This window comes from Felis catus, chromosome A3 (genome assembly GCF_018350175.1).
Source record: "Felis catus isolate Fca126 chromosome A3, F.catus_Fca126_mat1.0, whole genome shotgun sequence".
NCBI lineage: Eukaryota > Metazoa > Chordata > Mammalia > Carnivora > Felidae > Felis > Felis catus.
In genome coordinates, this window is record NC_058370.1 from 125,163,024 (window position 1) to 125,235,112 (window position 72,089).

Genomic DNA, 72,089 nt, shown 5'->3' on the forward strand with positions numbered 1-72,089 from the left:
GCTCATGTTTCCTTCCATTTACCACCCCTATGGCCAGGGGTTACTCACTTTGGGTTAGAATGAGAAGGTACAAATTAAAAACAATTTTTTTTATGTTTTTTAAATTTATTTTTGAGACAGAGACAGAGCATGAGTGGGGGAGGGGCAGAGAGAGAGGGAGACACAGAATCCGAAGCAAGCTCCAGGCTCTGAGCTGTCAGCACAGAGCCTGACACGGGACTCAAACTCATGAATGTGAGATCATGAGCAGAGCCGAAGTCGGACGCTTAACCAACTGAGCCACCCAGGAACCCCTGAGAAGGTACAAATTTTAAAGAATAAACGCAAATTTTTTCATTTCAGATCAGTTGTACATGCTGGACAACTGCTAAGAAATTGCTCCAATCCAGTTACTGCTGGGTGACTCCTGTTTTCCTCCTTTTCAAATAAGGATGTGTAGTTGTCCTGTATCCATCCCGCCATTGTATGTCAGGTGTGTAGGGGACAGATAAAATGTCAGGTTTGTTCACAGGCCTTTAGACTGGAAGAGGACCCATGCCTATGGGGCCTCATTGGTATCTGGACCTGAGGGGTTTTTTTTGGTTTGTTTTTGTTTTTTTTTTTAGTTTATTTATTTATTTTTGAAAGAAAGAGAGAGAGTGAGAAGAGGGGATGGGCAGGGGGGTGGAGAGGGAGGGAGAGAGGGAGGCTGACAGCACAGAGCCCGATGCAGGGCTCAATCTCGTGAACCATGAGATCCATGACCTAAGCTCAAACCAAGAGTTGGGGACTTAACTGACTGAGCCACCCAGGCACTCTTGGACCTGATTTAGATGGAAAGACCCTGGATGTCAAGCTGGGGACCTTGCTGGAGAGCATGAGGGCATTTTGCACATGGGAGGGGTCTGAATTATTGTGGCAGATTGTTGTAGCTGTGCTCAAGCATGTTTTTGACAGACACCCATGATGATATTGCCCATCTCACATGTTCTGTTTGTAATGTGACATGACAGCCCACCATTAAGAGGTAGAGTCTTTGTCCCACCTATTGGAACCCGGGTGGGCCTTTGTAACTACTCAGACTGGTAGAGTGTGGGGCGCGTGCCATGGACTTTCAAGGCTTTCATAAAGGTTGGTAAGGCCAGCTTCCACCTGGTCCATCCTCTGTTAGGACACTTGCTATGCGGAAGCTTAGGCCACATGGAGAGGCTGCATGCAGGTGTTTTGGTCAGTAGCCCTGGCATCAGTCACCAGACATGTGAGTGAGGAAGTCTTTTGTCTCCAGCTCCAGGCCCCATATACCTACAACTGCATGAGAGAGTCTCAGACAGAATCACCTCATCATGCTTTCCAGCCTTGAAAACTGAAGGAGATGATGATGATGATGATGATGATGATGATGATGATGATGATAAATGATCATTGTTTCATGTCAAAAAGTTTGGAGTTTTATTCTACATAACAATAAATCATGAGACTGCTTGACATAGAGATTTCAGGAGGAATTACAACTGTCTGCAACCTTGAGATGAATTTGGGCCATGACTACATAAACCCTAAAATGCATTTGAAGAACGACAATCTGGGTTGCAAGGAGGTTCCCCAGTGTGCGTGGCTAATTAGGGAAGTCAAAATAGGCATTAAACAGGTGGTTGAATTTTTGAGGTGGAGGAAAAGAGTGGGACATTTTGGCCAACAGTACTATAAACAGCATTGCCAGAAAAAAATCTAATATTCCTCAGAAACTTTCCTTTGGAGGGTGGAGGTGTAGGAATAGAACCATCAGTTCTGCCTGTAGGCTGCAGGTGAGGAAGGCAGCCAGGAACCACCAGTTCTGCCCAGGAAAAGTGCAGCCAGACAGTGTGCGGCCTTGCCTGCCCACCTATCATGTGTCCTGGGGACAGCAGAAGGAAATACTGCAGAAAGAGTAACCAGTGAGAGCAGGGCCACTTGGGAAGGCTCTGAGGGCATGAGGTCCTGACAGATCATCAGCAAAAATGGCTCAGTCATGAGGACTGGAAAGAGTCCCCAAGAAGTTTCACACAGCTAGACTCCTCCAGAGAAAGACCTCAACTTAATCAGAAGGGGACACAGGAAGCCAAGAACTGGTGATTCTCTAGTGGCTCCTCTCTGCCTTCCTCACCTGCAGCCTACCAGCAGAACTGGTGGCTCCGTGAATATACCACGACTTCTCTTGGGCCCTCACCAACACTGTTCCTTCATTCCGTCGGAAATGCTATGGCTTCTTGCTCTCTTTCCCCTCCTTCTCTCTCACATCCCCTGACCCTCTACGGAAACACACCTCTCCCACATTTACTTATATGCATCTGGCAAGGTCTGTTCACTTCCCAGGTCTCTATTAGGAAGCACCTTCCTCCGGGAAGGCTTCCATAATGCTTCCAGGACTGCTTCCCTTATCACACATTATTTCACTCTTTTGTAATTGGTTGCTGGTTCCATCTAGATGGTGACCCCTGAAGGCAGGGACTGTGTTTGGCTCATCTCAGGACGTGTTTTTGTTAGTCTTATGTCCCTTACCAGCCTAGAACCTCCTTTAGGCAGGGGTCAGGCTTTCTCTTTATACACCATGAGGATGAGCACATAGTAGGGCTTAATGAAGCTTGTTGACTGACAGATGAGTTTTGCAGAGAGCATTCAGAGACGTAATCATGTCCAAGTTTGTGGGTCTGGTATAATGGACAAAAGACCTGTTTGAGCCATGGCTCCTTGGTGTGGCAGCCAGAAGTGGGCTGCTCGGATCTCTTGCAAGGAAAAAACTTACGGAAGAACAGTGGGCAGGGTAGCTGAAGACTCCAGCTCTGGCACTTTTGGCCTCCTTCACAGTGTTTGAGCCAAGGTTGCTTCAATCCAGGCTTCTTTCAGCTGGTGGCTGAGCACTGTGTGTGTACTGGGGACTGGATATTTCTGCTCAGGGTCCCTGGGCAGGGCCCCTGGGAACCCCTGAGGGCAGTCTTTGCACTGGAGGTACCTGTTGGTCTTTCACAGATGTCAGACCTGAGGCTCCCTTGCTGCTCCTGCCCCCCCACCTCTACTTATGTTTTACAGGCATTATTGGCATTGTCCTAATAAGCCTTTCACATCTTATCTTGAATTAGTATCTGCTTCTCAGAGCCCAACTAGCATGCTCTGTGACACAAGACAAGCTTCCTAACTGGTCTGTGCCTCTGTTTCCTCATCTGTAAGATAGGCATAGTGAAAGTAATGATATCATGGTTTAATAGTGAAGATTAATTACATGTTAATTACTTATTAAGTGCTTATGTGGTTTCTGTCACATAATAAGTACTCGAGGTAAAATGTCAGCTGTGGCTACCTAATACCCATAACCCAATAGACTTGGTGCTTCCCAAGAGCATGCCTTTCTCATCTGTCTATACCCAGCATCCAGTACCCAGCACCCAGCTCAAGATCTAGCACATAGTAGATGCTTAGCAAAAGTGTGGTGGGCCAGTGGAGGTCAGTTATGATAAGCAATACTTCCCAGCTGGAGCAGCAAATTTTGGAACCAGTCTCTGTGAGGGGAACTGCTTCTGGGGCAGAACCCACTTGAGTGAAGACTCATATCAGCTGGGTCAGGATGAGGGGGCACTCAGGTGGCCACCAGCAGCCTCCTTGTCCTGGTCAGTCCTGCCAGCAGGTGGGTTTTCAGACCCCAGAGCTTCCCAATTACATGCCAGGGAAAGGGGCAAGGAAGGGAAATCCTTGTCCCTCTCTGTGAAAAGATGTCCTTCGTGCCTGTCCTGGAAAATGCCAGGCTCTAGGTGCCCCTTCTGGTGTGTTGGATCAAACCCAGTCTCAGAAACTATGGACTGGTGCATGGGGCTCAGGATGACACCTGATCTTGAGTCAGAGTCCTTCCATGGATAGGAAATAACTGTTCTTAGGGCTTGGCTTTCCAAGGAGTTGAAAGGAAGCAAGAGGGTGGAGGCCAAGAAGCATCCTCTTGTTTTCAAAGTCACAGGTGGCGTACTATGTTCTAGCTTCATGGATTGGGATCCCTGAGCCTGGACATCTGTCCTGGCAGAGGTCCATCAGCTACTGAAATCCAACATGAATCTACCCAACTCGGGCCTACAGACAAGAAAATGCTGCAGATTTAAGTGGCTTCAATTAGCTGTTCAATTTGGACAGTGCATTTATGAGGTATTTGGAAGCAACCTTTATTGAGTATAGATGTTGCAAAGGGAATTTTTACTTGGGGACCTTTTCTGGCGCAAGCCTTGCCCAAGCTGATCTCTGTGGCTTAGAGAAAGCTGGTGTTTTCCTTTGGAACTTGGGGCAGAGTCTCAGGGACTCAAACCCTCAGCAAAAATGCAGCTCCTGTTTACTGAAAACTTCCTGTGTGTCTCAGGCTGTGCTTAGCATTTTGGCAATATTGTTTCCAAGAAACACTCACAAGGGCTCCATGGGGAGGTGGGCGTGAGGATTCACAGTTTACAGATGAGGAACTAACTGAGGTGGAGACAAAATGACATAACTGGAGGAGCCCGGATTTTAATCCTTGTGGCTTGGGTCTCAATGTCAGATGTCTTCTCTCTGACTGTCAATATACTCAGAGGAAAAGGGAGACGGGCAGGAGAGCATCATTTAGTATATCAAAGGAAGACAGGAGTTAACTGAAAGAGATCTCTCTCAGTGGCCAAATCTGGAACAATTTGAACAAGAAAATAAACCAGTATTAGATTATAACCCAAAGTATGAAATAACTATTCATAAATTCATACTGATACAAATAAACAATTGAATACAAAAATAAATGGGAAGAACAGACTAATTTCCTGCGTAGAAGAATTCTGAATAATTTATGTAGAAAACCCTCCAAGAGATAGAACATAACCACACCCCTGAAGAGTGGGCTGTGCATAGTGACTTCTTTCCAAAGAGTAAAGTATAGAAAGCGAGGGAAATAGAGTAACTTCATGATGGAGAAACATCACAAGCACAGCCCCAGCCAGAGGACAAAGGTCAGGCTCAGAACATGTAGCTTTCAAATGATGTGATGAAAATGACACTTTACCTCTATGGTCTTCCTCTCAATAGCCCATAACCCCATTCAAATCATGAAAAAAACCATCAAACAAATCTCAATAGAGGTCATTTTAGCAAATGCCTGACCAGTACTCCTCAAAACTGTCAAGGTCTCAAAAATAAACATTAAAAGAGTTAATATATATATATATATATATATATATATATATATATATATGTGTGTGTGTGTGTGTGTAAAATATATATAAAAGGGAATATATATTTTTATTATATATAATATGTTAGATATTATATAAAATATATATAAAAGGGAATATATATATATTAACTCTTTTAATATATATATGTCAATATTGGTTCATTCGTTATAACAAATGGACCATACTAATATAAGATGTTAATAATAGGGGGAACTGGGGGAGGAGTAGGCAGAAACTCTGTACTGCCTTCATCATTTTTTCTGTAAACCAAAGACTGTTCTAAAAAATAAAGTTATCTAAAAACAAACAAACAAACTAAAAAAAAAAACCTCATCATAACAGGTTAAGAAAGAGACTGCAGAAGAAGGTAGAAACCTCTGTATTTTAGAACTTTCAACAACATGTTTTTTCTGGCTTTTTGAATAGGGGCCTGAATTTTTATTTTGCACTGGGCCCTGCCTTTATATAGCTGGTCTTGGTGCCAGACTTCCAAGCTATCACTGATTCTGGAGTCACAGTGGGGTCTTCCAAGGTAGTAATACTCTCTACAGGGCCTTACTTGGCCAGAACCACCACAGCATAGCAGGATTGTTCTGGTGGACGAGGAGTTCTCTTCAAGAGGGTTTAACCTGAGGGCCTTCCTCACCAGTTAAGAATATCCTGGGGCCTCTGATAGCCCTGGCACCAAAGCCCAACCCAGGTTCACTTTCTGGGGGCAGGGCATGATGCTGGGCACCATGGAGGGAAATGTCCAGCAGGACAGGGGCTAGGCTTTGTTCTCTAAGAGTGTCTGTGGCCTCAATGGAAAGGTGAGAAGACATCTTCATAGACGAAGATGACCAAATAACTGGCCTGGTGGGCAAAAAGGGATCAAAAGGAATGTCAAAATGAGTCACATACTCCTGTGGGTCATGGTTAAGAAAGCTTCCAGGAGCAGGGGAGAAGAGGTTGCTGCTGGGCCTTGATGAATGGGCAGAACAGTTGACATCAAGTCCAGGCAATGGTTCATCCAGGGTAGAGGGTTCTAAGTTGGGGAGTAGCAAGATGAGGCTGCAGAAATAGGTTTGGAGGAAATGAAGAAGTATCTTGAAAGTCCAGCTAAGCAGTTGGGACTGGAAGACACCACAACTTTTGAGCAGGGCTGTGACGTGGTCCACATGTGAGGTTTGGAGAACCCTCAGGTGCATCATGGAGGATTTCATTAGAGGAAGGGACAGTGAGGGTGTAAATTGAAGTTCTCTGGGCCTGCTGGGAGAGAGGGTGAGACCAGAACCACGGTCATTTTATCCCTGCATGGTACATATATAGGCACCCCATGGTGAACCATAGGCTGTTTTATACTGGTTTTAAATTGTCCACAGACAGTGCATCTCCTAGAGCAGCTGCTTGGTAGGAAAGTTACTGATCCAGTTGGCCTGCCTGTACTGGTCAAGCCTGCCCTGCTTCCTAGAGCCTCCTCTTCCCATTAGTAGCCCCGGAGGGGTTGTGGTGAGCTTGCCTTTGGCCAGGCCAGGCCAGCCTAACTCAGATTTCACCATGGCACCATTAGAAGTTGGGTCAGGAAATGGGACTGGTGGCCCCAAGCTCTGGAGGAGGAAGTACAGCAGCTTACCAGGCACTCTCTGAGGAGCTGCTGGTGAATGCAGGGCCCAGCATTTGATGGGCTCCTGGCATGTGGGGCCGTTCAGAGCCCAGTGCTCCTCTCCAGCTGCCAGCTCAGCAACTGCAGGCCTCCCAGGCCTCTCAGGCTCTCCAACTCCCTCCTGTCAGCATCTCCATGCCCCCCATGCCCCTCCTGCTCATCCCACTCCTGGGAGCACTACACCTTGCCTGATGGCTGTCCGAGTCTTCAAGTGCCATCTGTCTGTATCCTCACCAGTTACTCAAGGGAGTTGAGGCTGTTGTAGAGTTTAGATTGGGAGCTCTCTGAGGGGAGAGAGGGCAGGACAAGGTCATCCCACCTCTCTATTTCCTACCTTTCAGGCTGTGGGTCCTGGCTAGGAGGATGCTGGTGGCTTACTAGCATTCTTGATCAGGATTCATTTGTGCTCCTAGGAGCTTCACGTGAGTGGAGGTTGAGGTCGGGGACCTGAAGTGTTTGACTGCTGGAGGGTTTGGCTTTGGGGCTTCTCTCTACCCATGGGCTTACCGGGACTCACCTTGTCCCTCTGACCCTTGTCATGCCCTACTTCCTTCTCTCTCATCAGGTGCCTGCCAGCTGCTAATTTACCGCTGTCAGGCAGGAACCCCCAAAGCTGCTGAGTTCTCTTTTCTCTTTGGATGCCAGGGCATCATTTGGATCCACGGGTGAATTCCTTCCTGTCAACTCTCTGTAAAGGACCTCCTTTGCTTTCCTAGAGGCCTTCTGGAGTGAGTGCCCCATGGTAGGACTTAATGAGGATGGGAATTTGGCTTGGGTGGAGATGTCTTCTGCATCACTTGAAATTTTCTTCTATCTTCATCCATTTATTCAACCAATACTGTTAGAGTTTTTATCTCATACCAGACATTAAGAATACAGGGGTTAAAAAGTCAGTTCCTACCCTTCAGGTGCTTATATTGCAGTAGTGCAGAAGGGCAAGTAAACATAATTTTAAGACAACGCCATTGACATTAGAGGCTTTAGGAGCACAGAAGAATAGCTTCTCAGTCCTGGTGGGTCAGGAAATGCTTCCCTGCAGAAGTTACAGTTGAGATCAGTAGAGACATTCCTCTGACTGGGGTTGCCAATCCAGACCCAGGTCCCCTTCCCCTGGAGCAAGCTCTAGAGAGGACCAGGAGGACCAGGGAGACCCAAGCTTGGAGGAAATGGGACGGAGGAAGAAGGAGAGGGGAAGGGAGGTGGATGCAGTGCTAAGTGCAGTTACCAGCACCAGGGCTCAGGTCAGAATGGGACGGGCGGCCCAGATGCCTGGGCACGGAGCCTGTGTGCTGCTGGCTGGCCTCCCTCCCTTCCTTCCCCTGCCTCAGGGCAAAGCTGGGCTTACGTGGGGGCCTGACTGACCCCAGCTGGAACCAGAGGGTTGCAGGGCCCAGAGCCATCAGCCTGGCCTTTGTCATCAGCTCCTTGGCAGGGTCATGATGGTAGAACTGCTTGTCCCGCCACAGCTGAGACAGAATGGGGGTTGATGCTGACCTGCCAGCCCAGCCTCTCTCCCCTTTTCTCCCTGGATCTGAGCAAATGAGAATAAACACAGCAAAATTTTAGTCCAACCTCAAGGGGCCTTGGTCTTGACCAGCCAAGGCCATTCCTGGGTACTCTGTTGGGTACTCTGTGCTGCTCTTTTTAGCCAGATCACTGTTTGTACAGAAAGAAGTTGAGCCCATTGAAGATCCGGTGTGGATACCCTGACCTCAGCTCTGGGGAATGTTCTGGAGGCACCATGCCAAAGTTCTATGTATACTTTCGAGGCTCCATAGATATTTATGAGCTGTGCACTTTCAGGGACTAGAAGTGTCTTAGGGGACATCCCAACCCAAATCCCTTCCATGGGGATTCCAAGCAGGGATAACCCCTGGAATCACAGACTGAAATCACTTGGCACAGTTTCAAATTATATCCTCAGGGATTAGGATCATCTCCTCCCCAGGTGTGTGTGTCTGTGTGGGGAGGAGAGTGTGACCTCCATGTTGTGTTGGAGTAGACACATGATTGGGAACCATGTGTCCCACATGATTGGGAACCACAACCCTCATCTGCCAGCCCTTGCACGGATGCCTCTGGTTATGGGCCTTCCTGCCACACCAGTGGTAGACAGCTTAATTGTTGTACAACTTCTATCATTGATTCTGGTTAGAGGGAGACCTTTGAAGTCAGACAAACCTGGATTTTCATCTCCTTTCTGCTGTTGAACACATATACATCCTGGTCAAGATACTTACCGCTTCTAAGAACCACCTTCCCCATCTGTGAAACGGGGATAATTATGGCTGCTTCTCAGAGTTGTAGGAATTACAACGAGTGCAAATGAGAGTGTCAAGAGCTTATCTGAATACATAGCTTGTCACTGGGCACCTGTCCCTTTCCTCAGTTCTCTTGAGCTCCGGAGCACAGTTGGCTTCCTTGTCTGTGAGGCTGTGCTTCAGATATGGGAAGCCCTCACAACCTCTCTGTTTCCTTATAGCCAATGGAAATATCCATGCATTTATTTTGAACACACAGGACAGGCACAGCAGGTGGGTATTCGTCTGTTTGGGCTCCATAACAGAGAGCCACAGGCCAGGGGACTTAACCCACAGGAATTTATTTTTCTCTCAATTCCAGAGGCTAGAAGGCCTGGAACAGAGTGTCAGCAGGTTGGTTTCTTCTGAGACCTCTCCCTATCCGGTAGGTAGCCATCCTCACTCTGTGTCTTCACATGGTCTTTCCTTTGCACATGTCTGTGTCCTAATCTCCTCTTGGTAAAAAAAGGATACCAGTATGTTGGATTAGGGCCTGCCCTAATGACCTCATTTAAACTAAATTACCTCTTTAATCTAAATCTACCTCCATCTCTAGATACAGTCACATGTAAGGTATAGCCCATGACAAGATGTCACGGGAAAACCCAGATGCTTAAGATAGTTGAATTGACGTGACAAGCTGAACACAATCCATTTTGGCCTATTCTTTGTTGAGTTGCCTGGTGGTCCTGTCCTGAGGCCCAGCCGGGTGGAAGCTGTCGGCCCCAGGGCCTGGATCGCTGGCAAAGCTCAGCAGCGTGTGGGCAGTTCTGCCCTCTCGACTATGTGTCTGAGGACTACGTTTCCATCACTGACACTTTGAAATGTTTTATAGGGCTAATTCCTGCTTGTCAGCAGCCGTATTTCTTAATCAGCTGCTCATTCATTTCTGTAAAGGCTTCTGACACTTCTGACTAGCTCCAGAGCATTTAGTGTGGCATCGACATGAGTGTGCTCTCAAATCCAAGTGCACTCACACCCTGGGACCATGCCAGAATCCCCGACTTCTTCCATTATTCTTAGTCTTGAAGTGGTGGGAGCAGGCATTTCAAAACCAGACTTGGGTTTTTGCAAACATATTTTGGCCTTCCTGCCTACCTATTTTTATTTCCTTCATATTTGGAAAGAGAAAATTCCCAGACAGAGGCCTGGGAATCAGAGCTGTTCTCAGGTCAGCCAGTTCCAGTTTCCTTCTTCTCGCCTCTGCCTTTGCAGGGGAAGCGATGCTTTGACTGTCTGCACTGTGGTTTCCCCATCTCTCAGTCCATGGTCCACCCCACCCAGGGAAGGGCATGGTGGCAGCAGCTCTGGCTTCAGCAGCTGTTGCCGCGTTCTTGCAATCGTGGTTCCTCTTTCAGATGAGCTGAGGCACAGGGCTGTGGAGGCAGCTCCCCAGGTGGAGGGAGTGTCTAGACCTGGGTCTTAGCCCATTGTTTCATTTGGAATTATGTCTCCCACATACCTGTCCATCCTATATCAAGCCCTGCAGACTATCAGGCTGAGAGGTGCCGACTTCATCCAGACTCTGCATCAGGAAAGTGGGCAATATTTAGCCCCGTTGACAGTGCCTGGTCTTCTTTCCACCTCATTGAATGTCCACTGGCCTAGGCCACCGGAATGCAAACATGACTCTTTCCTGTTAGCCATGTACCATAGGGGACGTGAACCCAGAGGAAGGCTCCGTGCCCTACTGTGTCTTTCCTGGACACAAAGCCTGTACTTCTTCCCTGCCTTTGGTGGTGCCTAGGGAACGTCATCTGTGGGTAGGGGCAAAAGGTCATTTGTCTTTTTCTTAAAAAAATTTTTTTTTAAATGTATATTTATTTTTTAGAGAGAGAGGGAGACAGAGTGTGAGTGGGGGAAGGCAGAGATAGGGAGACACAGAATCTGAAGCAGTCTCCTGGCTGTCAGCACAGAGCCCGACGCCGGGCTTGAACCCACCAACCGTGAGATCATGACCTGAGCCGAAGTCGGACACTCAACCAACTTGAGCCACCCAGGCGCCTCAACATTTGTCTTTTTCACCATATGGAGACAGCTTTGGCGGCAGTAGCTGTTTGAATGAAGATTGACCCCCAGCTGGGGGAGTTTCTGTAACTCCATCCATCAGCAAGAGTGCTTGGGTGTGAGTGACAATGAAATAGCCCAACACATTTTTTTGGCTTTTATAAACATTTGTTTGAACATTTTTTTTTCCTGCTGTGCATTTTCTGGGGACAGGCAATGATGCTAACTTGTCTTATCCCCTCTAAATGGCGGTGTGCTTGAGAGTAAGTGTGCATTTATTTAATGAATCATAAATGTTAATTTCCTTTTTAGGAAAAGGTCACTAAATGCCTACCTGCCTGTGCCCCAACCAAATTCAGTGGAATGAGCCCATTTTCTCTCTTGATGGGAGGAATGGAGGCCAGGAGCAAGCCTTGTACCTGGGAGAAGATGAGTGTTGGCAGTAGAACTGTGCCCATCTAGAACTATTTCAGATATAGCTAGTGGCATGGTGAGTTCCCCTGAAACCATGGCAGGCCAGGGCCAGGTGAGAAATCTCAGAAGGGTGCAGCCTGGAGAATCATGGGGTGGCAGAAAAAATGTCTTTAGTATGCCAGAGGCCATCTTGTGATCACCTCTGTATGACTCCCATGGTAGAACTAGGGTCAGTGTGTGAACGTTACACTGTGGTCCATCTCAGCTCACTATAAGAACTGATTTTTCTCCTGCAGAGCTGTCCATCATGGGTGGGGAGCAGTCAGAGGCTGGCTGACCACTCGGCTGGGTTGTGTGCAGGTGTTCCGTGTATTGGCCACTCCTCTTTGCCTCTGAGCATCCTCCTGAGATTTTACATTTAGCCTGGAGCACAGCAGCTAAGGATCCTCCTCACATCCCTTTCTTCCTCCTTTTTTGGGGGGCGCTTTTCTCTCCTTGTTCCCCCGCTGGGCACAAGATTCTCAGAGATAGCCACAGAAAGTCACAGTTGCAAGGTAGAACTGGTTTGTGTTCAGACATCAATGCAGACAGAGAGACAGAGCAGGGCATGATAATAGTGGCCATCTCTTGCGAAGATCTCTTCTGTGCTGGGAGTTTTGCATGAGCAACTCTAGGCTCTTGTCCTCACCACTGCCCCCTGAGAGATGCATCTTAATTTCTGATTGCTGATTGCAGAAGCTGGCAATGTTACTCACTGGCAAGTGGCAGCTAGGATTTGAGTCTGGTTTATTTGAGTTTGAAGTTCTTGATCATTTCATGCAGCCTATTGTAAACTCAGAATGCGTGATTTCTGTGGAGGGCTTCTCAGAAGCAAATGAACCCACATCTCTCATTTTAGACATAAGGAATCTGAGACCCAGAAGAGGGAGGGGGACTTTCTTAAAGCCATCATGCTAGAGAGTAAAAGAGAAGACATTAGAACCTAGTTCTCTAGCCTAGTGGTCTAGTGGAATGTCAGGATCCTAGCCTTTAAATGGGATGTTCCACATTGCCACAGCTGCCGTGTACTATTTTTGATGGATATTATCTTTGGCAGCTTTACACTGACATGAATGAATTCTACATGAATCTTGACGTTATTTTAGAATATATTATATACATTGTTCATAATGTATTTATATAACCACGTGAAACCCAGAGCAATAGCTTCTGCTTTTTTGGCCATGACCCTACATTTTTCATTGTGTCTCATTATACACACACATGTGTGTGAATATATATATATATATATATATATATATATATATATATACACACACACACACACACACACATATATATATATACATACACACATATATACATATATATGTAATATTCATATATATTTGTTTCATATATATAAAATATATATCTGAAACATATGTTTTCTGAAATAATACTTATTCTCACTATGTGTGATACACTTTGAGATTTTCTATTCTCATCTACTCTATTCTAGTTTGTTAAAAATATGCTGGTTGTGAACCATCTAAATTGATTTCACAACATCGTAATGGTTCATGACCCACAGTTTGAGACACCATGACCTGAACAGTGTCTTAATCAGACATGGTTTTAAAAAAGTCATTACAGAGGCTATGTAAGGTTGCCAATTATCTTTGGTCATAAATGTGAAAACAGTAAGCTTTGAGTTTCGTAGCCTCAAAAAAGGAATGGCATACATGTAAAAAATCAAATGGACAGGCTTGGATTCTCTCCAGACCACAGCTGATCTGTGATGCTCCTGGTAAGTGTGATGCTGAGTGTCCTTCTCTGCCTTGATTTCTGAATTAACTGGATATAGCTCAAGCTGCAGACAAGAGTGGTTGCTATAGCAGCATGCCCAGAGCTGGCCTTTCCCTTCCCCAGGCACACTGCCTCTAGTCTAAGGTTCTAGGAGTTTACCAAGGTGGCTACAGTGGACACTCATTCTGTATACTGGTGTGCAATTAAGGTCTGATGCCTTATTTGCTCCTAGGAGCATGACTCACCCTCCAACACTCCTCCAAAAGCTGTGCTTTTGGGAGCAAACTCCCTTGGGTTTGCTCTGTGCTGTCCTGTACTCCCTCTTCTGTTTCAGTCCTTTTTTCTCTGATGGGGGCCCAGAATGGCTGCTACCACTGACTCCTGGAATGGCTCTTTCCATTGGTACATTGGCCTTCTAGCTCACAGCAACCAAGTTTTATTTCACTTCTTTTAGGGTCCATCTATCCTTCTACCCAGAAGTGCCTGGAGTTAAGAAAGTCCTCTCTTATAGGTTAGTATTTAAGCCAAGACCTGACTGAAGGACATAGTCCTGTGCAGATCTGGCAGAACAACATCTTAAGAAAAAAGAACAGCAAGTGCAAAGCCCTAGGACAGAAACAGGTCTGGCATCTTTGAAGAATGAAAGACGGCCAGCTTCGCTGGAGCGAGATGGCCATGAGGAGAAAGGCGCGCAGTGAGGTTGGACAGCAGCGTGGTGATTATAATACTAAATAATCAGTGTGGCATAGATGCTGACCAACCAGAACAGACTGGCTAGGTAGAGTCCAAATTATGCAGCATCCTGTGGGTCATAGTAAGGAGTTTGGACTTTACTGTGTCATGGTAGGAATTCACTGGAAAGGTTTTTTTTTTTTTTTAATTTTTAAAAAGTGTTATTCATTTTTGACAGAGAGACAGAGTGAAGTTGGGGGAGGGGCAGAGAAAGAGGGAGACACAGAATCTGAAGCAGGCTCCCGGCTCTGAGCTGTCAGCACAGGGCCTGACGCGGGGCTCGAACTCACAAACTGTGAGATCATGACCTGAGGTGAAGTCAGATGCTTAACCGACTGAGTCACCCAGGCGCCCCTGGAAAGCTTTTACAAAGGGAACGACATGATCAGATTCAAGACTTAAAAAGACTTCTCTATACAAGATACCACTATGCACCTATTAGAATGTTCCAGAACACTGATAGCACCAAATGCTGGCAAGGATGTGGAGCAACAGGAACTCTCATTTATCTTGGTGGGATGCAAAATGGTAAGGAAGACAGTCTGGCAGTTTCTTACATAACTAAACATATCCTTACCATATGATCTAGCAATTGTGCCCCTTGGTATTTACCCAAATGAGTTGAAAACTTACGTCCATACCAAAAAACTCGCACATAAATGTTTATGGCAGCTTTATCCATAACTGCCAAAACTTGGAAGCAACCAAGATGTCCTTTGTTAAGCAAATGGATAAATAAACCTTGGTATAGCCAGACAATGAGATATTATTCAGTGCTAAAAAGAAATGAGCTGTGAAGCCATGATAAGACATGGAGGAAACTTTAACGCATACCACTGAGAGGAAAGGGCAATCTGAAAAGGCTGCATACTGTATGTTCTAATTATACAACATTCCAGAAAAAACAAAACCATGGAGACAGTAAAAAGATCAGGGTTTGGCGGGAGGAAGAGATGGATGTGTAGAGCACAGAAGTCTTTTAGGGCTGTGAAGTATTATGTATGATATTATAATAGTGGGTACATATCGTTGTAGATTTGTGAAAAACAAAAGAGAACTAATATAAACTATATTTATACTAATATAAACTATAGACTTTGGGTGATAAAGATATGATAAAGATGTAATGTGGGTTCATCAGTTGTAACGAATGTTCCATTCTGGTGAGGGGTGTTGATAGTGGAGGAGGCTATGTCTGGTGGGACAGGAGGTATATGGGTACTTTTTGCTCAGATTTGCTGTGAATCTAAAACTTCTCTAAAAAATAAAGTCAATCTATTTTAAGAAGTTAAAAAGACCACTCTAGCTGCTGTGTGAAGAGTGGATTGGGTGGGGGCGAGAGAGGAGGTAAGAGAGCAAGTTAGAAGGACCTTTGAGTACATTAGGAAAGAGATATCAGTGGCTTAGACTAATATGTGATGATAAAAAGGGAGAGAATGTCAAATTTGGCATATATTTGGAGGTGATATCACCAGAATTTGCTGATGAATCAAATGTGGAATATGAGGGAAATAGAGGCAAGGGAGGGACACTTGAGGTTCAGGTCTTTCCAGGCTGGTGTCATATAGAGTGATATAGAACAAAGGAGATAAACATGTGCAAGGGAGTGGATATAGTGCTGACCACAAAGCCTGAACTGAAGGAGGGGAAGGGCGAAAATATGTGTGCGTTTGGAGGAAGGGCGAAAGGTGGTGAGAAAGGGAAGGCACAGTAGATTGAGCATCTCAAGGACAGCAGAGTTGCTGGAGTGGGTGCTCTAGACTGCAGGAAGAGGTGGCCAAAGTCTGAAGCTGCTTGACATTTCAGAGGTAATGCAGTCATTGGTTAAAGTAACTATAAAGATAAAAAGTACAACCATGAGAGTTGGTGGCTGAAGTGAGATGGAGGAAAAGATCACTGCATCTGTCAAAACCATGGAGTAGAGAGTTCAGAGAGCTAGGGATGGATTATCTATGTGAATATTCAAGTGGCCAAGAATGACGGTAGTTGTCGTGGAGAGGAAGGCAGCGAGCCAAGTGCTAAAGTCGTCAATGAACAAGGGGGGAAACAGGGAAGGTTGTGTGATCACAACAAGGCAGAGTGGTGGGCAATGAAGTCTGATGACTTGCCCTTAAAAGAAGGAAGGGCTTTGAAGGAGGAAGAAGAAACAAATTGGAAAGATCAGTGAGGAGTAAAAAGGACACCTACCTCCCTTCCACACACTTTAGGCTTCTAGAAAAAAAAAACAGCTTCTAGTTGAGAGGATTCTAAAAGTGATGTTTTTGGGGTATGGTAAGGGCAAGATGGGGGAGAGAATGTCCTCAAGGAGGTGATGGTCAAGCAGACTTTGGAAAGAGAGGACGTGGTAGTTGACTAGGCAGATAAGACAGTGATGGGCTTTATATATAGAAGGAACCCCATGTGCAGATTGTTCAGAAACAAAAAGCATGACATGAAGGGCTCTTAGACACGGACTTTGGGTGGATATGGAGTGGGAGTGGCAAGGCTGAGACACAGAGGGCTTGGGGTGCCATGTTGAGGAGTTGGTACTGGAGGAGCCTTCGGAAGGGAGAAACATTGTGTTTCAGGAAGACTACTTGGGCTTTGGTGTCGAGGATGAGGGGTTTGAGACCATGTCTGAGGCACAGAGATTCGTTAGGAGGCTGTTGCAATGGTCTCTAGAGACATCTTGGAGGACTTGTCACTCTGGGTGGGATATTTTGACTCTCTGTGCCTGTCTCAGCTGATTTTGCATGAATTCCAAGGCCAAGTATTCTCATGTGTATTTAAAGGATGGACTAACTCTAATTGCCTACCAAGAAGTGGATTGGGAAAGGGGATGGGTGTCTACTTTCAGAGAAAGAGAAAGAAAAAATAGAGGAGGAAGGGGACTACAATAGTGGATTTTTCTTTTCATTCTATATCCTGGGGAGGACTTAAGGCTTCCAGAGACAAATAAGCACAGAAGAACAATGGACTTGAGGTGGGAGAGAAAAGAAGAGAGGGTTGCGGGAGGGTGGCATCTTGCCGGGCACGGATGTGAGCATGACTCGGTTGTGTCGTTTTGGGGTTTTTCCACGCATTTCAGTGTTGTTCCATATGGAACTGTGGCCTGAAGTTTGTCCCTCATTGGGCTGACACCTCCTTTCTGGCCCCCACAGTACCCTGTCAATGGTAGGTTTCTTGGGTTATTTGCTTCTAGCAATGGTTTTTCAGAAGACTTTTTTCTCTACACAAGTCCATATCTGGAGCCATCTTGGTTAATAAGCTGTTTGAAGCAATCTGTCATGCTGGGGTTTTAAATGACAGAAGGAAGGCACCAGATCCCTTCTATCTCAAGAGTCAGTCACAAGCAGGAATTCAAAATTGAGAGTCACCTCAGCAGTTCTGTGTGACTCTCTGTGTCCTGCCCACCATCCTGTGGGCCCAGTTTCTCCCTCCTCCTACTCTCAAACAAGGACTCTCTGAACTGCATTTTGTGCCCTAAACACTGAGGGTGGCTCCCTTGCCTTAGGGTGGGAAAACACAGAGAGGACTTGAGTGAGCCAAGAGAGTGGGACAAGTTCCCTGAGGGCCCTGGAGGCCGAACCGCAGCATTTGAATCTTAAAAGTGGTGGGAGTCACATATATGTGAGGGAAGTGACATGAGTGGAGGCTGGCACCTCCTCTGGGACATCCCCTGAGGCAGAAGCTGTGACCTTGGCGTGGGATCCTGGGCAGCCTGCCATGGCGCCTTCCCTGGGCTTCAAGGAAGTGCTGTCTGCTGGTTGGGAAAGTAGACTGTATCTCCCTTGGGCTGAGGTCATTATTAGTGATAATGTGGCCCCAGGGACTAAAGCTACACATGAGCCAGACACACACTTCACTCAGGCCGGGGGCTCCAGCATCTTCCTCAGGCCCTTGACTCAGAATAGTGGCTGCTTATAAGCCACAAAACAATTTGCCTCATTTGCTTTGCTTCAGTAACCTTGGACACAGGCATCAGGTGACAGCCACTGGGTTTTCTCAACTATGTAGTCCAGGTCTGTAGATTCAGGGGTGGATCCAAATCTTGGCATGGAGGCCACTCTGCCAGTGGTGGGTGTCCCGGCCTTCCCTGGCATGAGAGGCTGTCCCACTGCTGGGGATGGTCTCAGAGTCAAGGCCTGGTCGACCCAGAGCTACTTTATGGTGGCCAAGATACCGTTTTGATACACTCAGCCACACCAGGCTACATGTCATTTACCACACCACACTAACAGATCCCACCTAATGCATACTCTCTGGTTACATGCACACAAACCACATCACACACACCACACTCATATACACACACACCACATAATTCCTTATATCTCACAGAGCTCACAGAGCACACAGATATCACCCAAAGTCTCACGTGCCCCCACATCACACCATAGCCTGTGTCCTTCCATGTACCATACCTGTCACACCACACATGGGCCCCCATGTATCCATAATGTTCCTCACCCGTAGGACCCAACATGACCACACACACACACGCACACACACACACACACACCCCACTCCCTTGGGGTACATACAGCCAGGTACCATGTCATCAAGAGGCCAGTAGGTGTTCTCCACCAGCTGCCACCTACCCCCAGCCATGCATGCCCAGCTTTTGGCCTGCTGGCAGGCCTGGCCAAAATTGTCAGGAGGTTGATGTGTCTGAAAAGGAAAAAAAGAAAAAAGAAAGAAAGACATGATTTGAAAAATATTTCTAGGATTTGAAAACAAACGTATGATGTTTGATCTGTTCGTGATCCTTTTGTAGCACTCATGTTGCTAAATATTGCTGGATGGAGAAAACATTTGGCAAGAATTGTAACTTTTATTTAGAGGTTTGGGGAAAAAAATGCTGCTCAGTATAGAGTCTGCTGGTGTGGCCAGGAGAGATAAAAAGGAATGGACATGGAAGATTTTAGTGAAAGTCAGAAACCAGAGCTCCAAGCAAACCCGTCAGTGGTCACTGTTTCACTTGGAGGAAAACTAAACTTTTTTCAAGCTTGAACTGCTCTGTTCCACTGCTTTCTCCACACTCACCTGTAGGTGGCGTCTTCCTGCTGACTGCTCCACCAGCAAGGCACTGGATTAGTGGCTTCCTCCAGAGAGAGGCTTTGGGGGAGGGAGCCATGGGGGACCTGAGGCCCTCCTCTGCCTTTCCAAATGCTGATGGCTTCTAAAGCCCAACTCCACGCCCTCCATGCCTTCTTTGACTTCTCCGTTCTCACTGCAACTTATGCAAGCATCTTTAGCGCCAATAGTCTGGTTCCTGGAACTTGATAATTCATTCAACACTATTCTTTAAGCCCTTTTATGTACCTGGAACTGAGCTAGGAAGAGAGGAGAGCACATTAATGAAGACAGGCGTGCTTCTTGCTGCTGTGGGGGACAGAGATATTCAATAATAATAATAAAAAGTACAGTCATGAAATGCTGCAGGGGAGAAGTGAAGATTATTTGTGTTTGTATAGTATTTGTGTGGTAACTGTCAGCTAACAGGAGCTGTTATATGAAAGAAGAAAGTCATGTCAGTAGCAAAAACAGAATTGTCCATCTGCAGAAAAAGTGTCATTTTTTTCAGACTCAGTTCAGCATTAAAAAGAATTTCTTTTTAATGTTTATTTTTGAGAGAGAGACAGAGACAGAGACAGAGCACGAGTGGGTACGGATCAGAGAGAGAGAGAGAGAGAGAGAGAGAGAGAGAGAGACAGAATCCGAAGTAGGCTTCAGGCTCTGAGCTGTCAGCACAGAACCCGACATGGGGCTCGAACTCATGAACCCTGAGATCATGACCTGAGCGGAAGTTGAACGCCCAACTGACTGAGCCACCCAGGCACCCCCTCAGTTCAGAATTTTCAAATTCGATTGGACATGCAGTTGTTCCTCTGGTTCTGTGGAAGCTTCTGGAGCAAATGCCCAGTGTGAATGCACTTGTAAAGCAGTACTACGTAAATACGAGCTGCTCGGTGCCAGGGTGCCAGGGTGCTCGCCCAGCTCTGTGCTAGGCTGAAGCAGACCAGCGAGACGTAAGGCATCAGCCAGAGCCAGGAAGATACACCACTCGCAACTGGAAACTGAACATCACTATTCAGGGTAGAAAAGACCAGACAGAAAGGTTCCTGGAACTTTTCTCTAAAGAATAGATGAGTGACCTTTGAAAATGATCTTTGCCTTGGTTGAGAAGTAGTGAGGAGTTCCAGGCCACTCTGAGATGGATGGGGATCCTTCTCCTCCTTCCATGCTGAGGAAGGCTCCCAGTGCAAAAGAACGAGTTCTTGATGCTACTAAAGGCTCTGATACTAAAAGCAGGACCCCTCTGTTATGATCATGTCTGGTGTCCTGTAATTCATCCACTCTGATGATGTCTTCCCCCATCCAGACTTCAGGTCCCGTTGATTTTGGAGTGTGTGTGTCTATTGGGGAAAGGTTGCTAAGTTTTAGAATTTTAGAATCATAGACTTTTGGGGCTGGAAGTATCCTTAGACATCACAAATCCCACACTCTCATTTTAGATAGTGACATGAGGCCCAGGGAGGAGAAGGAACTTGCCCAAGATCACACAACAAGTTAACAACAGAGATGGGACCCAGGCCTCTTGCCTCCCGGGACAGGACTCATTTACTTTGCCTAATTACCCAAATCCGTCCCAGTATGGAATCAGAGTTTCTGGCCACAGCTTTAACAGCATTCCGGAACCTGGTCGTAAATCCCTGAGCCCTGCAGCCACTCTGCTCTGACATTTGTTGTGTTTTCCTGCCAAATGCTGCTGCTCAGAGATGCCATCTCCGGAGGGAGAAATTCTTGAAAGAGACACCCCTTTTCCCCCCTTCCCAAATTAGGAGTTAATTGGTAACAAAATGTGCATGGAGGTGGAGAGTGCGTTGACTGGCCTTCCACTGGGCTCCCAAAGCAGAGAAATGTCTCGTTTGGAAAGTGCCTAATTGTGCCTGCATCTCTGTTTGGAGAAGGGAGTCTCTAGGTCTGGGCCAGGCACCCTCAGGGACTGATCTGTTAACTTGCTGTCACCTTCTTTTGAGATACCATCATCTTGTAACTCTGAGCAATAAAACAAGTAATTGTGGGCCTTTTGAAGCCAAGCTGTGTGCCCTGGCCAGTTTGTTTACCCTGAAAGACCTCCAGTCGGACCTGGTGGCTGGTCTGTCACCCGGTCATCCATCTGCCCATTCTTCCAGCTCTCCTAGCTCTAAGCTCACAGGAGCCCTTCCCCTCCCTCCCACCTCCCCTCCCTCCATCTCCTGTTTTTTTTTTTTTTCTCCCAGAGCTCCACATTTCAGAAATCATTGTTTTCACCCGAAAGTCTAGCTGTTGGGTCTAATGAAGGTTTCCTTCCTCCGAGGTGTTTGAAGAAGGGCTGGCTCTGTTGTTGCAGAGCAAACTTCCCAGAAAAGCTGTGCCTCCCTTCCACTCTTGGTTCCTCCCCAGGCATCCTGCAGGCTGGCAAACTATGTGTCTGTGGGGCTGGGGGGTCGTGGGCTGGGAGCGGCACCCCTGGGATGGCGGCCATGCCCCCCTCACTCCTCAGACCGGCGTTGGTATTACTCAGAATTTAAATGAAGGGCTCAAAAGACAAAACTAATGAAGATTTACTAAGGCTGCCATTGTGTGATAATTCAATACCAGCTCACTATTAGAACCACATTTACTGAGGTTTAATCCCTATGAAGCAGATTGCTCTGGCATAGCTGTCAAACCGCACAAAATGTGTTCTTAATAATTAATCAGTATAGTATCTTGTCGCTTGAGCATTCATCTTGGGCTTGGGTGTGTTTTTAAAGGGACGCCGTTGATGTACTTTTGAAACTGCATCGCTTTTGTTTTTAATCACTCTTCAGATCCTTTAAGCAAGGGGAAAGGAACAAATATTCCTCCACAAATTCCATCCCTGAGCTACTCGCAAGTTCTGGAATGTGATTGAAGCCTTCCTGGGATCCAGTGCTGAGCTGCTGGCATTTTGTTTTTCAAAGGCAGCAAAGAAGTCCCCCCCACACTATTTGTTTTCCTTGGGTGCAGTCTCCAGGCAACCAGGGGATGGGGGCATGGGGTGGTGACTCCTGTCCTTGAGTCTGGTAACCCGGATCTCACGGCCAGACCCTGACAAAGACTCTGAGCAAGCCGCTCTCTCCACCCACATAGTCCAAAGGCTGGGTTTTTTGGTGAAGCTGTGGTTCTTGACAAGGCATACTGAGTGAAACCTGCATTCTGACCGTTTTCCCCACTCCGGCTGGCCAAGGTCAAGGAAGCGCTGGGCTTTATCTCTTCCAGGGCCCTTATCTTAGAGAGGTGGTGAGGACCAGATGAAATCACCTACATCAAGTCACTTCCCTTTCTGTTTAGCATCTTCTTGAAGCCCACAGCTGGGAGATGATGGTCTTCACAATTAAAATTATTGTTGTGTTGATACTTAAGTGTGCAGGCTCTGAACTGAGTGGGCTTGAGTTCCAGCCTCGGCTCCAGTACCAGCCAGCTGCTCGACTGTAAGTAAGCTGTTTTATCTTTTGTTAGCCTTAGGTTCTCCTCCTCCAAGACGGGGATGAGATTTGTGCTTTGCTCATAGGGTTCTTGCCCAGGTCAATTGGAGGATCCCTGCAGAAAGCTCAGCAAACTTCCGGGAACATGGGGACCCTTGGTGAGTGTTGGTCACATTGTTGTCAGTGGATGGGCCCCTGGTGCCCTTCCTCTCCTTCCCCTTGGCCATAGTGTTCCCTGGTATGAACATCTGCAGGATGTGAGTCCCTGTACAACCTTGGCAGTCAGAGGAGGTCTTGGAGGTAGCAAGACCCCTTCTGTATGTCACCCCCATCTCTACCTGTTTTTACCTAAGGCAGTGGCTCTCATCCAGGGACTATTTAGTACCCCAGGGGATGTTTGGAAGCATCTGGAGACATTTTTGGTTGTCACAACTGTGGGCATCTAGTGAGAGATGCTGTTGAACATCTTACAATGCACAGAACAGCCTTACAACCAAGAATTATTGGGCCCCTAACATAGTGCTGAGACCGAGAAAGCCCAATCTAAGGGGTGTAGACTTCAGACTTCTCCCTGCCTGCAGGTTCCATATAAAATGGCCTGTGCCTACACTCAGATGGTGGGGGGTTGCAAAAGGTTAACTAGTTCGTGGACACATGACCCTGGTGCAGTAGAGAGGGGCAGAAAGTGTAGTTCTGTGTCAGTTACCCCATAGCCTTCTATGACCCCTGTAGGATCCAGCAAGAGGAATGAGAATACTCTCTCCCCCAATCCCAGCTCTCCACTCTCTGCTTGGGTGGGATTTTCTGGCTGGATATGAGGTCCTTACTGTGCTTTGCTGTCCCCCATTGTCCTTAGGAGGCTTTCTGGAAAGTCAGAAACTGTTCTTTGGCCACCATGCCCACACCAGCTTCCTGGAGTCCCTGACTTCTCCCACCCTTTCTGTGAGGCTTTCTTAGGTGCCTAGATTCTTGGATGCTGCTCTGACCTGGACGAATAGCTCCACTTCCACTGGGTAACCTCAGAGAGCACACTGTCTGACCACATATGCCTGAGGAAACCATTCTTAATACTTGCATGCCTGTGGGGGCTGACCGGGAACTTTGTCTCCTGCCCTGACCAGGTTGACTGGAGAAGTCCTTTCCTTCAGCAGAAGATCCAAGGTCTAAAGATGAGATTCAAAGTCTAAAAGAAGTTAGTCTTGCTGCCTTAGAGACGTTTGCAGATGGATAAATGAAAGTTGAGCCCCTTTCTGCCCAATGCATGTACCTAGTCAGTTCCCGGAGGACAACTCCTGAGTGCAGACTCTGGGGCCCCTGCACTCAATACCCCAGGGCTCTCCCTGGGACCAGCTTGGGTTGGAGAGGAGCTCCGTTTGGGATTAGGGTGGAGGGATGACATGTGGCTGTTGAACAAGCAGAGAAGACACAGTAGTGTGTCTGCTTTGGACCTTTGTAGCCACAAGCTCACGTTGTGACTCAGTGCAAAGATTGATTTCTCCCTCCCAAACCCACTATGGCCCAGGTATTGGTGAGAAAAGAATGGTTGTGTTCCCCACGCTCGATTTATCAGACGTTCACCCTGTTCGTAAGGCCCCGTGTGGGCACCTTCCTATGAGCCTCATGAGATCTGTGTGAAGTAGCTGGATGAATACTCTCTACAGATGAGATGGGAGCAGTGAGAACAAACCTTGTAGCCTAGCCTACACAGCTAGTGAGGAACAGAGCCAAAGCTCAAAACCAGGCCTGCCAATCCCACCTGCAGGGGGCTTGAAAGGAACCCAGGGTGTCTCAAATTAGGGCAGCTGATTTGCCCAGCCAGTACCACTCTGTCTTGGGCAGTGCATTTTAGAGGACTCCACTCGGTCTTGGCCTGACTGTACCCCTCACTGTCAATGAGTCAGCCAGATTGATGGAGCCTGTCCATTCCAAGCTTGTGTCCTGCTTCTTCACCAGAGCTCTCTGCTACAGTGGCCTTGAGCCTACCTCCAGAGCCTGTGTGGGCATCTTTGGAGTGGGGGCAGACCTGACTTCTGAGGTTCAACACTTAGGCTCCAGGGAGGGCCAAGGGGTGGCTGCTTTTGGGGTTGCACATGGAGCTTGAATATGTGGGCCACTAACCAAAGGGGACTGGCCGGAGGTAGGAAGAAAGGTAGGTAAGCCAAGGGCAGGAGGCCAGGGGTTAGCCTTCCTCACACCGACATATTCTGGAATGGAGCTTCGAGGAGTCTGAGAAAACACCTGGAACCTGGCCTCCAGGTTATTTTATTTTGGGGGGATACTTGTCAAAGCTAGAGGAGGGAATGTAGTTATTCAACAGTCTGTTGGCATGATTCGTAACTGTTAAATATGTACACTGTGGTAAGTGTGCCTCCTTTTGTACTCTGGGCCCTGCCAGTGTGAGCAGTGGACTTGGCTGGCTACAGGTCTGGAGGCTCTGTGGACTTTGAGTGGCACAGGCCCTGTGCAGGTACCACCCACAGCACTGCCCGCTTTCCCCCAGTTTGCCCTTCTGTCTGGGCCATCACAGAAGCGGACTCTGACCACCCTCCCTGCTGCCAGCCACACTGTCTTGGGAGGAGCGTACCAACTCCTCTTGCTGGCAACTCTTGAGGCTTTTCAGCCTTGACGACATGCCTGGGAAGTGGCTTGTGATGTTCTCGTGAGAATGTTTTTATACAAATCCTTCTCAAAGGTCCAAATCTCAAGCCAAGGCCCCCAGACAAGTCTCCCCTCCAACTCTCTTCTCCTCAGGTTGAAATGTGTGTTTCCGGACCTGGGAATGCCCCCTGCCTGCCTGCCTCCTGGGACATTGCTAGAGGTAGAGTGACCAGGCTTGCCTGAGACTGCTTGGGCTACAAGATTTGAGTGGGAAAGCTGGCATATCCCAGGCAAACCTGGAGGGTGTGGGCCTCCCCAACACTTCTCACCCTATAGGGTGCCAGGATTATGCAGGACTCAGTACTCCAGACTGCTCCCTGGTTCCCCTGCCCCAAGAAAGAACTCGGATCCCTTCTGAACAACTGCTTCAATTCTGGTTGCCCACAAGCTGCATCCAGCTCCTTAGGGGGGGCTGTGCCCTGTCATGATCTGGACCCCAACCTGTGCGGTTTCATCTGGCACCCTGCACCTCTGAACTCACCACACTCCTCACGCTCTCCCATGTGGTTGTGCTTCTGCCGAGAACACCTTCTACTCCTGGCACATTCCCACTCCTCTTTCAAACGCTCATTCAGATGCAGTCTCCTTTTAAGACATCTTTTAAGCATCTATCAATGCTCTCCTCCCCATCTCACCCTGGCATAAATAATTGTTCTTGTTTTTCCCAGCATCCATTGTACTTGGTACAAATTCAGCCAATGTTGGTATGGGAGCCTGGCACCGTGCTAGGTACACACTTCTTTTATACAAGCTCTTTATATATAGTACCACGATTCAATTTTCCTCTTTTCCAGCTCCAGTAATTTGTTGTTTTGTTTTGTTTTTGTTTTTGCAAGGGCCACCGAGCCCTTCAAGAGTCTGTTGAAAGCTTCAGACCCTCTGCCTAGAAAAGTACACAGATAAGCAATTTTGGATATCACTTTAAGGAGTTCAGAGACTCTTGGGGTCCCCAGAGCCAAGATGTGAAAGGCTGCTTTCCACTGGAAATCATTGGGAACCCTGTCTGATTTATCATCATGCCCAGAATATCTAGAAAAGTAGTTTCCATGGAATAAAGGCTTGGGGAATATGTGTGGAACGAAGGAATGATCTCCCCAGGTGACTTAGCTCTACCGTGCCCATGAGCTCTGAGGTCTGTGCAGTCTATATCATTCAGGGCATTAGAGGTCTTACGAATTACACTGAGAACAATCTGGAGGGGTAAAGAAGAGTGCAGGCAGAGGAGCAGAACCCACAGTGGGTTACCTGGGGGGAATACATTGTGAAATCTGCTTCTGAAAACGAGTCAGAGATGGGGATTCAGGCGTATTGTTGGAGTTACAAGAATAGGAAAGCTTTTGGAACCTAACTGAAACCGTATGTAGCCACACATTGTTTTTCCCAGAAAAGGATCCTAATTAGGTCAGTTCCATATTGTTCTGATGGTGTCAGATGCACAGGAAATCAGACCCTCAGCGGTACACAAATGGCCTCCTTTTCTGAAAAGGATGGGGGTGGGGCGCAAGTGGTGAGACCACCTCGGAAAAGACCCCACATATTAAAACAAAATCGATTTGTCATGAGCACTGAAATCTGGTGAGCAACGCTCCGTGCTGACTTATTTATTACTAATTAAAACACAAAAATGTTAACCCCAGCAGTGACTTGCCAGAGCCCACATCAAATAGGGCAGGTGTTTTGGTCTTTCATTTCATGAGCTCTAAGTTCCAGGAAGCTGTTTTCCCAATTGCTACATGACTGTCTCTCCCCAGCTTAGATCTGAGCTCCTCACACGCATCCTGGCACCAGGGGCCTCAGCAGCAGGCGTCCTGGAAGCCTAGTTTGGTTTCAGGATCTAGGTAAGCAGTGTTATTCTGCAAAGGGAACAATTATGTTCCCCCAAACACACAGAAGCATCAGAATTCACAGCATGCACTTTACAAGGGCAATAAAGTTTTATATGCAGCTCAGTGAAATACCTAATACAGCCAATTATCCACCAAATAAACTGATGGGAGAGAGAATGGCTATATTTGGCTCAGACTTAATTATTTTGCATTTGAACTTCTCAATCCCATGTAATAAAATTCCATTCTGCCCTTATTTCCTGGTTAGGTTACTTAATCTCGACTCTGGTAACTGAGCCCTTGAGTGGAGTAGACTGTCCAATGTCAGTGGTAAGAAAACGTGAAAGGTTTGACATCAATTACAACATTACACACAACATAAAATTTAACAACTTGAATCAGGCTCTCATTGCTCTTTAAAGAGACTGTTTGGCTTTTTAAGATCTAAAAATTAATCAGTTTCTAAGAGTCATACCTTTTTGGAAGTCCCAGATCTTACTCTTAGTCTGAGATGTAAGAAGGAATCTCTCTGTCTCTCTCGTCCCACCCCTGTCTTTTATTTGGAAAATATTTTCCCTTTCATTTAAAAATGCAATTTAAGTTTTGTAGTTTGCATTTTTCTAGGGGAGGGATTTTCTTTAATGAATGATAAAATGAAGGATATAGAAACTGAATTTTTCTCCTGGCGGGGATGATAATATTCTGGGGAGGTCACAGTGAAGACACACAATCTCACATTTGGTTGTGATATGGACGCTCTGGGTAGTAGCAGGAGCGGCCCCATCAACAAGGCTCCCAAGGCCCCTCTTTGTGGCCTGTGTCAGAATCCGCATGGCACCCTTCACTCCATCACTCCTTGACACTTGATGGTCTCGTAAAACACCACATGTAATTCAGCAGTTTCGGCTCATAATGAGCCAACTTTGGCAAGAACAGGGGTAAGTGACCTCTCTCCTTTAATAAGTGTGGTCTCTGTAGGTCAGCCCTGGGGTCGAAGGCAGGGCGGCAGGGGCTGATGGGAGGCAGCTGAGTTCTGCCAGAGCATGAGGGCTGCCCCTGGAGAAGGACTGGGGCTGACTTTCCAGGCAGGCAACCAGCACCTGGGGACATTTGTCTGCTTTGTTTCTGCTTCTCTCAAGGGCGACGCTGTACAAAGACAGATCATAAACTGATTGAACGTGTATGTATCCCCAGCCTAATTCGGAGCATTGGCACGCTGGAAGGTGAATGGGTGGATGGATATACGACTTACTGCATTGCTAATGCTGGGACATCACCTCATAGCTCTGACATCCCTTGATCTTGTCATGAAAAGGCACGAGTCAGGAAGCCTCTGTTAATCGTGCCCTGAGTACTTCTTGGGGAAAGTGGGTGCATGCCAGTGTGTCTGTGGGAGTGGAGCAGGGGGCCTAAGTGGTCACAGCAGGGTCCATCCTGACGTGTCTCAGTCCTGGACTCTCCCTATACTCCCTGCCCACTTTGGAAGAAATTGGCATTTTCTTTGTGTGATGTCCTCCCCTGCTGGGCACCTCCCTCTTGGCATGTCATTTTCTCCACTGATCAGTGCTGCCCAAAGTATACCAGACAATCACATTCTGCCCTAACATGCTCAGGGGCCTTAAACAAGAAGTGTTCTGGAAATGCCAGTAATTGGTCTGACCTTTCGAATACTGTGTTCTCTTATGAAGACCTGGGGCAAAAACTGGTTAATTTGGTAAGGGGCACATGCGATCACATGAGATTAACCTTGGGTAGGGTCTGGCCTTGGTTACAGGAAGTGCAGTCTTCAGAAAATGTCATTGTTGGGGTTTCTCCTTTTTCCTTCCCACCTCAACTTTACAGGAAAAAGGCAAACAGCAGCATATATTCTCATGCCAAAGATTTAGTCCAGAAAGCTATTTCCAGGGTATGCCTTGGGGGCAGTTCACAGTCAGGCCAATCTCCTTCTTTGTTTCTGGTCTTGTCTATGGGACTATTGGGAAATGAGTGTTTTGTACTCGAGCAAGAATGGGAGCCATCCCAGTATCAGTACCAATGCATTTTAGAAAGATTTCCAACGTGTCATGAAAGGGTGACACAGAAGGAAGCTTAAGCTTAGAGCATAGATAGCAGAAAATGAAGTTAACCCCCAGTACTGACTACTAACACACACACACACACACACACACACACACACACACACTCCAGAGAATTTTTTAATAGACTATTTTTTTAAAGAGAAATTTTAGGTTCACATTAAAATTGAGCGGAAAGTACAGAGATTTCCCATATAACCTCCGGGCTCTCCCACCATCTCCCACTATCCACATCCCCTACTAGAGTGGTACATGTGCTACAATTAATGAACATGCAGTGACCCATCACTATCACCCAAAGTCCATAGTTTACTTTAGGGTTCACTCTCGGTATTCATTCTGTGGGTTTTGACCAATGTATAATGACATGTATCCACCATTTGAATTCAGCTGTTACTTAAATTGTTTTTTTACAAAAGCTAATGTTGGCGACAGCACCACCCCCCCCCCCCGTTAAAAAATCACAAAAATAAAGAAACTTTGCTATTGAAAATATTTTAATTAAAGAATCTAATATGCGAATTTGTTGATATTTCCTCTTGGAACTTTATTCAATCCATGCTGGAATAAATAATGAAAATAGTAATGGTATCATCCATTAGAAAACATTTAATCCACAGCTGGGAAAATTAGAGACAACAAAACCATTTTTATTGCCACACTTATCACAAATCCCCTACATAATTTTATGAGAAAGGTCATTAAACTTGTAGCTACTGCATTATCTTTTTCCTTGGACCATTTCTGAAACAACATTAGTTTTTCACACTTCTTTACATCTCAAACATTAAAAAAGCCTTAATCGATGCTTCTACATAAAAAGCAAAGGGCTAGGTTTCCCATCATAAAACGTTATGTTGTTTACACAAACACGGCAGCTAACCTCGTAAAACTCGTGATTTCCCAGTGGGGTCCTGCAGGGACACTTGGCTATGCTAGACGTCACACTGATTTCCAGCACTGAAGCAAAGCCCACTTCCTACGGAAGCCCCCTCCCAGCCCCGGCCCTCACTTATCAGACTTTTCAGTTGGGGCGCACTCCGCTCAAGGCCTCAGACTGGCACCTCTGAGTAGCTAAGAAAACAAACGGTGAGGCGGGAAGACTTCACACAAGTGTTAGCCGTTCTCACTGGGCGCCCGTGTCCTCACCTGTGCACCTTAGATGAGAGTTCCCGCCATCTGAACTCTGTGGCCCCCGCCAGCTCCCGGCCCCACTTTCAGCACGTCTCTGGTGGGGAGATGGAAGAGGGCCCGAAGGCATCACACATTCTTTTAAAATCTTTCATTAGAGGTTCACAACCTTAGAATATCAGTGGCAAGAGTTTTTATCTTTGCTTTCTAAAGTCAAATAAATCGGTCAAGCCAAATGCTTCAAAAATCTAAAAGTCATGGACTGTTTTCAAGTGTCTGGTTTTCTTTCTTTTAAAAAAAAATTTTAATGTTTATTTATTTTTGAGAGAGACAGAGAGAGAGGGGGAGGGACAGAGAGAGAGAGAGAGAGAGAGAGAGAGAGAGACAGAATCTGCAGCAGACTCCAGGCTCTGAGCTCTCAGCACAGAGCCTGATGTGGGGCTCGAACCCATGAACCATGAGATCGTGACCTGAGCCAAAATTGGAGGCTTTACTGACTGAGCCACCCAGGTGCCCCTCAAATGTCTGTTTTTCTAATGAAAATCAGGATAAATATTTAAAAGTTAATCACTTGCTTCCTCTATTGGGGTCAAGATATGGAACATTTTTAAACTTTTTAAAAAAAACATTTATTTATTTTTGAGAGACAGAGAGAGATCAGAGAATGAGCAGGGAAGGGACAGAGGGAGAGGGAGACACAGAATCTGAAGCAGGCTCCGGGCTCTGAGCTGTCAGTACAGAGCCCGACACGGGGCTTGAACCCATGAACTGTGAGATCATGACCTAAGCCGAAGTCAGATGCTTAGCTGACTGAGCTGCCCAGGCGCCCCTGATATGGAACATTTTTATAGCTTTAAGTTTGAAGACTAAGTATTTGCTTGCGTTCACAACAACATTTATTCTTCAGCTTCAGGGAAATGCAGTGCTTCCACATTGAGTAATTTTACAAATAAAGGGTACTTTAAGAATCACCCCCATTTGTTTATTTTTACCCCTGTGGCCATTTTCTTTGTGGATAGTCGCTCAGGGATCTCACTGGATCTTCCCTTATCATACAGGCAGTTGTAAGAGTGTCCTTGGGGAGACTGAGGCAAGAAGGATTTACCTTGCATTGTACAATTCCACCATGTTTAAATGTTGAGAACTTCATGACCTCCATGTTTCTTCTTTTGCACCAGAGTTAGATCACGGCCTTTCTGACTCCGGAGTCCCTGCTCTTAATCATTCTGCTTGCTCTACCTGACTTCAGGGAAGGAAGGAGAATCAGACCTTGAGATAAATTTGAAATCTAGCTGGGGATATAAAACTGAAATGCATACACAATGGCTAATATGAGGTAATAGTTGACAGAATGATGTGGTTAACAAATAAATGCTGATGATAAACAAAGAAGCTAAGGTTGTCAGCGATGGTTTACCGGATGATATGGGACTTCCTCTGGGCTTTGAAAGAGAATGTAATTTGTCTGGGCAGAGGAGACAGGAAAGGCCAGTGAGGACCACACAGACCAGTAGGAGAGAAGTAGATCTTCATTACGGTTAAATAGGCCAGGGTCAGATTATGGAGGGTCTTGAAAGACAACCTAAGGATTTTGGAGAGGTTGGAGTAGATGCGCACTAAAGCCCAGTTTCCTCGTTCTCATTTTTCCCTCTTTCAGTTTTATTGAGATGGAGCTGGAGTATGCACTTCAGGAATACTTCAAGGTATACAGCCTAATGACTTGACTTACCTGTATTGTGAAATGATTACCACAAAAGGTTTGGTTAGCATCCATATGCCCATCTTATATAGATGTTCATAATAGCGTTTATGAATATATTAGTGGAATTACAAGTCCTGTATAGTGCCTGCATGACAGATCACCTTCTCTTGAAAGGTCCAACAACTTTTTAAAAAGTTTCTATTTTGAGATAATTATAGATTCATATGCAGTTATAGGAAATAATACAGATAGATCCCACATGCCCCTCACCTAGTTACACCTGCAGGTAACATCATGTGTAACTATAACACAATATCAGAGCCAAGAAATTCACGTTGGCACAATCTGCTGACAATTAACATTAATACCATTCATTGACGACATAGATGGACCTAGAGGGTCCATAGATGGACCCAAAGCAAAATAAGTGAGAAGGAGAAAGACAAACACCGTGCGATTTCACTCCTATGTGGAATCTAAAAAACCAGAAACAAATGGATAAACAAACAAACAAAAAGCAGAATCAGACTTGTAAACACAGAGAACAAAGGTGGTTGCCTGGGGGATGGGCCCAATGGGTGAAGGCTCCCAGTCAGATGGTAGCTACACTTGGGGTGAGCGTAGCATAATGTTTAAACTTGTTGAATCACTCTGTTGTACACCTGAAATGAATGTGACATTGTGTGTCAACGACACTCAAATAAAAAAAAATTAAAGAAAAAAAAAGGGGTAGCAGCAGGGGGTGGGGGTGGGGCAGAGAGACTAAAATGAGTCTCTCCATTCTCATTTTTTTTTTTAATTTTTTTTTCAACGTTTTTTATTTATTTTTGGGACAGAGAGAGACAGAGCATGAGCATGAACAGGGGAGGGGCAGAGAGAGAGGGAGACACAGAATCGGAAACAGGCTCCAGGCTCTGAGCCATCAACCCAGAGCCCGACGCGGGGCTCGAACTCACGGACCGCGAGATCGTGACCTGGCTGAAGTCGGACGCTTAACCGACTGCGCCACCCAGGCGCCCCTCTCATTTTTTTTTTTTTTAACAAAATTACTATAACATTACTGTGTTAGGGGATAAAGATTCAGAAATCCGAGGCTGGCAGTTCCATCTGCACCATTATATCCCAAGCACCCACCTGGGTGCCTGGTGCTCAATAAATTGATGAAGGAAAGTGTGAATGACTGTCTCCAAAGACCTCATAGGCTAGTGGCCTAGACCAGTGTATCCAATGCCTTCACAGGGTGCTGTTAAATACGGACACGTGTGCAAAAGCCAGAGGACAAAGGGTGATGAGCTGGATGGGAATAGAGGAAGGAAAAGCTTCATGGAGGAGGTGGCTCCTCAGTGAGTTGGCATTGCTCTGTGGTATGGTCCACTGCGGGAGTGGAGGGGGTAACGGAGGGACTCGGGGGATGAATCCGGAGGCTCAAGGAGGCTGGTCATGACAGTCTTTGGGAGCTGTGCCCGGGAGCTTTGACCTGCCCTGCAAGGATTCGGTGCAGGCCGCTCTCCAGTGGGCATGAGCATCACCTGGAGGGCTTCTTAAAGCACAGATGCTGAGCCCCATCCCAGAGCTCATAGTTAGTAGGTCTAGAGGGAGGCCCAAGAGTTTGTATTTCTGACAAGGTCTTGGGTGGTAGGGATCCCGCTGGTCTGGGGCCCCTCTGAGACCCACTCGTGTCGGAAGTGGATTAGAAGAGGTGAGAAACTGGAAATAGGGAGACCAGTCAGGAGGCAGTGGTCTGCATTAAAAAAAAAAAAAAAAAAAGATGCTCGTCCAACCTCTGAGACGGCTCAGTGCCAAGACCAGAGCCTGTATCTTCAGACACTTACTCCACCATCTCCAGTGGGGAGAATCCTGGCCCAGCACGCACATATTTTATCAGAGGCTCAGTCTTTAGTAGAAAACGATATAATTTGGATTTATGCAAGTATCAAGAGTACATATAGGGCTTCAGGTTTTATGTTTTAAAGGATTTTTACTGTTTCAGAGAATGGCGCGGGATTCTTCATCTGAAGTCCATAGCCCAGGGGTCCTCGAAAGTGAAACTGGTCCCGCTGTAGTCAGATTCTCACTTTAAACAAAAAGGCTCAATGATTCCTCCAAGACAGGGAAAGACAAGAGATTTTAATCCGATGACTTCCAGCTTGACTTTTAAAAACTACTGTCCCTCAGGGAAGGTATACTCACAATGCTGTGAAGGAGATTCCGAAAGCTGAAGGGAGTTAGACATGGGAAGAGAATTCCCAAAATGGTGAAAAGAAAGATTTCATTATTTTGTTGCCTTTCTTTTTTTTCTTTCAGTAATAAAGAATTTGGTGGAGTTAGTTATTTGGCAGTGCATACTTGGGCTGAAAACTTTAATTTTCTTTGCCAAGCTTCCTAAAAATAGTCTTTCTTCGGGCGAGGGCCATCTCAACATGAGCTGTGTTCATTCTAAGCACGACATGTTTTGTGAATGTAATTGCCTATTAACCTGAAGATTTCAAGTGCAATGAGACAAAGAATGTGGAATTATACTTCTTGCAGCATTATGAATTTGTTCTTGTTTTGTGTATGTAACAATAAGTTCTTTCATGACATGGCACTGGGTGGTGAAACCCGATACCTGGCGAAAATACAATGGAATTATATAATACCAAAAAAGTCAATTGTTTTCCCTTTTGCTAATTAACTCCTTTGAGCGGGGAGGTACTGAGGATGAGGTCAGCTGGTGGCTTTTGTTCTCCAACTAGTTTCCATGCCGTTTTAGGCACTGTCTCTGTAGTAGTGTGCTTTTATAAATGGAGGAGTCTAGTGACTATTGGAACGGCCCCTAGGATGGTTATCCCATGGCTTGGCAGCAGCTTCACTGACGGCACAGAATTTGTCTTTCCTGGGATCCTGACGATAACTTGGGCTTGAGCTGATAAGCGTGTCCCTGGCTCTGTTCTTTTCTCCAGGGACTTTGCACACTGCTAGATAATAGAGCGGGGGCTCACAGGATTCTTTAGGGAAAGATATTGCCGGTTATAGGCCTGACAGATGAAATTTGATATAAATTGGGACAATAACAACCCAATGCTGGAGTCGCTGTTCTTATCTTACAGATATGGAAATGGAAGTTCAGAGGAAGTAAAAATCATATGCAAGATCAGTCAGCTCCAAAGTGGTAGAGAGAAGATTCAGATCCAGATCTGTCTTTCTCCGAAGCTCAACCCTGTCCAGCATATATTATGTTCAGTGATGTGTAAGTGGGGCTACCCTGGTGGTGATTCTGTTCAAGGATAATAAGAATTATTTTTAAAGTGACCTAATGATGTACTGATTTCCTTCTGCTTTTCCTAGATCTTCTGTAATAATCATCTATTTCTTTCATAACAGCAGCAAATCATCTTTAAGATATCTTTAAAAGCACCAAAGAGCTGGGGCACTTGGGTGGTTCAGTTGGTTGAGCGTCCGACTTTGGCTCAGGTCATGATCTCATGGTTTGTGGGTTTGAGCCCTGCATCGGGCTCTGTGCTGACAGCTCAGAGCCTGGAGCCTGCTTCAGATTCTGTGTCTCTGTCTTTCTCTGTGTCACCCCCTCCGCCCATTCCCCCCCCCCCCCCCCCCCCCACTGCCCGGCTCACACTCTGTTTCTCTCAAAAATAAATAAACATTAAAAAAAAATTTAAAGCACCAACGAGGAAAGATAATGGACACTGAGACCATGAAGTCTATGTGAGACTGACCAAGGGGATATACTTGTGACCCCAGGAAAGGGAAGCACTACTTGAACAAGACACAGAAAAAGCTAACCATAAAGCAAATGATTGATATATTTGCCTCCATTAAAATGACAAACTTTTGCCTGACAAAAGCAACCATAGCCAAAGTGAAAAGACAAGTGACAGAGTAGAAGATATTTCCAGCACATACATCAATAAAAAGTCAGTATCCGGCACATATAAAAATCCCTACAGGGGCACCTGGGTGGCTCACTTGGTTGAGCATTTGACTCTTTTTTTTTAATTTAATTTTTAATTTTTTAAAATTTACATCCAAATTAGTTAGCATATAGTGCAATAATGATTTCAGAAGTAGATTCCTTAGTGCCCCTTACCCATGTAGCCCATCCCCCCTCCCACAACCCCTCCAGCAATGCTCAGTTTGCTCTCCATATTTAAAAGTCTCTTCTGTTTTGTCCCCCTCCCTGTTTTTATATTATTTTTGTTTCCCTTCCCTTATGTTCATCTGTTTTGTCTCTTAAAGTTCTAATACGAGTGAAGTCATATAATATTTATCTTTCTCTAATTTCACTTAGCATAATACCCTCCAGTTCCATCCATGTCATTGCAAATGGCAAGATTTCATTCTTTTTGATTGCTCAGTCATACTCCATTGTATATATATACCATATCGTCTTTATCCATTCATCCATCGATGGACATTTGGGCTCTTTCCATACTTTGGCTATTGTTGATCGTGCTGCTATAAACATGGGGGTGCATGTGTCCCTTTGAAACAGCACACCTGTATCCCTTGGATAAATGCCTAGTAGTGCAATTGCTGGGTCGTGGGGTAGTTTTATTTTTAGTTTTCTGAGGAACCCCCATAGTGTTTTCCAGAGTGGCTGCACCAGCTAGCATTCCCAGAGCATTCGACTCTTGTTTTTGGCCTGGGTCATGATCTCTCACAGGCATGAGATGGAGCCCTGCATTGGGCTCTACACTGGGCATGGAGCCTGCTTGAGATTCTTTCTCTCCCTCTCCCTCTGTCCCTCCCTTGCTTGTGCTCTCTCTCTAAAAACAAACAAACAAACAAACAAACAAACAAACCCTATAAATCAATAAGGGAGAGAAAAGTAGCCTAATGTGCAAAGCAGTGAAAGATTTTTATTTGGCAAGTCACAAAACAGGAAAACATAGATGTCCAGTGAAAGTATAAAAAGATGGTTAAACTCACTAGAAAGAAAGAGAACATTAAATGCTACTTCACATTCATCCATTTGGCAAAACTGGTACCACCAAGTGTTAGGAATAAAGATGTAGGAAATGGGGGACTTGATACACTGCTGGTAAACTGGAAGTTGGGGCAAGCACTTCTCAATATGCATGCCCCAGAAACATTATGCGTGTGCATACAAGGAAACATGATGCGTATGTGTACAAGGAAACATTAAAAAGATTCGTTAGTAGTATTGTGTATAATAGCAAAAAAACTTGGGATCAACTTAATTATCATTTATGTTATATTCATCTTTATAAGCTTGGTTGAGAAAAATAAAGCAAATTTCTGAATGATGAACTCAATATGGTACCACTGATATACATTGAAAAATTCATAGAGAGTGCTTTATAATACTATGTGTATGTACATATGTAGTAAACATATAAAAACCTGCACGAGAGGCAGATGCACCAATTTCTAGTGGCGTCACCTCTGCAGAGAACAAAAGGCAGTGGGTTGAGAGTAGGCAGGTGACTGTATCTGTAGTGCTTCATATCTTTTTTTTAAATTCAAATTCAATTTAATGAACATACAGTGTGGTCTTGATTCAGGAGTAGAATCCAGTGATTCATCTCTTACCTATGAGCCCAGTGCTCATCCTGAAAAGTGCCCTCCTTAAAGCCCATCACCCATTTAACCCACGCCCCTCCCACCTCCCCTCCAGCAACCCTCAGTTTGTTGTCTGTATTTAAGGGTCTCTTATGGTTTGTCTCCCTCTCTGTTTATATCTTAAAAATTTTTTTAATTTTTATTTATGAGAGACAGAGCATAAGCAGGGGAGGGGCAGAGAGAGAAGGAGACATAGAATCCAAAGCAGGCTCTGCTGTGAGCTGTCAGTAGAGAACCTGATGTGGGACTCGAACCCATGAACCGTGAGGTCATGACCTGAGCCCAAGTTGGACACTTAACTGACTGAGCCACCCAGTGCCCTCTGCTTATATCTTTTAAAAACAATTGCTGTCTTTTCTTTAGCAAAAGTGGCTGTATGGGGGCACCTGGGTGGCTCAGTTGGTTAAATATCTGACTCTTGGTTTTGGTTCAGGGCATGATCTCACGGTTTGTGAGTTTGAGCCCCAAATCAGGCCCTGTGCTGAGAGTGTGGAGCCTGCTTGGGGTTCTATCTCTCTTCCTCCCTCTCTGTCCCTCCCACGTGCTCTTTCTCTTTCTCTCTCTCAAAATAAATAAACTTAAAAAAATGGCTGTATGGGGACATGTATTAACTCTAGGCAGTGGGTATATGGGTTGCTGTTATATTATTTTCAACACCTCTGCACATGTTTAAAATAATTAATAATTTTTAAATTAATAATAAAAATAGAATAAGCAAATTGGAAAGCAATTTAATGACTACTGTTAAATAGAAATAATTTTATGGTGCAGAATATAAAGGAAATCTGGTCTTAATTTTTTATTTCAGTAGAAGCAATTAGTCCAGAGATAAATAAAGAAGAACTTATGGACCAAGAATGCTGTTTAGACACTGCCACTGACTACTGTTCAGAGTTCTGTACACTTTTAAAATCACTTGAAAGAGAGAATGCGTTTCCATCTGTCTGGGATGGTTTAGGTTAAAGCTTATTTTGAGATTCTTCTGATCATGACTGCAGAGCTCCCCTGGAGTGAAGTAAGCAGGTTGGGCATTTCCCAGGATTCAGAACTGGGGTTGGTCTACAGCTGTCACGATGGCACTCAGTGCCCATGGATCACGAGCTGCATGAGGCATTAGTGGTGCTGCCCCTCAACCTGCATGCTTTGGTTGCCTGATTGCCCTGAACAGGAAAACCCTTAGAACTCCTGCTGCAGACATTCCTGGACTATCTTCACTCCCCAGAGGGAACTCTGTCACCTCCATCTTGGCTGGTATTTTGGAGTCTGCTCTGAAGGCTTCCTACCTATGGTAGAATGGTGCTATGAACTGAATGGACTGTCCACCCCCACTCCATTCATGTATTGAAGCTCTAACCTCCAATGTGATGGTGAGGAGGTGGGGAGCGCTGTGTGTATGGTGGCAGTCACCCAGCTAGTTAGTAGCAGAGCCAGGGAAGGATGCTCCCTCTTCCTGCTCTCAGGCTAGATGTGTTTTTAGCCATACTGTCCTGCGTTTGAAAAATCCTGACTTCTGGGTTTTTCTGTTCTGTTTTTTTTTTTTTTGTTTGTTTGTTTGTTTTTTTGTTTTCTTTTTTTTTTCACTCTTTCTCCTTCCACTGGAAATGAGGATGGCATATGGATAGGCGATTCTTACAGGAAAGCATTCCCATGGAATCCATGAATTCATTCATGACAAAGTACTTTGCCCTGTTTGCTCGAGGCAAGTCCTCAGAATGGTTTAATGCAGAGGAAACCTTTTTAGCAATTCCTTTGCAAAAAGCCAGGTTTATTGATAGAGAGTGACACATTATTTTCCTCTTTGAAATTTGCAGATATAAAAATATTGCCTTGACAGATGGATGTGTGAAGCCCACAAGTTATTCATTTTACCAACTGAATAGCTAGTTACCAAGGTAGAGGGGTGAAGATTAGTGTCAGCGCATCAACACAGGCTCCATGTCTACTGTTCCAGAATTTCCTAGTCTTTAAATTCACTGTATGGTGAGTTTGAAGAAACCAGTGTATGAAAATATGGTGACAATACAGAAGTGATAAGCCTAAAACATGAAACCAAGGAGAGGTGGACCGTGCACATCAAGCTGGGCTTTGTTCTGTATGTGTCCTCTCCAGAGTCACCAGGAGTGACTCCCCCCCCCCGAAAGGTGACCTCCAAGTCCAAGCATCGGCCCTGGGCATGTTTCCCAGGTGCTAAGGAAAGAGGAATTTTTATAGCATTTTAACAGGTGCCTGAAGTCAGATCTTGGGTAGCTTTGCCACTAACTAGCTGTGACACTTAAGGCAGCTAATTGACTTTTTAAAGCCCTGGTCTCATCATCTGAAAATAGGGATGAGACTAGTAACTTCCTTAAGTAGGAGTTTAGAGCATTAAATGAGACGATGTATATAAAGCCTAGCTCACGATGTGCCTCTAGCTCCTACTGGGTACTCAGAAACAGTGGTGGTTATTATTACAGTGGATTTCTTGGCACATTTGGCCATGTTTGATGCAAACACCTGCATGCTTTGGTTGCCTGATTGCCCTGAACAAGAAAACCCTTAGAACTCCTGCTGCAGACATTCCTGGACTATCTTCACTCCCCAGAGGGAACTCTGTCATCTCCCTCTTGGCTGGTATTTTGGAGTCTGCTCTGAAGACTTCCTACCTATGGTAGAATGGTGCTATGAACTGAATGGACTGTCCACCCCCACTCCATTCATGTATTGAAGCTCTAACCTCCAATGTGATGGTATTTGTGTGTGTGGGGGTGTCCTTTGGGAGGTAATTAGGGTTCGATGAGGTCATGAGGGTCTCCTGATAGGATTTGTATGCTTTTGAGAAGGGATACCAGAGCATTTGCTTCCTCTCTTTCTTCCTTCCATGTGAGGCAGCAGTCTGCAAGCCAGGAGGAGAGGCCTCACCAGAAAAGCCTATCAGCTGGCACCTTGATCTGAGACTTCCCAGGCTCCAAAACTGTGAGAAATAGATTGCTGTGTTTTAGGTCACCCAGCCTGTGGTATTTGGTTATGGCAGCCCTGGCCGCCTTACACAGATGGGAAGTGTTCTGTGATTCGTGCTTGGGAAATAAAGCCTACTGTCTGTTCCTCTCAAAGATTCACAGCACTCACTGTGGGTTGAAGGGGCTCCTTTGAAAGAACAAATTCAACTTTGTTTAATGTGACATTTCTAAGACTAACTGAACCGGGGGAATCCTTTTGGTCTAATTGCTGTTACTGTTCCCTAGACCCCGAGTTCTGGATGCCCTAGCCTCTCAGCTCTGCTGTCTGCCTGCTGTGGTCATTTGGAGCCTTAGCAAGGGGGCTGCTGATGGCCGGGAAGCCCCCTGCCCCACTGGCACTGTGTTGGGCTTGTGCTCAGGCACTCCAAGCGTCTTCTCGCGCTCCTTTGTTGCACAAACTAGCAGAATACCGCAGGCTGTGCTCCGCAGATGTTTGCTAATCCCCTGAGTGTGCCGATGTATGCGAAGTATGCTGGTGTCACTCTGACCGTTCAAGGAGACCATATGTCCGGGATGCAGGAGCACCATCTAGCAGGACCAAAGGCCAGTTCTGGGGTTGGCTCACACACTGTGGGCCACTGCACCTGTGCTCCAAGCATCTAATGACCCCATACACGACCCCATCCCCTGTCCAAGGAGACCCAGCCTGACCTGGGTGGCAGCAAGCCCACAGCCCACCTGGGCAACTGTGGTCCCTGCCTCTGTCTCTTCTAGGTGGGGTTTTCTTCTCTGTCAGACCATATTTACACTATGCTAAGGACTACCTGGGTAAGGGTGTCTCTAATTTGCATACAGAACCCTGGGGGTATGTTGCAGATTCAGATTCAGAAAGTCTGGAGTAAAATCTGCATTTCTATTAAGTGCCCAGGAAATTCCAGTGCTGCTTGTCAGCATAGTCCCAGGGCCACAGACTGAGTAGCATCAGCTAGGTCCAGAGGCAGGCTTCTCCTAAGAAGGTATTGTATGTCTTGTGCAGGGGTCTCCAGGCTCCAAGCAAGTTAACATATTTTCTCTCTTGTTAGAACTGCACGACATCCTGTAAGGTGGTCTGGCAGGAATTTATATCCATTTAAAACGGGAAGACCTTGAGATTCGGAGGCGCTGACTTTATGTATGGTCCATTTGTGTGGAATGGATCCATCCATGACTCTATTTGTTCATTCAGGCCTGTGGAAAATGTTCTAGGCCCTGGCCTCTGAATTGCCATTACATTATGTACCCTCTCTCACCTTCTATTGAAATTGTGTATATACTCATCACCACCCCAAGGTGACTAAAGTCCTTGAGAAATAAATTATGTCAGATGTATCTTCACATCCCCAACAGCTCTTGACCCTGGATTGACAGTGTGTTTGTCGAATAAATGACTGGGTATCTGAGGCTGCTTAATAATTGTGGAGGATAATACATTCTGTGATTCTTATGTTTGTAATGGCTCCTCATTGCTCATCTCAGGGGTTCTTACTCTTTTTGCGGGGGGAGGTCAAGGACTCCTCTGCTAAGAATGTGACGGCATCTATGCTGCCTTTTCCTGGACGGGTATACGTCGTGTGCATTTTGCACATATTTTCTGGAGTTTCATAGGGAACCTTGAAGCCAGATTCTATAGACTCCAGTTAATAATGTCTAGCTAATGGGGTTAAAAATACACCCTGCAGCCTGGCATCAAAGCTCTTTAGGATGTGGGCAATATGCGTTCTCCCATTATGTACTAGTTGGGGCTCCTTCGGTAGCGAGTGGCAGAAATCCATTTGAGTTAGATTAAAAACAAAGTTATTTTTGTTTTTATACGTAAAGGCAAGATTATTGGGGTAGTTCACAGAACTGATGGAAGAATTGGAAAGGAATAAAAATACAGATGCAGCTCCAAAAACCTTAGTGTCTGGAACCAAGGGGCATGAGTGATCTAAGTATCATTTTATCTCTTTATTTATTTACATTACAGGGACATGGCTGAGGGCAGCTTCAGGCTCATGTTTCACAGGTCTGTAAGCAAAGAGAAAAGGGCTCTTTTCTACAAGTTTCAATAATAATAAAAATAAAAAGTCCCAGGGAAAGTCTCTAATTGGCTTGCCTTGGCTCCGTGCCCATCCATGGACCAATTACTGTGTCCAAGAAGGATGTCTGGGTCACATGCCCACCCTCACAATCACTGTGCCCAGGGAGGGGGGCAGGTAAGAGGAAGGTAGAGCCCATTCACACTGCATGGGTGGAGGGCTGAGAAGTTTCCCTCAAGACAGGGCAGTGCTGTGGGATTGCTGGGGAAATGACGTGGTAAGGGGAAGCTCCGATGCGTGTTGTCTGTCATTTTTTACTTTTCCAAAATTCGTTGTTCTAACTGCATTGGGTTGTTCCTTGTCCTTCACACGCATTATTCATGCCCTCCTCTGCTTCTCCTGGGCTTCCCTCCCCACCCTGCTTGTCCCAGCCTCTTGGTTTGTTAGGGATGCCATCACACAGTACCACAGACCGGGTGGCTCAAAACAACAGAAATTTATTCTCCCACAGTTCTGGAAGCCAGAAATCTGACATCAGGGTGTCAGCAGGGGTGATTCCTCTGAGGGCTCAGAGGGAGAAAATGTTCCATGCCTCTCGCCTCGCTTCTGGTGAAGGCATCTCTCTGTGTCTCTCTCCTCTTCTTATAAGGACACCAGTCATATCAGATTAAGAGCTCACTCTACTTTGGCATGACCCCATCTTAGCTAGTTCCATCTGCATCTGCCCTATTTCCAAATAAGATCACATTCTGGTCATATTCCTGGGAGTTATAACTTAAACATATCTTTTGGAAGACGCAATTCAACCCGTAACAGCCTCCCGGCCCGGATCAATGCCAGTTTCTCCAGAAGGAACTTTGGTGACCATCTCAAGTCAGATGTTTCTCCTCTGAGCTCCCACTGTCCTCTCTGAATGGTTGCCCTACGCCATGGAGACTAGCTCTCTATGCATATCTTTCATTGTCACGAGACTGGAAGCTCCTTGAGGTCAAGAATCCACATCTTTTTAATATTCCCTGTGGTGCCTAGAACGGTGTGTGGCAGTTACTTTCATAGGTCGACTTGACAAAGTCACGAGCTGCTCAGATATTTGATTAAACATTATTCTGAGTGAGTCCATGAGGGTGTTTTTAGATGAGATGAACATTTGAATTTGTAGATGAACCGAAACCTATTGTTCTCTTGAATGTGGGAGGGATTCATCTAATCCCTCGGAGGCCTGAATGGAACAAAAGTCTCAGAAGAGAGAATTTGCTCTCTCTGCCTGTCTCTAGGCTGGGACATTAGTCTTCTCCTACCTTTGGACTTGGGACTCAGACTGGAACTTAATGCCAGCAGCTCTCCTGGGTCTCCAGCCTGCTGACGTCAGGCAGATCCTGGGATGCCTCAGTCTCTGTAATCATGTGACTCAATTCTTGCTAATGAATCTCTATTTATATATATGTATATTTGTATATATGTCACATCCTGTTGGCTCTGCTTCTCTGGAGAAGCTAGACTAGGGCTAACACAAAGTGCCTCCCACAATGTGAGTGCCCAGTAAATGGCAGGGAATGAAAGAGGGGGTGATGGAATGGTAATTGGAGTGCTGGGGTGCCTCCCAAACTCTCTTCACCCAGCCGGGGGAATGCCTCAAAGAGAAACTGGGGATAAGTGACACTCTCTCCATCCAGTTGTTCTCAGCCTCAGCCGTACATGGAGAAGCACCTTGAAGAGCTCTGAAAATCTCTGTGCCTCTGACTAATTAAGCATCCGCACCTGGGAAGGGGACCCAGACATCAGTCGGTTTCTTTTAAATCTTTGCCGTGAATTCCCCACACACTGGAGGTTGCAGAGCCTTGCTGGGGCAGCGGGAGAGCTCCAGGCTCATGCTGGGTGCTTTTCCCAAGTGAGTCTCGCCTTTGGACTTAACCTTGGATCAGGAAAGCATTATGATAGCACAAACTTTGGAGACAGGTGTAAATTTGTTCCCGGTTGACTAGGCCAGGCTACCTCCTAGGACTCAGAAAACCCAGTGTTTGAAACTTGCTCTGAGTTAATGTCCTGCCTGCATTCAAGCTCAGATTCTTGGAGAAGGGCCTCGAAGAAGGAGCATTTTCATGCAAAATGTGAGTGGGCTGTGTGTCAGCTGTCAGCACCAGGAAAGGAAAAGGACCAGGGGTGCTCTGTGTGTAGCTGGTGACAATGGGATGTCACAAAGAGTTACTAGGGGAAGAAGAGCGTCTGCACTAACAATGCCATGGCGGGGTGCAGGAGAAACCCAGAGCCCCCCGGGGACTTTGGAGAGCTGCATTTCAGGCCTGTGCAGGAATGACTGGCCAAGCCTCCTGATGCCGGGGGCTTGCAGCAGGAGATCAAAGCCTCGGGGCGCCTTGGCTGGGGTGGTAGCTGGCCACTGTGTTCTGGCCTCCTGGCCGCTCCATAAACCATGTCTGACAGGGTGGCATCTCCGGCAGGCCCGCGATGCAGAAGGGAACACATGCGGCCATATTTCAGCCTGGACGCCTGGACCCGAATGTGAGCGCGTGCGTGTCTGGGGCTGAAGTTTCCCTGAAGCTGATTTGTGACCGTCTGAATTTACGACCTTGGAGGACAACAGATCGACCAACTAGACCCATATGTGTTTAGTCCCCAAGCCTGCGTCTCAGAGAGCACAAGGGGGAGGATGGGAGGGCGGAGGTGGGGGGATTTTACTATGTTCCCGGCAATAGGTGGTGATATAGGTCCTGTCAAGCAACGGGTTTTTAGAGGCATTTTTAGGACATCTCATCGTCCTCTTCTTTCTCACCCAGGGTTGTCTGCAGTGCCTGGAGCTGAAGGGCCTTGTAGAAATTATTCAAAATCACAAACATTCCACAGGAATTGGATAGGAGACTGATACCTCAGTGTCCCCTCTTTGGCTCAGCAGCCCCAAGAACACTTAGCTTCATGGAGGCAGCTCTGCTTTAAAAGGAGCAGGGATGGTGGGGGGCACCTGAGCGGCTCAGTTGGTTGAGCATCTGACTTCGTTCAGGTCATGGCCTCACAGGTTTGTGGGTTTGAGCCCCACATGGGTGCTGACAGTGGAGCCCTCTTGGGACTCTGTCTCCCTCTCCCCCCCACCCCCGGTCATGCTCTGTCTCTCAAAAATAAATAAACATTAAAAAAAATAAAAGGAGTGGGACTCAGTTTCCCTTATCCATAGGGAGTGGGATATCTCTGCTCCTGGACAAGTCTTGGGACACCCTACAGAAGGACACAGGGACTGATTTGTGCACAGGTGGGGGTGGTGGCCACCCCAGCAAGACTTGCCATCCCACAGTCTCTCCCATCTGCCGTCTGCCTCCTCACAGGTCCTGCCTGTCTGAAGGCCAGGAGATGAGCCAGACCTCCACCGAGCCCTTCCAGAATCAGTCAGTTAACAAACATCCCTGGAGCTCTGTGCGAGGCCTACTCCTAGAAGGTTATGAATTACCATTCTTTACCCCAACAAAGGCAGAGTCTAAAATGCTTCCCCTCAGGGACAGGTGACACAGGCTTGTTCAGACAGAGGTAGGGCCTGACCTCAGCTCCTCTCCTGAGAGAAGATACGCAGTGTCTCAAAGGGGAATGCGTGAGGGCACAGCAAGGGACGGAAGGGGAAATGGGAAGGAAAGGGCTCTGTTAGGGAGTCACAGGTGCCACACATGCTTTCTTGTCTCCCATCTTACAAACAGAAGTCATAGATGTTCCTGGGCATTTGATGTTCTTCATTGATCAACCCTTGTTCAGGAGGCATGCATACATGGAATGTGGCCTCCCAGCCTGTGATGGCAGGTGTGTGTGTGTGTGTGTGTGTGTGTGTGTGTGTGTGCACCTGCATGCACACTCCAGGCATAGAGAGAGATTCACTGGTAGCAAGGTGACAAAAAGGACGATGAGGTAGAAAGGGTGTCTAAATTGGAGTAAGAGGCTTGGTATGGACTGAATATGGCCCGTCCCCCCAAATTCTTATGTTGGAACCCTTTACCCCATATGAGCTATGGAGCTATGAGAAGGTGGCCGTCTACAACCTGGAGGAGACTGTCCTCAGAACTCAACTATGCTGGCATTCTGATCTCAGACGTGCAGCCTCCAGAGGTGTGAGGAATAAATTTCTGTGTACACACCATCCAGTTTATGGTACTTTGTTACAGGTGCCAGAACAGACTCAGATAAGGGCTATGTTGTAAGCAACAGCTCTCCCATGTCCTAGCAGTGTGACTCTGAGTATAAATTCATTCTGCTAAAAAAATGAATAATTTCTGCTCTGTTTCCCTTCTTTATGTGGTTGTTAGGAGACCTGAAGGGTAGGATATATATGGCACAATTCCGTAGAATCTAAGTTTTCTGAAATATTCAGAAAACAAAAATCTTTTGTGTTTGCTCTTAAAGCAAAACACTGCCATGGGGCCGCCTTTTTTTTTTTTTTCCCTTTTCTCACAAAGGTTGAGAATGTTTCTGTACACATGATTCCAAAATACCGTCAGCTTTCCATTTTAGTTTTAAATTGCCATCTGCCATAAAGTCTCTCAGCAATGAAACCAGGTTCCTCTTTGTATGGATTCCTTGGTTTCTTCTGTGCTATTTTGTGACCCGGGAAAATGAGCCAGGACGAGGAGAACCAGGGACTCGTCCAGAAATGTTCATGTTGGGGGAAGATCCTGACTCCTGGATAATGAAGTGTGGATTGTTGGCAAATTTCTAAAGATAATATTTGTGGCAGGTAAAAAATAATGTCCAGTTAAAAACTTGGCAGTAATTCTCTCAGGGAGAGAATTGTCTTTTGTTTGGCAGAATACCTTGATGGCTTTTTTGAGTACAAAAGGTGAGCTCGCCCTAGGACATGCATTAGACTGGAGGTGGTTTTCAACTGTGCTTGCACATTAGGAGCTTTGGAAAAGTATGTGTGCTTCTGCCCCAGCTCCAGAGCCTCTGACGTAATGGCCTGGGGTAGAGTCTGGGCATCACTATTTTTAAACACCGCCCCCCACCCCCACCCTGTCCCCAGGAGATTCTACTGTGTAGCCTGAGTTGATTCTCCTGCACTAGACCCAGATGAGAGGGACAGGTAGAAGAGTGGAAAGAACTGGGGGGCTGGTAGCCTGATGAGAGAGATGAGAGAGGGAAAGAGAAATCACCTGGGTGGCAGTGGGCTGGGGCTCTGTGTGCACAGGTGGCCAGCGAGGTGTCTCCAGTGTCCAGAGGAGCCAGGGACAGTTAACAAAGGAATCCCTGGCATTGAGTTTTAGGTTGTTCTTTGCGTTGTATATAGTACATACAACACTACCTTGTATCTCCAGATCCTCATGAACATCTCTGTCTGCCCAGTCCAGTGTCCATAGTGCTGTGGGGGAAATGCTGGAACTTAGGGTGGCCCCACTGATGAACAAAAACAGTCCAACACCTGCAGGAGATAAAAACTGAAGGGATTGAAAACCCAGCAAGAGTGGGAGATTGGAGTGAGGAGGGAACGAGGACACAATTGCCCCCCTAAGAATCCTCTGGGATGTTGGAAAGGATGCTTGGTTTCCTACCGTTTGTGGGCCAGGGATTCAAGGCAATTTTATTTAAATCTCAGTGGATAGTGCCTCAGCTGCTGGGGGACATGAAGGCTTACAAACAGCTGACACTCGAGCCAGAGAATAATAAATAATTCACCACCTTCCACTCTTTCCACCGTATACACTCCATGTGTGGAATATTTTACAGTGATCACAGTTCATTCGCATTCATCTCTCTTTGAGCTTTCCAACAGGCCTGAGAGATGGGGAAGAAAGGAATTTGTCACATGCGATCGCGAGAAAAGGGGGTTCTCAGCGGCTGTAGATTGCATCCAGGAGCCGCAGGGCTTGAAGCCTCGTGGGCTCCGAAGCCTCACTGCTGGTCCTGACTCAGTGCTCAACCCACCATTTCAGCCCGAGTTCAGGTCTCTCACAGTCTTGCCACTGCAGGAAGATCTTCTGTGTTAACACTCTTGTTTTTAGACAACATGAGCTCCAGATCGAACATCTACTTTAATCTCTTCCCTCTCTGCCATCTCTTCTCTCCCCTCTCCTTCTGTCTCCTTTCCCCATCTTCTCATCCCCATCCACCCACCATTTCTTTAGCATTAAAAAAAACTTTTTTCAGTTTACTTTTTGAGAAAGAGAGAGAGAGAGAGAGCGAGCAGGGGAGGGGCAGAGAGAGAGGGAGACAGAGGATCCCAAGCAGGCTCCGCACTGTCAGCACAGAACCTAACATGGGGCTTGAACTCATGAACTGTGAGATCATGACCTGAGCCTAAATCAAGAGTCAGACACTTAACCGACGGAGCCCCCCCCCCCCCCAGGCGCATCCCCCCCCTCCCATTTCTTTAGCATTTACATGGCTATGCTCTCATTCGATAGACTTCCCCTAGATTAGGGTGGTCCTGCGTGGATTCCACCTGGGAGTGTTTTTGAATCCTTTCTTGTTTATTCAGTCTTCTCTGTTTCTTTATCTGACTCCAGGATGAGTCAAACGTGCTTACCAGCATGTATTGCAGAATCCCCCGGTTTCTAACCGGGAAATGGTCGCCCCGCGTCTCTGGGAGGAACTTCCTGGCTTTGCTCGTGGACCTCCACAAGTTGTTGATGTAACACATTCTCGGCAGCTAGAGAGGACTAAATATACTAACTGGCTTGAGCTGACCTTTGCTCTAGATTTAGAAGAGAGGCATGGCGACCTGTTTCTCCCACATGGAAACAAACAGTGGAGCGGATTTTATGCCCAGGTGTTTGCCATATAGCTTGATACAAAACCATGTCCTGGAAAACTATAAGCCAATCTAATTTATAGAAATAAACTGAGTGAGAATCATTATTTTTTATTGGTACCACTTAATGTGAAGAAAATGCACATTTTCCAAAAATATGGAAAAAACGTTCCATTTGCCTTATTGGGTCCAAATGTTAGGTTTAAATTATTTTACTATGCAAACTTTCTTTCATATCTTGGCAGTAGTGATTTCCATTTTTATTCCTTTGGTATCCATAATCTTATGAGAATCAAAAACATATGCTTTGAGATCACTGGACAGCTCCTCCTCCCACATTTTAAAAATGCACAAGGAAGGTTATTGCTCTGGTAGCAAAAATAACAGGAACGCTATGGGAGAAAATTATGAGGACATCGAGGCTGAATGGGAAAGAGGTTCAAAAGGTGCACTCCGGTTTTCATGCTTTTGATTTGCAAGTCATTAAGCTGGAAGAGCCCCTGCCTCCTGCTGACTGCCACTAGGAATGTAATTTTTTCTTCTCTAATAGAGGATTGCTTATTCAATGACTCCAGGTTTTCAATATCGGAGGAGAATAGGCGATCTGGATTTTCCAGGGCTGCCTAAGATGGGGCGCTGGTTACAGGGCTAAGAGTAGATGGACTTCTGGCCTCCCCTTTGTCTGCACGAGGAGGGTGCCCTTGGTGGGGAGGCAGAAGCATCTCACAAATTTTGGTCTCAGGAACTTTAGGCTGACAGAGAGAAGCCAGTGAAGAGATGAATGCTTTGTGTTCTCTCCTGAGGAAAAATTATTAGAATTAAAAAAAAACACTTGAGGAGAGTCAGATATTAAAATGTGATGAAAGGGTGTTTTGTAGCCAGGGTTGAAGCGATGGGCATCTCTTGGGACAACTGGCACAGGAGTTCCAAGACCGGGGGCAGGAGAAAGCTCTACCACAGGAAGCACGAGCTGGGACGCCCCATTGCCAACACTAAGATTGGCCCCCACCGCATACACGCAGTTCAAGTTCCAGGAGGCAGTAAGTACTGTGCCTTGAGGCTGGACCTGGAAAACTTCTCCTGGGGCTCCAAGTGTTGTATGCACAAAACAAGGATTGCTGAAGTCGTCCACAATGCATCCAACAACCGACTGGTCCACACCAAGCCCCTGGTGGAGGACTGGATCGTGTTCACTGACAGCACCTGGTACCCACAGTGGTACGGGTCCCCCTGTGCACTGCTCCCGGGCCACAAGAAGGGGACCAAGCTGGTTCCCGAGGAGGAAGGGATTTTAACCAAAAAACATTCAAAGAAAATTCAGGAGAAATATGATGAAAGGAAAAAGAATGCCAAAATCAGCAGTCTTCTGGAGGAGCCGTTCCAGCAGGGCGAGTTCCTTGCACGCATGGCTTCAAGACCAGGCCAGTGTGGCCCAGCAGATGGCTGTGTGCTAGAAGGCAAGGAGCTCGAGCTCCATCTTAGGAAAATCAAAGCCCAGAAAGGCAAATAAAGCTTCCTCCCTTCTATCTTTGGTCACGTAATGAAGGTGTTTATTGTTCTAAATAAATAAATAAATAAATAAATAAATAAATAAATAAAATGTAACAAAAGGAAGGTGAGAAGAGTGTCAAAGGAAAAGGGGAAGGGCAGACGAGAGGCTCAGTGTCTTCCAGGGGTAGGAGGACAAGGGCCCCGGTGGCCTGGTCCCTTGCCCAATGAACTGGGTCATAGTCCAGACTTTGCATCGGCACATTTATAGGAAGTTCAGTGTGTGCTCCATCAGCCAAGACCAATGTTTCCAGAAATATGCAATGTCATTCCCTGCCTCCTACCTTGTATTTGCCCTGTTTGTCCTCTCTGGGACTTGGGTCTTTGTTCGGTGCACATAGCTGTATACTCCAAGTTTCTGCTGTCCACGAACTGGTGATTAGTGAGCACATGTTTTTCCACAGCTTGCTCTTGTATTTCTGTAGCACTTGCTACTTTATATCCTCAATGACAACGTTACATTGGCCCTTTCTCCCTTAGTCCATTCAAAAAACTCACTCTTGTTTCAAAATAGACACAAGTGTCTTATTCTCTATGAAATCCTACCTGATCTCCCAAAGCCAAGCTGTTTCTTTTCTCTTTCGAGGCCCCCTGTACCTGGTGGGCACACAACAATTATTGCCCTCATTTTTCTGTATCGCACTCTTTTTTCTGCTTGTCTGGGAGCTCTTCTACATGTAAACTTGAGGGCAGAAACTGCCCTAATTACCCTGACTTTCCCTACGTTTCAGTATCGATTGCATTTTAACAGGTGCTTAAATAAATGTTTTTGAATGGATGATTGAATGAATGACATTCATTCATCTAGGCCCTTATTGGTTGCAAGGATGAATACAAAATGTACTTCATTTGCAAATAAGCAAATGTAATTAAAACAGAAGTACTGTAAAAATTTTTTCTGGCGCCTGGGTGGCTCAGTCAGGCGTCCGACTCTTGATTTCGGCTCAGGTCATGATCTCATAATTTGTGGGATTGAGCCCCCCCTGGTCGGGCTCTGTGCTGACAGTGTGGAGCCTGCTTGGGATTCTTTCTCTCCCTCTCTCTCTGCCCCTCCTCCACTCTCTCTCTCAATCTCTCTCTCAAATAAACATTAATTTTTTTTCATATTATACTTAGTTTTTGCATTCTAAGACTGAAAGGGAGAGCTTACAGCTATGTGGTTAATAGCCGAGTGGAATAATGCAGACTCCCCTTATACTAGAACTCTCCGACCCACATTCCACACTTACCTTGACTTTCTGACATTGACCGTGGATGTTAATCAGATGGTGGAATGATTGTTTCATGACCTTCAGCTCATTTATCTCTGGAAATCAGTACTGACTTTTTGTGGAACAAGACTAAAAATGCTGAGGGAAGGCACCCTCAGCATTGGGGGTATAGTGTCTCATTTGTTCGGGTGGGGAAGGCTTTCAATGACCATGATTCAGGAAGCAGTCTTATGGCCAGCCATCTGTGTAGACTAAGGGATATAAGGGTCCCACCAGGAACAGATTTCACTGCATCAGGACTTCAGTCTCTGAGGAGATTCATATCCCAGCTCACGATAGCTCAGTCTCCAGAGGCAAGTCAGACTTCCACTCATTCATGGGTGTCTTCTTCTCCAGGTCCAAGTCCTGCTTGGAACTCCCTTCATGAGGCTAACGATAGAGCAGGCTTGTGGTTGGTAGACCTGAGTGGACCATGTTAGTAATCAACCAGACTGGAAGCGTGGTAAGTGCAGAGAGCTGGGAGCTAAGGGAATTCAGTGGTGGTCCTGGCCCCACCCAGTTCCCCATCACTAGCCCCATTATGGGCCTCAGGCAAATTACTTAACCTCTCTGAGCCTCACTCTTCTTTTTGCAACATGTGAGTCAAAGTTGCATTTCTAATTCTCTTCCAGAATACTTATAATACCTAAAATACCAGTCTGCTTAGCTTTTTTTTTTTTGTATCCCTAGGGCCTTTCTGAGAGCCTGGGAAGTAGAAGTGGCTCAGATCCTTGGAGAAGTTGATGGCCCTTTGAGAAGCAGAAGAGCATGATAATGTGTATGACTCCAGCACCAACTGATCTCATTCAAATCCCAGCTCCATCTCTTCCTACCTGTGTAGACCTTGAATAAGTCACTTAAACTGTCTGTGACCCAGTCCACCTTTTCTGAGGACACTAATAACCTCAACCTCAGGATGATTATGAAATTTGAAAGTAGTCATGCCTTTGAAGCTCTTGGGGCAGTTCCTGAAGCATATAATCTTTAATCAACATGAGCTACTGTGATGCCACCTCCTAGAGGCCACCGTTTACTCATAGATGTCGGATAATTTTCATGTGTAAGATACTTTGGTAATTTTTATTTAAGCTACTTAGATATCTTTGCCAGTACATGGGCTTATGTGACTTTGTCAATGAACTCCAAAACGTATGGTGCTGGTCCTTCCTACACAAGTCTTTTTTTTTTTTTTTTTTTGGTACATTCAAGTTAGTTAACATACAATGTAGTCGTGGTTTCAGGAGTAGAACCCAGTGATCATCTCTTACATAGAACACCCAGTGCTCATCCCAACAAGTGCCCTCCTCAATGCCCATCACCCATCTAGTTCATCCCCCCACAACACTCCTTCAGCAACCCTCAATTTGTCTCTGTATTTAAGAGTCTCTTATGGTTTGCCTCTCTCTTTATTTTTTATCTTATTTTTCCTTCTCCTATGTTCATATGTTTTGTTTCTCAAATTCCACATATGAATGAAACTTATTTTGCTTAGCATAATACGCTCTAGTTCCATCCATGTTGTTGCAAATGGCAAGATTTCATTACTTTTCTTCTCCGAGTAGTATTACATTGTGTGCGTGCGTGTGTGTGTGTGTGTGTGTGTGTGTGTGTGTGTGTACACCACTCATCAGTTGATGTGGGCTCTTTCTATACTTTGGCTACAGCTCTCTTTTTTACGTAAGGAATCAAGAGATAAACTTTAAGGCTCATTCTTGTTTTGAAAGCTACATTCTTTTTTATAATAAACTTTTTATTTTGGAATAATTTTAGATTTACAGGCATGTTGCCAAGATAGAGTAGAACATTCTTGTATACCCTTCACTGAGTCTCCCCTGATATGAACATCTTATGTAACCATGGGGCATTTGTCAAAACTAAGAAATTAACGTTACACGTTATTGTTGACTAAACTTCAGGCTTTTTTTGTATGCCACCAGTTTTTCCACTGATGTCCGTTTTCTCTTCAGGCTCCCACACTGTACACAGTTTCCCCGTGCCTTTAGTCTCATCCCATCTGGGACAATTTCTCAGTCTTCCTTTGTTTTCTGTGACCTTGGCAGTTTTGAGGAGTACTGGTTGAGCACTTTGTAGACTGTTCCTCACTGTAGGTTAGCCTGATATTTTCCCCACAATTAGATTGGGATTCTGGGTTTTGGCAGAAAACACTCCAGAAGTGAAGTGCCCAGGCTACACTTTAATGAGAAATCTCTGTGTTTTTGCTGTCTTTCACTTCTCTTCATGTTCTTTTCCTCTCTTTGAATATCACTTGCCCCCTCCCCCACACCCCCAATATGGACTTACAGTCTGAGGCAACCAAAGGGTGAGAACTGAGTTGGGCTTTAGAGGGAAATTAGAATTTGGAAGTGAGAAGGCATTTTGCTTGCCTGAGTCTCCATCATATTTGATGAGGATAGGACCTCCTTTACTCCACCCACTGCCCCAATTTGTGGGAACCTGGGAGAGGTTTTGTACTGACACATGGCATAGATTGAGGTTTAGCTTCATTTCAAGGTGCAGGTGTTAACACTTCAGGGATTCCCCTTCTTCTGCCCTTGTTCCTCAGAATTCCCACACCTCCACCTCTGCACGCTCAAATTGTGCCCTCTCTTTATAACCCAGCTCACTTGTCCCCTCTGTGTCTCCAAAGCCAGGCTGGAATTCAAGGTGGGAATCAGGGTAGATGTACAGACTCAAAGGAAGGCATATGTGGCATGGGATTCTGGGAAGAGGCTCAGCACCTGGGCTAATGGTAAGGCATCTGGGCAGTTGCCCACACTTCATTTCTGGTCTTCAGTGTCAGAAGGATTGTGCAAATGCTCAACCAACCTCAGCCCCATTCTTAGGTTGCATATTATATGCCACTGCTATCCTCACTGCCTCACCAGATGCTATATGGTCATGAAAGAAGATAAGAGGGAGAGAGATTGACTGCACAGCAAAGTTTGAAATACAGGAACCTTCAGGTTGGGATTTTCATGTTTAAAATTTAGGACAGCAGGAGGATTTGGTTTCCAGTCCCAGATCTACCTCTCTTGGAACCTGTATTTACCCAGGGCTGCAGAGGGAGGGAGAGAGAATGAGGATGGAGTTGGCAGGGGTGGGGCTACACCTGCAGTTCCCAAGTGATCGTGGACAGCGAGGCCAACAGCGGTGCTGTCCCTGGCTCTACCACAGTCTTGTGCACAGGGCACAGAATTGCCCTCCCAGCACATAACCTCCCCCTCGCATTGCCCCTTTGGAGCCCCCACTTCCCAGAGCTCAAGCTTGGTTTCAGCCAGTGGCCCCTCTCTTCCTAGGGCTCACACCTGAATCCATGATCCAGGCCTGAGCATCAGTATATAAGATGGACACCATCTGTCCTCCATTTGAAGACCCTCCTCCCAAGAGCAGATCCCCTCTGCAAGCAATGAGAGCAAAAAAAAAAAAGGACAAGAAAAATCTGAAACCAAAAAGCCACCCAGCCTCCAAATAACTACCATTGCCACAAAATAGAAATCCTTCAGGGCTTGGGTTCCGGCAGGCTCCATCCCATGTCTGACTGCCCTGACTGCCCAGCTCCATGCTTCTCTGACCTGCTTTCCCACCTAGGCAAGTCTTCCTAGCTGGGAAGGGGAAACCTTTGACATAGATGATCCCCGAATGCATTGCATGAGAATTGATAAATAATTTAAGCTTAATCACAAAATGGTTTTTGAGGAAGACAATGTTCTTGAAGTAATTTAAGCCTAGTGCCTAAAACTCTACATAGAAATACTTCAGGTAATGGTTATTAATCTTCTGAAATCACATTTCTTCTTTTTAAAATTTTTTTTTAATGTTTATTTATTTTTGAGACAGAGAGAGACAGAGCATGAACGGGGGAGGGGCAGAGAGAGATGGAGACACAGAATCGGAAGCAGGCTCCAGGCTCCGAGCCATCAGCCCAGAGCCCGACGCAGGGCTCGAACTCACGGACCGCAAGATCGTGACCTGGCTGAAGTCGGACACTTAACCGACTGAGCCACCCAGGCGCCCCAGTCTTCTTTTTGAAGATAGTTGAAAACCAGGGAGGAGGACCCACAAAGATAGTTGGCAGATTTCAAACTCAGTATTTAATTTTCACACGATTTAGGCCACAGTGCTCTGCAGTTTGTAGGTTTGTGAAGGTTAAAACTCATCGGACCCCATGTTTTCTTGAGTCGCAAAATCACGATTGGGGCCTTCACGAAGGATGTCTTCAGCAGCAAATATTTGTTGGGGGAAAAGCCGTGTTTTAAACATAAGAAAGAAAGTGAAACTGATATTCTTTATGCATTTCTTTGAGCTCCAGCCTGGTCTGGCATTCATTTAAACCAAATATTGCCGCTGTTCTGCCTCCGCTGTGGCAGGACAAATCAGAAAGGGCCCAAGAATAATCCATAAACTGCAGGCATTCAGAGCTGCTTGATGTGGATTCAGGCAGAGCATACTGGAGAACATCCCCAAATTATGTGTTCTGTGTTCAAAGAAACCACAGTTTCTCTTCTCTCCCCTCCACCCCCATTTTACCACATGCTATGATGATGGGAGTTTGGGTTTGGGAGGATCAGTGTCTGGGGTTCAAATCTGGGCTCCTTCGCTTGCTAACTGTGAGATCCTGGATAAGTTTCTTGCTTTCCAAGTCTCAGTTTCCTTATTTATAAAATAAGGCAAATTATTCCCACGTTTCAAAGTCATTGTAAGCAGTGGTGATGGTTTCCATTGAGGAAGCCTGTAGTATAGCTGCTGGAATATGGAAGTCAAGGAAGAGGCGCCCTTTGATTTCTGCCCTGTAGAATTCTACTTTTTCATTGGGCTATGAAGAAACTGAAGAATCTTCTAGAGTTTATCATGAAGAAACTGAAGAACCTAGAGTTTATCATGGAAAATGAGCCCTTGTCCATTCCACTGGTTTAGTCCCACCAATTATGACTAAAGGGCACTGAGAAATTGTATGGACATCTTGCCTTTGGTCCTGCAGCTCAGCACATGGGGAGGGGAAAGTAACTTGAGCTGCAGCCTGGTCTGACACACTATAAGGCAGACTGCAGGGGGCACAGCACATTATGTTCACTAAAAAGTTCTCTTTCAGTGCTTCACTTCCACCTGTAAATGCCTTGTGAGATCTCTGCCTTCTATCATTCTGAGGCTTGATGTTCCACACTACTTGCTCTTAGGTCTGGCTCCAAATAAGGGACTCAATGGTCAGGCTTCCACTTAATTTATTCTACCCTCTACTGACTTCAGCAAGTCTGTGGCCTCACTGAGATGCCCAGTCCATTGACTCTGATGTGTTCTCTCTGATCTCACTTTCCTCATGGCCCTTCCTGGCCAAGCTCTGGTTCCTTGACCAGCACATATCCACTCCCTTGCAAAATTCTTACTTCTGTTCCTCCATATCATAGGCTCAATCTGGTTAAACCCAGTTATTTGTTTCCACTGACCTCATACCTGAGCATCTATGATGCGGGGAAAACCCCATCATAACTATGTTGATTGGACTCTCTTTAAATTAGTGACCACAAATTTCAAATTCATACCTTCTCTTATCTCCAGAAATCTCCCAAAGAGCCTCACTTTAAGCTGAGGAACTTGTCTCATGTCATTTAGAAAAAATAGATGTGTTACTGCTCCTATGTGTAGCCACAGTATAGCTGCATACACGACATGTTATCTTCACTAATGGAGGGATTAAAATAGAGTCCCACTATGCACTTAAGCCTGAATCGAAATAGTTCTGTTCCTCATCCCCTCTTCCAAAGTTTGTCAACCAGTGATCAATTCATGTGGATTTTTCTCAGCAACAACTCCAGTGACATTTGCCAAGTTTTTTTCTTCCATCCTTTGTGCACTTCCATCCTTTGTGCACTAACCTAAAGGTGGCTCATAGCTGCCTGCGCTGGTGGTGACCATTGTGAGGACACCAACATCTGGTTCAGAGATGACCTTGCTGAAGTCTCTTAAATTCACTCATCTCTGGGGGTTAAAGCACTTCTGATTCTCCGAAGGGGTAGGAAGGATCTCCTCTGTGTCTCTGAAGTCTGGTGATATAAGTCATTGTCCATCCTGTCTACTTCTGGGTCCCTCCCGGTTACTGAGTACAGTGCCCTCCCTCTTACTGTTGTCAGAGCTTTTGTTTCTCCTTCCAGAAAAGAGCAAGCATGGGATTAATTAGTGTTTTGTGCTGTTTTGTGAAGACAGAAAATCAGAGGGCATTTTGCCAGATACAGTATCCATTCTCCCAATGATAGATGACGAAAGTCTGTTGACCTGGTACAATGTAGATTGTTTCTCTGACTCTCATCTTTATGAGGGTGTCATACATTAGAAGCATAGTCCCTAATACTCCCAGTGAGTGGGTTGGGGCTCAGTTCCTCATTTGTTAAATAAAAGGGAGGATTTTTAAGGGTACTTCCAGCTCTGAAAAAAATTTTAATTAACTAATTTATCTTAGAGAGAGAGAGAGAGAGAGAGAGAGAGAGAGAGAGAACAGGGGAGGAGCAGAGAGAGAGGGGGAGAGAGAATCCCAAGCAGGCTCTGCACTGACAGTGCAGTCCATCACAGGGCTTGGACTCATGAACTGTGAGATCATGACCTAAGCAGAAATCAAGAATCAGATGCTTAACTGACTGAGCCACCAGACACCCCTCCAGCTCTGGAATTTTAATTTTAATAAGCATCTTGAATGACAACAAGGATAACAATCTTTTAAAACTGTTTTAGGGTCCCTGAATAGAAAATCCTAAGGAAGCATAGCCAGAGGTCCCTGAATTTGAGTCTTCAATGGCCCATCAATTTCCTAGTACAAAAGCCAACCTATTAACAATCATAATGTCTGTGTCCTAGTGTGTCCCAGCTGATTAAGTCACAGTGGAGTCAGGAGGCAACACTTTTGACTGTCCTCCCCATGCATGTCAGTGGGAAACAGAACCCAAGGCTGGGGTGGTAGGGGAGGGGGTAGTCTCTCCCTTGAATGATGATAAAAAAGCAAATTAGGTGCTGAGGCTAATTTGGACAGCAAGTGTGTGGCCCTGGGCATCTCTCTCTGAGCCTTGTCAAGCGGGAATGAAAATAATTCTTACTCTGGTTGTCTTGAGGATTGAATATGTGAAGTTCTTAGCATCTGAAAATCACCTTACATGCGATCAACAATAATATTTATTATGAGAATTACTGTCGAGTATTGAGATGAGAGATAAACATTTTTTAAAGGCTGGCGATAGATTCTGAGGTACAAGGCCTTTGCTGGCACTTCTGATGTCCAGGTATATAGATAGCTGCTTCTGCTTGCTAGTTCTCAGCCTTACATCCTCATCGTCTGGACCCACAAAGCTTCTCTGCCTCCAACTCAACTCCATATCCATGGTTTCTACTGTTGGGATAAGGGGAAATCCATGGTGGTGGCTCCAGCTCCCTGAGGGAGGCGGTGCCAAATGCACCAGTTTCCTCACAGCACATGAGTTTTTCTCTTCTCCTCACAATGACAGAAGGAGCTTTGCTCATGAACTGAAATCCCAACTTGGCTTGGAAAGGCCCTCACGTCCTCATCCCAGGTCCTGATTCCTCACATCTCTTGGCAACTTGAACAGTTGAAGAGGTTCCCCAGCATCCCGGCAAAGCAGTCATGCTGGCTCTTAAACTTTTGCATTCTGACAGACTCATGTAAATCCGGAAGACCCTGAGCTGCTAATCCCCTTGTTGATGGCATTCTTGGTCTTTTGACTGAGAATTAGCTCAGTGAATTTGTGGAAGTAAAAAGATATTGGACATGGGGAGATTTGGGTTTAACTCCTAAGTCTGGCATTCAGTAGTAACCTTGTGACATTGGCAGAAATTTACCTTCCTGAGCCTCAGGCTCTTATTAGTGAAAAGAGAATGATAATGGTGTCTGGGTTGATGTAGACCTCCATTTGCTGGCAAAGATGCCCTAATATAACTTTAGGTAAAGAGGAAGTAATATGATGTTATGTATAGTATAATCACAGTTTTGGAAAAGGAGGATACACATGCACAGAACAAAAGGCAGTAAAGGATATTCACCAAAATTTTTACGGGGTTACCTCTGGGTAATAAAATGGCAAGTGATTTGATTCTTTGAGGATTATTGCTTTTGTAATCAGAAAATAAAATGCCAGAGTAAAACAAGAGATATTTCATTTTTAAAAATAAAGTTACACTTTCCTTAAGGTTTTTGTAATTTAAAAGGAGAAGATGTACACAGATCTCTGCAAAGCTCTCAGAGAAGGGCCAGATGAATAGCACTGGCTAGGCTGCTGGGGTCAGACTTCCTTGAATCACCATAGGCTGAGGGGTGAGGAAGTCTTCAGCAAGGAAATAAAACTTTAACTAGGTGTTAAGATGACAGAAGTGACCCAGATATACTTGATGATTTTAGGCAGGCATGTAGGGAACCCACAGCATCGACTGCTCTCAATTCCAAAATGGTAGTGGCCAAACTCAATAAATTATCTTTAAATATCTCTAATATGCTTGGTCTTATACTAGTTCCCATTAATGTGTGGTTTTTTTTTCATAAATAAGATAATAGACATCTTTTTAACATTAGAATCAACAATTTGGCAAATGTTAAATGCTTACCAAAAAGAGCACCATTTTTATACATGCTGTATAGATATTCACCCTTATACATATATTTATATCTTCACAGACATACATGTAATTAGTTTTCTTCCAAAATTGCAGCATGAATGGGGAAAAAATCCAGATTCACTTGAACCAGCAGTCCTGATATTGGATGCAGGCAAGAAGACAAAACAAGCTTTCCAGAAATCAATTTCTTCTGCAGCTTGGGAACAAGGGCTGGGAGTAACTCTGGGCATCTGACAGTGGGAGCTCCCAGTTAAAAGGGAGGGGTCATCTGGAGTGATCACCACGGGGAAGCTTGGCTTGACCAGAGCTGATGGTGCCCATCCTCCCCAAGAACACAGGGCACCAAGGTCTCAGCTTCTCTGTGTCTTACCAGTTTTAGATGTAGATGGTTACCAAGTGTCCTAGAGGATGGAACATCCAAGGGAGTTCAGGGAAGATCAAAGCAACCTATTTGGGGGAAGAGGTATGGCCCAGCCAGAAGTCACCAAGCAGATTTGAAGCACTGCATCTACCCATTCAGGTGTATCTCTTTTCCCCTCTCCCTCTGTTCAACACCTAGCCAATGTGAGCTACTGAATATATATGTGCTTTCGTAAGTCTTTGTGCCTGGAACATGTTACAACGCCTTCCTCTAGCAAACCTATTTTCATCTTTGATAACTCAGCTCAAGCTCCCTTTCTTTATTCTTGTTTGACTTCTGCTTTTGTTTCAGACTTTTTTTTCATTTTAAAAATGGAAATTATTTCTTTACTTATCTCTGAATATTCTGAACACATTTATTTTGAAGTCTTTTAAAAGACTACTCCGTGAAATTAATTTCATCTGGTGTGAATTCCTGCTCTGTTATTATTGGCTGTCTTCAGAGTGTTAGATTCCTTCCTCTATTTTGGAATTTAGATTTGCAGTCTCTCTTTGCATGTGATGTTTTTGTTTATTATTTTTTCTCTCTCCTTCTTTGCTCACCCAGGTGGCTTCCCTCAGTTCTCCTGAGTCTAGGACCATATCTAATGGAAATTTGGGTTTCTGCCCCAGGGAGGCATAGGGGACATTCCAGACCCAGTCATAGGCCAGTGGACACTTTGGTTCTGTACCTTGTCATGAAGCTCTGTCTTCCTTCTGTAGCATTCCTAGGCCATGGTCCTGTTAGATGGTAGCCCCAGGTAATTGGGAGCAAGAAGTTTTACTTGGTGAAAGGATGGTGTGAAATCTTGTCTCAGCCTGTTTCAAGCAGAGACACTGCCTGTCACCCTATCCTGATGCTTCTATCTGCTTCTACAAGCCTGTAGCTCTGCCAGCTTGTTACTGGATGTTTCTGTTCCACTTCTGTTCCACAGGGTATATTTTGGTTTCCATAGTGACTCTGCCTTTTTGTTCCCCTCTTTGCATTTTCTTTACCATTGCTTTGTACTGTGATCAGAGAAGGCATGTGGCTTTCAAGTAAGTATACCACCTTGACCATATGGATCTTCCCCTTTGAGTTACTGAATATTTTCATAAGTCTAGAAATTGTTCTCTGATAGAGGTCATGTTCTACTCAGTCTCAAACAGAAAGACTTTACTGAAGTTTTTCATTGTCCACTGAGTTCCAGTAATTAGCACAAGAGAGGACAGAAGACACAGGGGCATGGCCATCAGTGTGGAAATTAATTTCTGATTGGAAGTAAATAGATCTTTGAAGTCTATAGCTGGCAGAATTAGCAAATCCCTCTCCAAGTAGTTAGTGTGTCCTGGGTCCAGCCCCTGCTGTATGTAGCAGGCTGTGAGGACAGCTTGAGTGGCCAGAGTGGAGGAGTCATCATTACCAGCTGCTCCATTGCTTCTTTGCTTCTCTAGTCCTTTGATCAAAGGGAGTCTGGAGGCCAGGAGGGAGCAGAAGCAGTGCGACATTCTACCTGTTCCATTGCAGGGCTTTGCACTTGGATGGTGGATGGTGGTGGAGAGGAAGGCACTTCCCCGATGCCCTTGCTCCTACTCTTGCCTGCCCAACAACCTGCACAATGCCTCATGGATTCAGGTCGATGTGTGGCTCCCATTTTCAGTTAGACTTTCCTCATAACACAGGTTTCATCATTTCAGAAGGAAATTTGGTGAGGAGGGGATTCAAATGACATAGTATCTTGGAAGTATGCTTGACATTTTGTCTGAAGTATCTTGGCATGCCATACAGAACCTAGGACAGGGCAGGGTATGTAACAGCCATTTAATTCTTATTTGATTGATTGAAAATCTGGATGATTTTTCAACTGGAGAATAAAAAGCTTAATTTCACTTTGTAACAAATAGCTGCAGGCACACAAGGTGTAGCCAGTTGGGTGGTGCTGGTCTAAAGTGCCCAGCCTCTTCTGTGGTAGTGTCTGCATCTGTCAAGATCCTTCCAGTTGCAAGTGATAGAGTGGTAGACACCCAGGAGAATACTTTCACTCCTGAGACTAGAAAACCCAGAGGTAACACAGGCCACAGACACAACCGATTGTGGGACCACGCCAGCCACCATTTCTGACTGCTATTCTTCTGGGCTGGCCTCATTCTTTCCTGCTGTCGGAGGCAATAGAGCACAGGGGTTTGGAGCATAGTTCTGGAACCAGATGGCTATGTGACCCTGAACAAATTAATGAACCTCCCTGGATCTCAGGCTCATCATCTGGAGAAATTCCATGGTAATAATGGTGGTCCTCTCATGGGTTCTTGAGAGCCTTACATTAGCAAATGTGTGTAACTGTGTAGGGCAACACCTGGCTCACAGCACTGTCATCACTGTGTGAGGTTTGCTGTCGATGTTGTTGTTGCTTTGTCTCTGTAGGCTGGGGAGAAGGATGCGGCCTTAGGTGGTTGCAGATGTATATCATTCTTGCCCAGAGGAAAGAAGTTTCTTTGTGTTAGCATCCATGTACATGGCTCTTCAGAGGGCCTGTTACTTGCTCTGCTTGGTTCACATGGCCAGACCTTGGACCCATTGCCATGATAAGAGTTGTGGTAACTGTGATTGACAGGCCCATCCTAATTACAAAAACTTGGGGACCAACAGTTGTCACAAGAGGTAGGAGGCATTTTACTGTCCACTCATCCATCTACTCAGTGAATGTCTATTATGGACTAGGCATAGTTCTAAGCCCTGGGGTTACAGCAGTGGTAACAGAGCTTACAGAGCTTCACAGAACTTACAGCCTACTAATAGCAAGAGGAGACATTCAGTGCACAAATAAATGAAAGGAAATACTGGATATAATAAGTGCTATGTTTAATATAAAATAAAGAGATGTCTGGGAGGGTGATTCACGGGTGGTCAAAAAAGGCATCTCCGAGTAGGCCACCTTGAAGCTGAGATCTGGATGCCAAAAGGAGTCAACCAGGCATAGATGTGTAGGAAGAACGTTCTAGGCAGATGGAGGAGCTAATACAAAGGTCCCAAGGGAGGCGTGAGCTCCGTGTGTGGGCAGGGGCCTTAGCCGAAGGAGGGTGGGGGAGGGGAATTGGTTGCTGCTTTTAAGAAACCGATGCCGTCTAAGCTCATTGTGGTGCTGTGATTGGAAGGGGCTATGGGGAGGCAGGTGTGGGGGCAGAAGAGGTGTCGGGGCTGCTGCAGTGTCTGAGTGTGAGTTGTGGTGGCGTGGAAAGGGTGTCCTTTCACAAGAAGGGGACGGCCGGAGGAGGGAGGAGGAGAAAACGCAGAGTTCTGCGTTAGATTTGCTAAGCTGATGTCTCAGGAGACAGGCAGGTGGAGATAGCAGACAGGCACTAGAAACACGTACCTGGAATTCAGGGGAGAGGGCGGGGCTGGGAATGGAGCTATCGGCAGGTGGATGACATTAAAACTGAGGGCTGGATGAGGTCACCTGGGGAGTGAGTGAACCTGGCAGGGAGAAGGTTGCCGGGATAGAGTGGACAGGGCTGAAAGAAAGGGATGTTGGCTGGAGTGTAAGAAGGCTTGTTCTCTCCCCTTTCTGAGAAAGGTAAGACACTGGTGCAAAGTTCTTTGTGAGGGGCTTGGCCACAAAGAAGGGAAAGAATTCCTTTGGTTCTCCTGCTGGCCTACCTTCACCAGGCTCCTGGAATGTTCCTGAAGCTGAACAGTTCAGCTTTGAACAGGCTTGCTCAAATTTCTTGCTCAATTTCTTAGGCATTGGTTTTATTAGTTAATTGGTATTTACACTCTCTTGGAGCATTTTATTTTTGTTAAAGCTTGCCATGGTTTTGCATCTTTTAGGAATTATTGAAAATTTATGAGCTCTGGATTTGCGTACTGTTCTCACAGAGGGGTTCTTTGGGGGTCCTGCCCCCATGGGGAGAGTTTGAGGGGTCAGGGTGAGATTACTAGAACTCTGCCCCCTCATTTCAACAACACAGTTGTACGTTTTGCTGTTTTATACAGCAATCTGTGTGGGATTATAAGAGTCATCTGAAGATAGCGTTTTCCACAGAAATATGAAGATAGCGTTGCCACAGAAATATGAAAGCCACAGTGGTGGGACATCAGCTTGTTGAAGGCAGAGATTATGTCTCACTGTGCATTCTGCTTCCTCTGTGGGGCTGAGCCCCTGCTTGGCACCCAGCAGACTCTTGGTAAACTTCTGCTGAGTGCAGTTGTAGCAGAAGTTCACAGGCTTGAAAGGTAGCAGCCTTAGCACAGAGGGTGCCTTCAAGCAGGGATGCAGATTCTCAGCCTCTAATTGTACATCAGAGGTGATTACTGTGGCTGCAGAACTTCCTATGCAGCATGGAAACAATTACATTAAAATGAAGTTGGAGATTCCAGTAATCTCCTTGGAGTAGACAAATAAACTTTGAAATCGTTTACAAATGATGCACCAAATCTGTGTGGCATCTGCTCATTGTAGGGGGAAAATGGGTTTCTTCCAAGAGGCTTCTCATGTGATGACATTGCTGTTTCTCGTGATGAGGAAGGAAAACAGGAGGTGCTTGACGGGGCGACCCCGCCTTGGACCCGAACTCTGGGCATCCTTGGTGTGTGTGAGGAAGCTCAGAGCCAGTCCCCCTGTCCAGCACCAGCCTCTCACTCTTTGGAAAGTGTTCTGGTGTGAGATGGGGACCCGAGTGCTGGCCACCACTCCTGGGAGGATGTTTTCTCAGCTTTGCCTTTTCCAGGCTGGTGATGGGGGGGGGGGGGGCTGCCCTTTGATGGGCTTTGATGACGAGCCAAGAAGCTAGGAGAGCTTGTCCCAGACACACTCCCCTGGCATAGCCTTATGCTTGGGTCCCCAAGCCAAGAAGGAGGGGGTTCGGAGTGGTCACATTGTATGTGAGGGCACATTCCCGAAGGCCTTGCCTAATCCAAACCTTACATAATTCAAGACTAATTTTCCTATAAATAACTCTTTGATAAATAAAGTTATGAAAGTGTATAAAGTGGTAAGAATACATTCTTGAAGTGTGTAAGTTTCAACTTTTGGAGCCTGGGGCATATTATATGACATTCCTAGGCAGCTGTGGTAGCAGCAAAATTTCCATTATCTTTGGGTGTATGTAACTACTTTCTGTAGACTTAAAGGTGCACCACGTTTAATGATGCTTTTACTTTTCTAGCATTTTCCGTAATCGCTGTCCTGGTGCTGTCTGCTAAACTAAACGTTCAGCACACAAAGCTACTTGTCTAGTTTCTTCATAGGATGCTATTGTATCTCATCTCTGGTGCAAAGTATTATGGCTGCTAGCATTACTATTGCTTAATGAGTGTTTGGATGATACTGCTGTTAAGATATAAGAAAGATTTTGAGTTACAATAATAGTGAATGTTAAAGAACGCACACAAGGTACGAGTGCAAATACAGCAGCATGATTTATGAGCTTTTGTTGAAATGATGGTGGGTTGTCCTACTTAATAGCTAAAATGGTTCTATCATGTGATCTTAATGGGAAACATAGTTTATAATTCATTCAGCCAGAGAGATCGGAAATGATGTGACCCCAGAGAAATTTTCCAAAAACGTTGGATTCATATTATTTCAAAATTGGTGTACGAAGCTAATTAAAAAAATTGTGCTATTTCAGATTTGGAGAATTGAAAATCTCATATTATCCATGCCATGATCAGTGAGGATTGTTTTTGTTGTAGGCTATGGAACAGCTAACTCTCTTAAGAGCTAACATTTCTTAAATAAATTAGAAATGTATTATGAGGATATTGGTGTTTGTCAGAGAAGTCTCAAGCCCCTGTACCTGGCTTCAGGAACAGCTGGAACCAGGGGCTTCAAGCTGTCTGTGCTTCTTCCCTCTGTTTTTTGCTTTTGCTTCTCTGAATGTGTTGAGACTTGATTCTTCTCTCCCATAAAACTGGCTACATCCTTTGTGCGGTTCTGTGCAAGACAAAAACTTGGTGGCTTTTGTCTAAAAAGAAGGGGAAAAAATGTTTTCCTTGTTTCTACGGTCTTTCTTTAAACCTGTCATGGGTTTTTATTTGCCATTTAATTTCCTTTTCTCCAGGGCACAAGGATACTTGTAGGGCAAGTGCAACTCTCATCCAGTGTGGACACTTTGACTCAGTGCATGAGATGTACGCACCTCCTGATGTTCCCCACGTGGGGAGCAGGGTGGGAGGGGGGTCACCAAGTGGGGGCAGGAGAGGGGCAGCCCAGAATCTATTCAAAGGATGCAGGGAGGTGGCAGGAGGCTCCAAGCTCCTGATGCTCCATGCATTGGCTTATCAGACTTTGCTTACTGCATTCGTTTCCTAGAGCTAGAAGTTCAAGATCAAGGTGTCTTCAGGGTTGGTTCCTCTTGAGGGCTGTGGGATGGGGGTGGGGAATCTCTTCTATGCCCTCCCTCATCTCCTGGTTGTCTCAGACATTGTTTGGCTTGTAGAAGGTGATCTCAATGTGCCTTCGCATCTTCTTTCTGTCTGTGTCTGTCTCTGTGTCCAAATTTCCCCATTTTATAAGGACACCAGACATGTTGGATTAGGTCCCACCTCATTCCAGTATGACCTCATCTTAACTAATTACATCTGCAACTGTCTTATTTCCAAATAAGATCATATTCTGAGGTGCTGGGAGTTAAGACTTCAACATATACATTTGGGAGGGGACGGAATTCAGCCCATAACACTTACAAAACAGAAATTCAAAGAAAAAAGTATTAAGAATTTCAAAACGGCAACTGCAGAGCATTAAACCCCAAATGGGGCTCCCCTTCTGAGCACACAGCCCATGGGACTGCACAGATTGTTTGCTCACTCAGCGTTTCCCCCGTGTCAGGAAACAAGGCTCTTTAGCTCCTCGGAGAGAGATGGCTCTACCCTCTCTTTGCTGGATATGTATGTTATCAGGTTTCATCTCTGAGCCTAGAGGTGGCACTGGGGCCCATGGCAGGAACCCACAGGCACTGCCAACTCCATGTTCTAAAGATAGCTGTCCGTGAACACTCCTGCCCACGCACTGTCCCCTCCCTGACCAGAGCTTACTAACAGTTGGTGAAACGGTCTCTACTTCCTTTACCATTACCAACACCCTCACCCACCCCACCCCCCAAAGTCCATAAGCAGAGGACTAGGGAGGGAGAAAGGGTGAGACATTTTGGGCAGGATCCTTGTTTTTGTGAGAATGGCAGTACCATCCTGGTTGGTCTCTCCCAGTAATACAGAGGGCATGATCGACCGGTCTGGGTTAGCAATAGAAGAAGCCAGAACCTACAGTGGGCAGTTAACTATTTCTTATTCCCTCCTGCAGGCCAGGCCATGGGGAGTGAGGAGAGCAGGTATCCCTCTAACAGACTAGACCTCCCCACCCCACTCCAAGTGCACAGTGGGAGAAGGGGTGAGGGAGGAATCCAGCCCCTCGCTCCCTGTTCCCCTCTGTGCAGCACAAGCCTTGCCCCCCAGCAGAGCTGGCTGTCGGGGCTGACCCGGAAGCTCCCTCATGACTGAGGGAGCTGCAGAGCAGAGGAGGTTGCCAAGACTGCTCTGATGGCCACAGGGTGTCCACAGGCCATGGACAGGCCTGCTTTGTTTAAAGGGACACTGAGTGTGATGCTGAACAGGATGATGCACCGTGCAGATGCCAACCTGTCTTGACCAGGAACCCCATAGGACAAGAGGAACTTGAATAAAAATAAGCAGACTCCAAGGTGAACCCTACTCCTTAGCTGTACTGAATAGGAGTTTGCTCAGGAACACAGCACTGCAGAATCCACAGGAGACTCTATTTCTATTTTTGTGTACACGTTTCTGCATAAGTTTAAAACTCTACTCCCTCCAGAAATGAGGGGGAAGGGAATTATCCTCAGTGATTGTTTTTGACATGTCCTCTCCATTGTGTGTTGATACATAGGTACTTAAGATGGGTATGCTCTTGCCTAACTTTTTCTGCCCGATTTTACTGAAGGTGATAAAAGCAGTTGTTAAATCCTGTTCATTTAACCTCTGCAGTGTCCCTAATATATGTTCTTATTATCAGAGGCTTCAACAGGCTCTCCCTGCCTCTATGCCCTACACCAGTTCTTAGTCCTTCAACACAAATGGCTTTGCTGGGAAGAAGCTACTCTACTGAATGAAGTCACATTAAGGCCTGAATGACTAATAGGCTCAGGATAGTCCCAGAAGTATTTGCATTTTACCCATAACTTTTAAAATAGTGGGTTTTCAAACTGCTTAATAAATGTATGTGTGAGACGTCACATCTAGGGTAGAGATGGTTTGGGGCAGGGAGGAAACTTGTCACCAGGCTGAGTTAGAGCCCCATGTGTTGGAGCCCGACTGCCTGGGATCTAGCCAACTCAGTGACCTTGGGTGACTTACTCATCTATAAAAGAGGCAAATGATAGAGCATTTACCCTACATTGTTGTTGTGAGAATTAAATGTAATTACTCCACACGAGTCTTTAACAGAATACCCTGCACAAATTTGGTGTTCAATAGATGTTAGCTATTGTTATCACTACTATTATTGCCATGATCATTATTATTAATGTGTGCCTGCTTTTGAAAAAAAAATTTTAATGTTTATTTATTTTTGAGAGAGAGAGACAGAGTGTGAGCAGGGAAGGGGTACAGAGAGAGGGAGACACAGAATCCGAAGCAGGCTCCAGGCTCTGAGCTGTCAGCACAGAGACCAATGCCGGGCTCAAACTCACGAACCACGAAATCATGACCTGAGCTGAAGCCAGATGCTTCTGAACCACCCAGGTGCCCCAATGTGTGCTTCCTTTTTAATCCCTTGCCCCTTTCTCTACTTTCAAATATTTCTTCTTTCCTTTCTTTATTTCTTTCCTTTCCTTTCCTTTCCTTTCCTTTCCTTTCCTTTCCTTTCCTTTCCTTTCCTTTCCTTTCCTTCTTTTCATTCATTCATTCATTCATTCATTCATTCATTCATTCATTTCTTGTGATTGGTGCCATGACAGGGGAGGAAATCAATGGTTGTGCGTGTTTGCTCCTAGTATCTCCATTTGAAAAAAATACATAAACCAATTTGTCTGTCTCTATGTGCTAGTGTGCTGTCTTGACATTTATAGAGCATGTCAAGTACCTCATTCTTTTCCTATACTGTCTTCACTGTTCTTGGTCCATTACTCTTTCACATAACTTTTAGAATCAGTTTGTGAAATTCACACAAAATGATGGAATTTGATTAGAATGACATTAAACCTGTATATAGATCTGCAAGAAAACAGACATTTTTATAAAACTGAGCCCTCTATCCATAAGCATTTATTCAGGCCTGATTTTACCTACAAAATGGTTTTCATATCTTATGTTATATTTATTCCTAAGTATTTCATATTTTTGATGGTATAGTAAACAATATGTATCTTAAAGTTTTATTTTCAGATTTTCTTCCTGGTGCATTGAAATATAATTGACCTTTAAATATTGATTTTGTATATAATAGCCTTGCTAAATTCACTTATTAATTCTAATGGATGTCTATAATTTCTTTGGGGCTTTCTATTTGGCAATCATACCAAATTTGAATATTGACACTTTTGTTTTTTACTTTCATCCTCATATTTACTATTTATTTTTCTTGTTTAACAGCACTGGTTGTGATCTATAGTATAGTAGTGAATAGAAGAGGAAATTCTTGTCTTGTTTTTTTTATTTTAAAGGGAGATATGTCTTCTGTAGATTTTTTTTTAAAAAGAAAGTCAAAGGCATTCTCTTCTACCAGCCTGCCAATTTATTTTTATTATTATGGATGAGTATTAAAGTGTATTAAATTGTTATACATTTGATGAGATGAGATGTTGGTTTCTATTACCTTTTTATACATTACTGGATTCAGTTTGTTAACATATTAATTTTTCAGTAATATTCTTATTAAATTTTGTTACTGAAGTTTTGTTATTAAATTTTTGTTATTGAACTTGTAAAATGATTTGAGGGGCATTCCCTTTTGAAACTATTCCTTGGGATATTTTTTTTAAGACTGAAATTCTTTGTTTCATAAATGTTCAGTGGATCTTGTTTGTAAATCATCTGGACCTGTTATGATGGCTTATGTTTTGTCAGTATATATGTTAGTTAGTGTGAAGTACTTAAATACAGATTCCGTTTATTTAGCAGTTTTAGGACAGTTAGACTTTATTTTTTTTCTTTAGTCAATTTTGTTAAGTTGTGTTTTCCAGGAATTTGTCAACTTTTTCTTATCAAATTTATTGGCATTGAAGGTACTCATGATACCCCACATTATCATTTGAATTTCTGTTGCCTTTTTCATTCCTAATGTTTGTTTATGCCTGGTCCCTCTATTTTTTGGAAACAGTCTTGCCAAAAGTTTGTTGATTTCATTGGGGTTCATTTTTAAAAAATGAACTACTGGCTTTGTTTTATATTTCATTATTTTTTCTATATAATCTTTATTATTTTCTTCCTCTTACTTTCTATAGATTTATTCTATCATTCTTTTCTCTTAGTTTTTTAACTGAATGGTTAGCCCATTAATATTCAGCCTTTCTTCTTTTCTATTAAAGGCTTTCTGGACTAGAAATTTTCCTATTAAAACAGATTTATCTTTATCTTATATATGATATGTCCCACGTGGTATAGAGTATGCTTTTTATCATACAGTTCTAAATATTTTCTAATTTTGTCTGTGACACATGAATTGTTTAGATACATATTTCTTAATTCCCAGAACTATGAGTGTTTCTAATTATCTTTTTACTGACTTTTAAATTTAATTGCATTGTGATCTGAGCTGATCAGAGAATGTAGTCTGTATGACACCAATACGTGAAGTATATTGTGGCTTGTTTTACGGCCAAATATGTGTCAGTTTTCATAAATGTTCCTGTGAATTTGTTTAGAAATAATGTGTATTCTTCAGTCCTTGGATTTAATGCTGTATATTCTCTCTATTAGATCGAATTTCTCATGGTATGTCCTATGGAGGGCAGTTTGGCATTATGTAACAAAATACAAATGCATTTCTCATCATTTTAGCATTTCTCATTGTAAATATAAGAAAATGCTAAGATATACTTTCACAACCGT

General features: G+C 45.3%; 1 protein-coding gene and 1 long non-coding RNA gene across 3 annotated transcripts; both read left to right on the plus strand.

Annotated features, from left to right (window-relative positions):
- Positions 1-30,987: 30,987 nt before the first annotated feature.
- LOC123384601 lies at positions 30,988-53,194 on the plus strand. 2 transcript variants are annotated; one of them, XR_006595939.1, is made up of 4 exons: positions 30,988-31,572; positions 35,028-35,167; positions 52,400-52,505; positions 52,733-53,194. It is a non-coding gene; the product is annotated as an uncharacterized LOC123384601 (long non-coding RNA). The 2 variants fall into 2 exon arrangements; XR_006595940.1 differs by lacking the exon at positions 30,988-31,572 and adding an exon at positions 31,590-31,939.
- On the plus strand, positions 48,878-50,754 carry LOC101080780 (40S ribosomal protein S8-like). The gene has a single exon (XM_045054908.1). It carries the CDS (start codon positions 50,104-50,106, stop codon positions 50,752-50,754), a length of 651 nt encoding a protein of 216 aa, XP_044910843.1. The 5' UTR covers positions 48,878-50,103.
- Positions 53,195-72,089: the final 18,895 nt, after the last annotated feature.

What these genes read in the sequence shown, in the direction of transcription:
- LOC101080780 (XM_045054908.1), top strand. Translation starts at nt 50,104, where the DNA reads ATGAAAGGGTGTTTTGTAGCCAGGGTTGAAGCGATGGGCATCTCTTGG.